Source organism: Dendrobates tinctorius, unplaced genomic scaffold (genome assembly GCF_039654945.1).
Source record: "Dendrobates tinctorius isolate UK_male_01 unplaced genomic scaffold, ASM3965494v1 ptg000116l, whole genome shotgun sequence".
NCBI lineage: Eukaryota > Metazoa > Chordata > Amphibia > Anura > Dendrobatidae > Dendrobates > Dendrobates tinctorius.
In genome coordinates, this window is record NW_027361784.1 from 48,065,394 (window position 1) to 48,137,482 (window position 72,089).

Genomic DNA, 72,089 nt, shown 5'->3' on the forward strand with positions numbered 1-72,089 from the left:
GGCTCATGTTCATGAACCACACCTTTCCTTGTGTCCTTCACCCCAACCAAGATTGAAGGATGACGCAGGCCATACTAATGATTACTCCATGGAGCTGTTTTCACATACCATGCCTGGATTATCAAGTGAAATGGTGAATTACCCAGGGCAAGATGAATCTGACATGGAGTGCACTGATGCACAGCCGCTGATGGATGATTCTGCTGGTACATTCACTCAGAGCACTACATTGTCCTCGCAGTGTACAGAGCCAGATTCTGACCCTGATGAGACTCAGGTGCCCCTTCCCGCACACTATACCACCATACACGGTGACACAGAGGAAGGTGCACATGACATTGAAGAGGAGGTGATGGATGACCCAGTTGTTGACCCAGATTGGCATCCATTGGGGGAAGAGGGTGCTGCTTACAATAGCTCAGATGAGGAGCATCCACAGCAGACATCGACATCGCAACAGCTGTTACCTGGCAGGCCTGGAGCACTCCAAAGACAGGTTCAAAAAATCAAAAGAGTTGCTGGACAGCTTGTCCAGAGGGTCAAAAGATCACAGCGTGCTAGGCCGCAAAATGTTTGCCAAAGTAGGAAGAGTGCAGTGTGGCACTTTTTTGAACAAAATCCTCATGATCAGGCCAAGGTTATCTGTAAGAAGTGCGCAAAGACCTTTAGCCGAGGGAAAAATCTGAAAAATTTGAATACCAGTTGCATGCTTAGACATTCAACCACCATGCACTTGCAAGCGTTGACACAATACCAAACCTAATGTGCAACTGATCACAACGAAGGTAGTCAGCAACGCTACATTGTTTCCCCCACTGTAAGCCCACCGGTTAGTACAGCAGCAAATGTTGAGGTGTCGTTGCAAGGCCACAGCAGTCAGGGAATCCCACTGTTATATCATCGAAAGACTGATTCTAGGCCATCACAAAAAACAACAACTCCATCACCATCATCAACCCTCTCTCAGTCCGCCCTGTCCACCGCTACTTCCACCATATGCAGCTCTCAAGTCCAGCTCACCCTCCCAGACACTATGAGTAGGTCAAGAAAGTACTCAGTCTCTCATCCGCGTACACTGGGTTTGAACGCCCACATTGCCAAACTAATCTCGTTTGAGATGATGCCCTTTCGGTTGGTGGAAAGCGCAGCTTTCCGCGAACTCATGGCCTATGCAGTACCACGCTATGACCTACCCAGTCGCCACTTCTTCTCTCGCAAAGCCATCCCAGCCCTCCACCATCATGTGAAAGACCGCATTGTCCATGCACTCAAGCAGTCAGTGAGCGGAAAGGTGCACCTCACAACTGATGCATGGTCCAGTCGGCATGGCCAGGGCCGTTACGTGTCCATCACTGCGCACTGGGTTAATGTGGTGGATGCAGGGTCCACAGGGGACAGCGGTGGTGGGACAGTGCTGCCTAGCCCACGGTATAGGAAACAGTTGGCTGTAGGCGTTCGACCCTCCTCCTCCTCCTCCTCCAGAAGCGAAAGCTCATCCACAGAGCGCAGTTGTACGAGCACTCCATCTGCAGCTGCCACTATTGCACACGAGGTGTCCCCCTATCGAGCAGCTAGTGGAAAGCGTCAGCAGGCTGTGTTGCAGATGATGTGTTTGGGCGACAGACACACCGCCGAGGTGCTGGCCGAGTACTTGAAGCGACAAACTGAGTCATGGCTGGGCAGTGTACATCTTGAGGCAGGCAAGGTAGTTAGTGATAACGGCCGTAATTTTGTGGCAGCCATAGCCCTTTCAAAACTCAACCACATACCTTGCTTGGCTCACACCTTGAACCTGGTGGTGCAGTGCTTCCTCAAAAATTATCCGGAGTTAACAGCCCTGCTCCAGAAAGTGCGAAGACTGTGCGCGCACATCCGCCGGTCGCCTGTACACTCCGTTCGTATGCAGAAGCTGCAGCGATTGCTCCACCTTCCCAACCACCGCCTCATTATCGACATTGCAACAAGGTGGAACTCCACCCTGCACATGGTGGAGTGGCTGTGCGAGCAGAGGCAGGCCATAATGCATTTGTGGGAGGATACACGGCCAGGCACTTTGAGAGCAGACATGGAGTTGACAGGTGTGCAGTGGTCAAAGCTGAAAGACCTCTGTAAAGTCCTTCAGTGTTTTGAGGAATGCACACGGCTGGTAAGCGCAGACGACGCCATCCTAAGCATGAGCATCCCACTTATGCGTCTGCTCATGCAAACTTTGACGCACCTTAAGGAGCAGGCTTCTGCAGCCTATGTCGATGAGGAGGAAGAGGAGGAGGGAATCCTTGATGACATTCAGCCATTGTCTGCTCAGGGACCTCTCCTGGACGAGGTGGAGGAAGAAGAGGAGGAGGATGATGGGGATGATTACTTAGGGGAGGATGCATCTCGTGGGGCAAGTGAAAATGTTGGCGTGCCAAGGTCTGGTACAGGGTTTGTGCGTGACTGGAGGGATGTGGATTTTCCAGAAAGTGCTCCTCCACCCAGCACTCGCAGTGCATCATTGACACCGGGAACATTGGCCTACATGTCAGATTATGCCTTGCAGATCCTAAAAAGGGACACCCGCATTGCCAAAATGATGAACGATGACGACTACTGGTTGGCCAGCATCCTGGATCCACGCTATAAAGGCAAATTACAAAACATCATGCCACAGGACAACCTTGACCTAATATTGGCTAATAAACAAGCAACTCTGGTAAATCGGTTGCTTGAGGCATTCCCAGCACACAGCAGCGGTGATGGTTCTCACACGAGCCGTACGGGCCGGGGGAAGCTTGGCAGAGGTGTTCGTGGTGCACACAGCAGAAGTGGTGTTGGAGACAGGGGTTTCATGACAATGTTGTGGACTGATTTTTCAAGTACCGCTCACACAACTGGTAATACTGCATCAATGGAAAGTGACAGGAGACAGCAGTTGTCAACTATGGTTACAAGCTACTTTTCCTCCCATATCGATGTTCTACCACACAGGTCATTCCCCTTTGACTATTGGGCCGCTAAACTGGACACCTGGCCTGAATTGGCACAATATGCCTTACAGGAGCTCGCTTGCCCAGCTGCAAGTGTGCTATCGGAAAGAGTCTTCAGTGCAGCTGGATCAATCCTGACAGAAAAATGGACCCGTCTGTCAACCCAAAATGTGGATGATCTAACCATTAAAATGAACCACGCATGGGTTTCCAAGGATTTTGTCCCACCTTCCCCTGATGACACATAGGGTGACAGAAAAATGGCTTGCTTTGGTCCACCTCTTCCTGGGACTTGACCTATTTCACCTTTTGCATCAGCTGAATGTCCAACATCAACATATGCCACTTTCTAAAACTCCCTAACTGTGCTGCCTCCCCCCCCCATGGCCGGGGTCACCACCTAGCGCACGACACCGTGCGAGTGCCGTTGCCCTGGACAGGTGGGTAGGCCGACTCTTAGGCGTGGACACTGGCACAGGGTCCCTCATAGTGCAATCATGTGTCTCTGACGGTGGTGGTGCACACCCGCCGTCAGACACACCGCCGTACTATGAGGGGCCCAGTGCCAGTACCGACGCCCACGAGTGGGCCCCCCTTGCTTGGGCAGGGCCCCAGCATTTGCAATCTTTACCTCTCCCTGCTCCTCCACTGTGTAGTCTGGGCCGTCAAATCCATACTGTGCCTGACACCGTCTGAGCCTGCCTCCTGATGTACAGACATATATTTTGAATGTGTACACTATCCATACATGTTATCTGGGGATACGGTACCCTTTATAACCTTTGTGCAATCACGTGCAATCCATACTGGGCCTAGCACCGTCTGTGCCTGCCTCCTGATGTACAGACATATATTTTGAATGTGTACGCTATCCATACATGTTATCCGGGGATACGGTACCCTTTCTAACCTTTGTGCAATCACGTGCAATCCATACTGGGCCTAACACCGTCTGAGCCTGCCTCCTGATGTATAGACATATATTTTGAATGTGTACGCTATCCATACATGTTATCCGGGGATACGGTACCCTTTCTAACCTTTGTGCAATCACGTGCAATCCATACTGGGCCTAACACCGTCTGAGCCTGCCTCCTGATGTATAGACATATATTTTGAATGTGTACGCTATCCATACATGTTATCCGGGGATACGGTACCCTTTCTCACCTTTGTGCAATCACGTGTAATCCATACTGGGCGTGAGAACGGCTGGCGATCTGTTAAGCAAGCTACAGCACCTGTGGTTTGCACACGTAAGTTTTTCATTTTTTCAGGAATGACAGTTAGGCCTAATTCCGGAACTGCGGTTGACCTGCACTTACTGGGAAATCATCGTTCGCGGGTAATAATTGTAATCACAGATCCCCATCACTAACGTTGTTCAGCGGGTTATCTGCACCTGTAAGCGACAAACGCTGGCCTTTTCAGTGTAGCGCACATGCAGCCACGGACATGTAAGGGCATGACACACCAGTTATTGGCCAATCTCATGTGCCACAGCCTCACGTGTCCCTCTAGTAAGCCAGACTCGGACCGCGGGGCATGACGGAGTCTCGTTCGTTAACGGAATTAAGCTTGCAATGTGTGCATCTTTTCTGTAGCTGGCATGGTTGAGGTTTCCCAGGTTGAGTCGAATTTAACCGTAGGCTCCACTCCTGGTGGTGCCCTTCTGGACATTCCTTTAAGGTTCAGCTTTGCAACCATACTGCCCACGTAAAACAAACACTTTGCCTTCATGAACGCTGTTTGGAGGGTCATGACTCGTGGGAATAACGCCGCCCAATCAGTTAACCTGCTAGAGAGATCCTTCGTTGCTCCCAAGCATGACATCACACTCCCTAGGAGGAAGGTAATGCCACTGTGGCGACCGTACTCCTGGGGGCGACACAAGTGCACTGATGCCCAGCCACTGCTCGATGAATCTGCTGGTACATTGACCCAGACCACTACATTCCCCTCGCACGCTACCCGGCCTGAATCTGACCCTGATGAAACTCAGGTTACCCTTCCCATATACAGTTCCATCTTACACGGTGACAAAGAGGAAGCTGCAGATGAAAGTGCAGGTTCGGTCCACCCGCCATCAGACACACCACCGTACTATCAGGGGCCCTGTGCCAGTGCCGTCGCCAACGAGTGGGCCCCCCCTACTTGCTCAGGATCACAGCACTTGCAAGGTTGAAATACTGTGCAGTGAGATGGAAGATGGGGACGACGAGGAGTCCAGACTAGTACAGGGATTCCCTAGCGAGGAGACTTATTTGATTGTTTTCAATGTTGGGACAGCAATTTTTGGGGAGCACTATACTCTGGAGAATGATAGATGGGGCCCACCATACACTGGAACATTCCAAAGGTGGACATCAGACACTGGAGCAGCATTTACAGGGCCCATTATACACTAGAGCATTAGAAATGGGGCCCATTATGTTTGGAGCATTATTTGGGCCCATAAGACAGTGGAGCTTCATCCATGGGGACCAACATATACTGTAGCATTATGTGGAGCTCATCATATACTGTTTCAAGCATTATATGGGACCAATGATTCTGTATGGAGAAATAGATGGGCCTCGTCATGAGATGTAAAAAGTGAAGTATTTTTCATTGTACTATACCGCTATTTCTCTGCCGTATCGGAGCATCATGAGTTGTGGTATGTGTTAAAGGGGCGCTCTTTCGCCCAGGGCACATGAAAATCTGGAGCCAGCCCTACCCCCCCACAACTTTAGCCAAATAACCCCCATTTTTCAGTGCGTAACTAGTATTATGAAGTAAATTAAGGTTGACAAGCTTAAGTAATAAGAATTGATGCTTTTGGCATTCAAATGAGCACTGTAGGTGTGTTTCCTGTCCTCCTCTCACTGTCGACTTTTATTCCCCATTGACTTACATTGGGTTTCGTGTTTCGGGACGACCCCGACTTTTCCCTATAATCGGCCGATCTTGCTCGACCCGACTTTTGGAAAAGTCGGGTTTCACGAAACGAAACTCGACCCTAAAAAACCAAAAGTCGCTCAACTCTACTAATGATGTCACTAAAGTCCAATTCACGAAGTATATCTGACTCGAATGCCAAATTTACAAGTCGTTCCTGCTTCATGGATGTCGTTAATCGGTTTTCAACTAATTTGAGTTTTGAGAAAGAATGCTCACCACTACAGTTTGTTACCATCAAAATTAAATATATCCTTAGAGCTATCTCAATATTTGGGAAAGTATCCTGCACACCCTTTTCCAAGATAAGCTTGTACATGAAAAGTTCAGTGCTGATATCTTTTGGCTCCTCTTCTGTGAATAAAATGGCAAATGTTACAAACTGACACAGTTCATCGATAAATGTAATGTCCAAGTCATCTGAATAAGACCTGACGAGTTACTCTCCTGTGGCCTTAAGCTCGTCTGAAGACATGTCTTTCAGATGGCTAAAAAAGCTAAATTTGCTTGATATATCTTTATATGCTTGAAGACGTTGGTCAAGAGAAGCGATAAACTGATCAATGATAGGCAAGAAAGTTTCTGTTCTGTACTTTTCAAAAGGGCTGAGTTGTACTTCTTCCGTATGGCCATAAACCAATGGATTGAGACACACGTTTCGGCGCCTGTGTCGAGTTATCACCTGAACATACTCAGGTGAACCGGACAGCTCTTCGCCTTGCTTCTCATAAATTTTGAAGGAGTCACGCTTTGATGCGATATAGTTTTTTAAGCTCGTCAGTGACACCACAGCAGTGTTTAGATCGAGCTTTGCATGTTGTAGATTTTTACTAGTAGCATTTGTTCTTTGCAGGATATCATTCCAGAAGGTGGTGTTAATACCAATTTCAAGCTGATTCATTTGTCTTAACAGTCCTTCTGCTTCACACCATACACAGCTCTTTTTCTTCAAAGTCATTAGCAATCTGTTTAAGTACATCTTTAATCTGCCGATAGTCATGCTTAAGGGCCTTAGTAGCGCCAGCTCTGCAGGGCCAACACGTTGTTGTGACACGTTTGAAAGTCAATGATGTGACTGAGTCAATATTTTTCAAAGCCTCAATCAGGAGCTGATGCCGATGCATTGAAACTGTGAAGAAGAGGAACAGCTTTTCAAGGAAGTCAAAAAAATGTACAGCACTCGAGCAGCTTTCTACAGCATTTTTAGCAACCAGATTTAAAGAGTGTGCCGTACAAGGAATCCAGGATGCAAGATTGTTCTTCTCTCTCACTTTGGCTTGCAGGCCATTGTATTTGCCACTCATTGCAGATGCATTGTCATAACTTTGACAGCGGCAATTTCCCAAGTCTAGGTCATGTCTCTTCAAAAATTCCAACAAGGCATTGAACATGTCTTGAGCGTCATGGTCTTTGTTTGCCATGAATGTTACAAAGCTTTCCACAGGGCCATCTTTCTCCATATACCTCAATGCAAGGGTTAGTTGGTCAATGTGAGCTGCATCGGGTGTGGAGTCCAAAGAGATGAAATAGTATTTTGATTTGTTAACTCGAGAAATAATTTCTCTGAGGACTTATTCGCCCATTACATTGATAATTTCTTCCATAATTGTAGAATGCAGGTAGTTTGTATGACCCTTGCTGCGATTGGCTTGAGTTTTGATATGCTGTGCAAGAAAGTCATCATACTGGGTGATGAGTTCAAGAATGCCCAAAAAGTTTCCATTTCTAGGTCATCCAACCAATTCGTTATCTCCTCTACGTCACGCTCGGCAATAAACTGAATAACATTTACTACTCGCTTCAATACTGACCTCCAATAATGTTCCTGAGCCTCGACCTGTTGTGTTAGCTCTGTATCAATTCACCCAATCGCTTTTAACCTCACATTGAAAGCAATTGTAGAGTTCAGATGTTCCGCTGACTGCTCATGACTTTTTATACGTTCTTGTGAATATTTCCAATTACAGAATCCAGTAGACGAAAGCTGAGAAGACTCAGATGCTGTAATAACATCAATCAGCACATGAAGCAGTAAATGCATTCTTTAGAGGAAAAGAAGCATAATCGATTCCTCGATATGACTTCTCCATTATGATTTTGATGATGGAAAAACCCAAGTGTGCACATTCTTGGAATATTGTGGTCCTTTCTTGGTTGCTGAACCGAGTGTGCAATGAACAAACTTTCATCATAGTGATGGATTGTTGATACACCCCTTTTCAGCCAGTAATCTCACATCTATTCAAAAATAATGGATGGCCAAAGTCCAATGTCATCGCCCCCTGGTGGGCCCTCAGCTTCACCTTCTTCATAAGATGTGCCACTATCTGTCTCCTTTTCTTTGTGTTCTTCAGTTGTACACATTACTATTTCAGCCTTTTCTTTGCCAGGATCAACAACCATTTACACTGAAGCATTGTCAGGTTGATCAGATTCTACAATGTCATTACTTCTTTCCGACACTTGAACAGTGAGGAACTCGTCCAATTTTCTTGTCTTCACTATCTCTTCTGTTGATTTCATTGTTGCTTCTTTTGCCTTATGTCTTTTAGAAGCCCTAGACTCCCAAATTCTTGTGCGATATCTGTGCCTATCTCCTTCATGATTGTCCATGATGGTAGTCTAAAAGTAACAAAATGACCTTGTCAACCCTTTAAGTCCTGAAAGGGAATTAAAAATTAAAATATGTACATATGTATGTATATTGTAGAAATTTGGGCTGTCTATATCAAAGACTGCTGCTGGGCTCTATATGTCAGAGGCTGCTGCTGGGCTGTATATATATGAGAGGCTTTTGCTGGGCTGTATGTGTATGAGAGGCTTCTGCTGGGCTGCATATGTATGAGAGGCTTTTGCTGGGCTGTATATGTATGAGAGGCTTCTGCTGGGCTGTATATATTTGAGGGGCTGTTGCTGGGCTGTATATACAGTGGGGCAAAAAAGTATTTAGTCAGTCAGCAATAGTGCAAGTTCCACCACTTAAAAAGATGAGAGGCGTCTGTAACTTACATCATAGGTAGACCTCAACTATGGGAGACAAACTGAGAAAAAAAAATCCAGAAAATCACATTGTCTGTTTTTTTTTCATTTTATTTGCATATTATGGTGGAAAATAAGTATTTGGTCAGAAACAAAATTTCATCTCAATACTTTGTGATATATCCTTTGTTGGCCATCACAGAGGTCAAACGTTTTCTGTAAGTCTTCACAAGGTTGCCACACACTGTTGTTGGTATGTTGGCCCATTCCTCCATGCAGATCTCCTCTAGAGCAGTGATGTTTTTGGCTTTTCGCTTGGCAACACGGACTTTCAACTCCCTCCAAAGGTTTTTTATAGGGTTGAGATCTGGAGACTGGCTAGGCCACTCCAGGACCTTGAAATGCTTCTTACGAAGCCACTCCTTCGTTGCCCTGGCGGTGTGCTTTGGATCATTGTCATGTTGAAAGACCCAGCCACGTTTCATATTCAATGCCCTTGCTGATGGAAGGAGGTTTGCACTCAAAATCTCATGATACATGGCCCCATTCATTCTTTCATGTACCCGGATCAGTCATCCTGGCCCCTTTGCAGAGAAATAGCGCCAAAGCATGATGTTTCCACCACCATGCTTTACAGTAGGTATGGTGTTTGATGGATGCAACTCAGTATTCTTTTTCCTCCAAACACGACAAGTTGTGTTTCTACCAAACAGTTCCAGTTTGGTTTCATCAGACCATAGGACATTCTCCCAAAACTCCTCTGGATCATCCAAATGCTCTCTAGCAAACTTCAGACGGGCCCGGACATGTACAGGCTTAAGCAGTGGGACACGTCTGGCACTGCAGGATCTGAGTCCATAGTGGCGTAGTGTGCTACTTATGGTAGGCCTTGTTACATTGGTCCCAGCTCTCTGCAGTTCATTCACTAGGTCCCCCCGCGTGGTTCTGGGATTTTTGCTCACCGTTCTTGTGATCATTCTGACCCCACGGGGTGGGATTTTGCGTGGAGCACCAGATCGAGGGAGATTATCAGTGGTCTTGTATGTCTTCCATTTTGTAATTATTGCTCCCACAGTTGATTTCTTCACTCCAAGCTGGTTGGCTATTGCAGATTCAGTCTTCCCAGCCTGGTGCAGGGCTACAATTTTGTTTCTGGTGTCCTTTGACAGCTCTTTGGTCTTCACCATAGTGGAGTTTGGAGTCAGACTGTTTGAGGGTGTGCACAGGTGTCTTTTTATACTGATAACAAGTTTAAACAGGTGCCATTACTACAGGTAATGAGTGGAGGAAAGAGGAGACTCTTAAAGAAGAAGTTACAGGTCTGTGAGAGCCAGAAATCCTGATTGCTTGTTTCTGACCAAATACTTATTTTCCACCATAATATGCAAATAAAATGAAAAAAAAAACAGACCATGTGATTTTCTGGATTTTTTTTTCTCAGTTTGTCTCCCATAGTTGAGGTCTACCTATGATGTAAATTACAGACGCCTCTCATCTTTTTAAGTGGTGGAACTTGCACTATTGCTGACTGACTAAATACTTTTTTGCTCCACTGTATATATATATATATATATATATATATATATATATATATATGAGGGGCTGCTGCTGGGCAGTATATATCAGAGGCTGTTTACCTTGCTGTATATATCAGAGGCTGTTTCTGTGCAGGCTGTATATAGAATAGAGGCTGAGGGGCTGTATAAAGTGTATACATAGCACTATACTGTAAACAGGTCCACACTATATACATACAGTATACACAGACACACTGTAATGCAGGATATAGTGTTGACCTGTATATACAGTAGGGTACTGTGTAGGACAGGAGCTGCAAGAAAGATATACAAACAGACACACACACAGACAGAGACACACACACACACAGACAGAGATCATACTCACCCACCGCGACACTGTGAAGACTGAACCACTTCACTCTGGATCTTCAGTGACTGAAGATCCAGAGTGAAGTCCTGCTGAGCTCCGCGGTGGAGAATCCTCTTCTCGCACCGACATTGTGGCTCAGCCTCCTTCCTCGAAGGTCGCTGAACTGAACAAACTCTCATCTGATCTAATCCGAGGGAGCGATATAGCTGAATAGTAGCGCGGCACGCCTAGAAGCTTCTGTTGGGATCGGAGAAGGCTGCCGTATGCCATAAGCTAAGCATTAGGTACAGGTACTAAGGAGGTTTGGCTAGCCAGGTCAGTGGATGCTGATGCCGGTGCCATGACTCTGCTGCTCTGCGCCAGCCACTGAGATGTAGGACCGTAGCCAGGTCCATACACTTTCAATAGTTTCTCTTTTGTTAAATGTTCCTTATCATTAGAAATGGTTCACAGCAAAGAGAGACGTGTATTTTACATGCTTTGAGATATCTTTCCCTATATTGGTGGGAGGCCCCTGCTAGGTGGGTGGCCTTGGGCCACCCTAAATCCGGGCCTGCTTATCTGTAGACCCTCAGGTAGAGTCTTGCATGGACACCCGTGGTGAACAGAACATCTCTGACTCATGATGATGGCTGTTACTCTGCTCCTTCTGTATTGTGTTGTGATGGCGGGGTTCTCATTGACAGTGACCTCGAGTAATGTGAATAGCATTAAGCTGAGGAGGACGAGACATGCGGTGTATGAACACCTCACATATCTGGACACAGATGGCATCTTCCAGCAGGAGACACGACTGACATCTCTTGGGCTTATGAGAGAGGCTGAGAGGGAATGGTGGTCCGGTCCTTCTTTCTGGTCACTGGCTGTGGAGCCTTACGCCGGGGTCACTGTCCTGTTTAACACCAATGATGTGACTGTGCATAGCATGACGGAGGTGGTCATGGGAAGATGTCTGGCCCTGGAAGTCACTATCCATGGTAGGCCACTCCGGCTTATTAACATCTATGGGCCACAGACGGTGACTGACAGAATCCAGCTGTTTAATGACGTCAAGCCTTACCTCTTCACCTCTCTTCCAGTGGTGATGGCGGGGGACTTTAATGCCATACTGACATCAGGTGACAGTTCCTGAGGCAGGATAGTGACAAGGGACGGTAAGGTCCTACATAACGTCATAATGCAGGCAGGACTGACGTTTTCACACAGGGTGGTCGACAGCCAAAATTCACGTATTCATGTTCCAACAGGAGCAGTACTGAGGCTGTCAGCACCCTGACTGAGAAGGTTGTCCCTTACTCTGATCACCTGGCCTTCTGGTGCTTCTCTCTGGGGATCTCTAATCGTCCGGACATTATTAGAGGGTTGTGGAACCTCAATTCCAGTCTCCTGGATGATGCCTATGTTCAGAGCCGTGTTCACTCCCTTATCCAGCTTCATCAAGACAGGGTTGACTTCTATGACAACATGACCGACTGGTCAAGGAGGATATCAGATCCCTCTTAAAGAGACTGTCATTTAATAAAGGGAGGAATAAGTACAGCAAGTACCTAAAGCTGCGCAAAGAATTGGAGTCACTGTATTCGGCGGGTGGGGATGACAAAGTGAAGATCGACCGGCTGAAATCTGAGATAAGGCAGTATCAATATACCTCCCTGGTTCTTGAACGGGATTATGGGTCCTTAGGAGCCCCTGATCCCTTTGAGAATTGCAGGGAGAGGGTGGCCAAAAAAATGGTCATGGGTCTCACCGACTCCCAGGGTGTATTGCAGGATTCACTTGAGGATATCCTGGAGGTGGTGAGATCTTACTATGTTGACTTGTTTCAGAGGAAAGTTTTGGATAAAGATAAAATGGCTCAATTCTTGGAGGCAACTGCAGTGCCTGATAGTAATGATCTGGACTTTTCTCCTTTGACAGCAGAATTAACGATGGAGGAAGTTAAGGAGGATATTGATTACTTATATCTGGCTCCAATCCTCGTGGATGTGTATAGAAATTGTCTAGAAAATCACCTAATGCCTCCATCCATGAGAGTGTCCTCGCTAATTCTGCTGTCTAAAGGTAAAGAGCCGAGCGGCATCAAGAACCGGAGGCCGATTGCCCTCTTGAATGTGGACAGGAAGATTCTAGCAAAGATCCTATTTTCTAGATTAGTTGGTTTGTCCCCGGCACTGTTGGCAGGCTCTCAGTTTGGCACAGTAAAAGGGCGGAACATCTCTGGAGCAGGTCATCTCGATATGGGAGATGTTTGAGAGATGTAAAGCTCTGCGGTGTCGGAGATATGTTGCTAGTGTGGACCAGGCTAAAGCCTTTGACAGGGTTGATCATGACTATCTGTGGGACACTTTGTCAAAGTACGGTATTCCGGGACAATTTGTGGATTGGCTGAAGACGTTGTACAGAGAGGCGGTGATCTTTCCTCTGATTAATGGTTGGCAGGGTGACACTTTTGGAGTTGGGGCGGGGGTGAGGCAGGGCTGCCCACTGAGTCCGCTCCTGTATGCTTTTGCCCTAGACCCGTTTCTGAGGTCCCTGCAGGAGTGCGATTTTCAGGGGGTGCTGGTCCCCCACTGCCTGCCTCTGAATGTTGTTGCCGATGCAGATGATGTGACGTTGGTGATCTCCAATCCTCGAGAGGTGCAGATGTTATCTGCGTCCATCAGAAGCTACTCAGCGGCCTCCGGGTCTCTGGTCAACCTTGAAAAGAGTCAAGTTCTGTGGGGGTCGCCCTCCCAGGGCTGTGGGGTACTCAGTACCGGGCCCGATGAACTTCAATGGGAGATGTCACGGCAGCTGGGACCCGGCCCGTGGCCCTGGGTGCCCATTGTAAAAGGGGAATGTTCAGTGTGCTTATGATGAGTGATTCGTGATGCCACCTGTGGTGTTCAGCAATAGAGATGTAAGTCGACGCTGCAGACAGATCCTCTGGGACAGATGGTGTGGTGCAGCAGTGATGTTATAGCCCTCCACAGGCAGGGCTGTAGTCCCAGTCCCAGGGCAGTGTAGGTGAAGTGACACTTAGATGGTGTAGTGTCAGGCGCAAGGGATGTAGCCGTGCTGGGCAGGTTGGCACAGGAATAAGTGGAGGACCCCAGGGCATGTAGTTCCAAAGCTTTACTCACAGTCTGTTGCAGGTACAGGTGCCCGCATCCGTGCCGTGTCCTCCGGGTCAGGAGCTCAGCTAACTTCCAGGCAAGATGAAGTACTCCTTTCCAACATTCCGCCAACATATGTGCCTTTTCTGAACGTCTCCTCTTATAGCACTTTTGAATGAAGTACTCCTAGTACTGAGTTACACTGGAGTTCCTCCTGTCAGATGTTCCTATGAACTCTACTTGTACGGCAGACAGCTGTAGCCTGCTTCGGGGACTCCTTGCTACTAAGTCTCGGCTCACTAATATGTTGATGTTGTGCCCCCAAGTCTTGTGTGGGATTAAAGTGGTCACTACTTCTATTCCTCCGGTGTCTGCTGCATGACCATTAGTATCCGTACAACCTTGGGGACCGGACCCCGGCCTTGCGCTTAGAACTTGAAAAGGGTTCTCCTCTAACCCTGGTCCTTGTTCTCTTATTCTCCTTACATTCCGTGCAAATCCTTCTTCCCAATTGAGCATCAAGCTTCCTTTCTCTGTCTCTTTCCTGTGCCAGCAGACCCAGATCACCGTGGCCTGCTGCAGCACTTCCTTCTTCCATCCCTCTCCCGGGGATCTTCTCTTTCTCACTCTCTGTCCTTCTACATCCTCACTCACTGACTGAATGAAAGACTGACTGACTGACTCAACTCTTCCAGCTCTTTTATGTGAACTAAACTCCACCCACCTCCCAGCACGTTTCGTGTTCCAAGCAGGGAGCCACCAAGGGGTGCTATGCTACAGTCCAAGCAGGGAGCCGCCGGTGCTTTGCTACACTATTTTGAGATGTGGGGTGCAGGTGTTGGAGTGTGGTCAGGTGTCTCCACCTTACCTGGATGGTGGGGTACCACACCTCAGGAGGAGGTGCAGTACCTCTGTGGCGACTGAACCCTCAGGGGCACCACATGTGGACATTAGATACTGAGCCCAGCTTTGATCTGCCACAGTTTGCCAAAGCCTCCACCCATATTAAGATCCTAGGGGTTAAATTTGGGAGGGATGATAATGCCACGCTAAATTGGGAGGAAAAATTGGAAACCGGAAATGCAAAGGTTCAACGATGAAGAACTAGAGGCTGACCTACAGAGAAAGGGTCAGAATGTTGAAGACTTACCTGGTCCCCGTTTTCTTGTATGTCTCTGTCATTTCCCCTTTGCCAGAATCTTTCTCAGCGAGGCTCTTCAGCCTGTTCTTCCAGCTCTTGTGTGGGAATAGGTTGAACCTAATAAAAAGGGGAATAACATACCTACGGCGGAGAGAGGGTGGGCTGGATATGTTGAATCCATGGGTTTTCTTTGACTCCTTGTTTCTAAAGGTGAATTTTGGGAACATGGACTCAAACAGTAGCTCCCTGTGGGTAAATAGTATCAGGTACTGGATATTGCCTTTTGCAGAATCTTGGGTGCGAGGCGGCAGTCTCAAGAGGAGGAGATGGACAAGTGACCACCTCCCCCAGTATCTGGAATATGGTCTGAAGTGTGTTAGGAGGTGGGGACTGGAGAGGTCTTACTGTTAGCAGTGGATTAATCAGCGTAACATCCAGAGTCAGCAACACAGAATGTAGATTTATTCATATCTAGGTTGAACAGCTTACAGCACGAAATGTGATCAGTCTGGTATCTGCTGTGGCTTGCAGCATGGGAGCATTACAACAACAAGAAGGGAAGAGAAGGAGGGGGCATCCTGTCTGCTTTTTTTTTTTTTTTTCACTGAACTTTGTTAACAATCTCACAATATGCACAATATATAAAACAGTACAGTAGTAGTTGTTGCAATACATACAGATCAATATGCATTATTCCAGCACCCCCACTCAACAACTACTTATCCTCTTAGTCCCAGTGTGGTCCTCAATTCTTGGAACCTGGCTTGTGGTCTGTTTAGCGACTGGAGCAAACGTAGCATCGTAATCTTTGCTATACTTTTGAGAATATCCTTTTGCCACCAACCTTGCTTTAAATCTGTGGACTTTACCTTCAGAGTCATATTTGGTTTTGAAGACCCACTTGCACTTGATTGCCTTTTTGCCCTGTGGCAGCGTGGTGAGTTTCCAAGTTTGAAGTTGATGAAGCGATTTGATTTCCTCATTAGCAGCATTGATCCACTTTGTTCTTTCATGGACAGGTAGTTCTTGCATTTCATCCCATGACTGCGGCTCTGATTCAGGTAGTGTCTTGACTATGTAGGATAGACGTTTAGCTGGTACGCCTCTGTTTGATCTTGAAGATCTCCTGATTTCAGATTCACCTGATTTTTCTGTTGTTCCTTCAGTGGTTGAAGAATCCAGCCAGACCTCTACATCCTCCTTGTTATTGTCTTGTAATTGTGACTTCAGCTGGACTACTGGCGTGATGTCACAAAACTTGGGGGACACAAAGTTCTCATCAACCACTACATCTCTACTTATTGTGACCTTGTTTGTTTCTGGGTGTAGAATCCTACAACCTTTCTGGGTTTCACTGTAGCCTACCAGGATCCCTTCCTTAGCGTGAGATTCCCACTTAGTTCGCCTTTCTTTGGGAACATGTACAAGCGCTTTACTTCCGAATATTCTTATATGATGTAGTTTTGGCTTTCTGCTGTTCCATTGCTCAAATGGAGTTTTCTCTGTAGCTTTACCTGGTAGTCTGTTCTGAAGATAGCAAGCTGTCATGATTGCTTCACCCCAATATGCTGTGGGCAGATTTGCATCAAACAACAAACTTCTTCCACTTTCACAGAGTGTTCGGTTCCTTCTTTCCGCGACACCATTTTGCTCAGGATTGTACGGTACAGTGGTCTGAAATAGGATTCCATTTTTCTTTAAAATGCTCTGTGTCTCATTACTTGTGTATTCAGTCCCATTATCTGCACGTAGAATCTTTGGCATTCTCCCAAATTTATTATATACCTCAGCTAGATATACTTCAAGTTTCTCTGGAACTTCTTTCTTGCTGTGAAGCAGATGGACAACTGTATATCTTGAATGATCGTCAATAAATGTGAGAAAATATCTTTTCTTCCCAGGAGTCTGAGTGCTCATTGGACCACAGACATCTGTATGTATTAAATCTAGTGTCTGTTCTGTTCTTGTAGTACTTCTCTTAGGGAAAGCTTTTCTAGACATTTTCCCTTTGATGCAGCTAGTACATTTCATTATCTGGTCACATAGATCAATTGTAATGTCCTCAGCTAGCTGCTTTTGAACTAACTTCCTTATTGCTTCTGGGTCTCTGTGTGCTAGGCGCCTATGCCATACATGAATGCAGTTATTGTGCCTTTCTTCCTGAGCAGTATACACACACTCTTTGCATTTAAGCTGGTAAAGTTCATTTGTGATTTTTCCTTCTGCTAGTGTGTGGCCCTCTTTTGAGATGATGCAGCTATCATGCTTAAATGTAGCTTCATTTCCTTGTTTTGTGAGTTTCTTCACATATAGTAAATTACTCTCAAAACTAGGCACATAGAGCACATCTTTTACTGGGATCTTCTTGCTTTGTGTTGGTGAGATTTGACAATCAATATAACCATCTCCTATACCTTGTGAAGTCATGTACTGACCATTAGCCATAATCACTTTCTCTGACTTACTTTGGTTAAGCTTAGAAAAGAAGTCCCTGTTATTAGTCATGTGACTAGTTGCTCCAGAGTCTATACACCATGCATGCTTTGATGTATTTACACTGACAGTAAATGCAGTTTCAGTATTTACAGAATCATTTTCTGCAGACACAGCACTTTTAACCCTTTGAAGACTGCTTTGCTTTTTCAGCTGATTCATTCTAGCTTTCCAGACTCTGCAGTCGGCTTTCAAATGTCCTGATTTCTTGCAAACAAAACATTCACGTGTTTCATTTAGGTGCTTTCTGTTATCATTTAGATTTTGTGTCTGTTATGCAGATTCTGCATCGCATGTCCTGCTGTTTACACCTTCCGCTTTCCGCTTATATTCATCTATGAGCTTCCCTCTGTCATACTCCAATGTAAGCTCATCATCTGGGCGCGCATCTAGTGCGGTTACAAGCGTGTCATAGTTTTCTGGAAGACCACTAAGCAGTAATACGGCTACATGAAAGTCCTTCAAATCTTCCCCAATGCCTCTCAGGCATTCTACAATCTCTAGAATGCTTGTTATGTAGTCCTGCATATCCTGGCCATTCTGTAGTTTAGACTGGTACAATTTTCTCATGAGATAAAGTTTATTGCTTAAATTTATCCTCTCATGCACCTTTTGCAGCTGCTCCCACATTTCCCTTGCAGTTTCACATGCACAATCTGATCATCATCTATACTGAGTGATATGGTACTTTGTGCTTTCTGATCCATCTCTATCCACTCCTGTGATACTGGGTCAGGTTTAGGCTCCTGTGTGTATTTCCACGTACCTTCTCTTATCAGCAGCATTTTCACTTTGAATTTCCAGGATTGATAATTCTGGTTAGTGAGACTTGGTACTGTAAACTTCATGGAGTTGCTGCTGCTGGTGGCCATCTTTGCTGTCTTCCTTTCTTTTCTTTTCTCTGTGCTCTGGGGATCTGGGACTCTCGGACTCTGGGCCCATAACCTGTTAGCAGCGGATTAATCAGCGTAACATCCAGAGTCAGCAACACAGAATGTAGATTTATTCATATCCAGGTTGAACAGCTTACAGCATGAAATGTGATCAGTCTGGTATCTGCTGTGGCTTGCAGCATGGGAGCATTACAACAGCAAGAAGGGAAGAGAAGGAGGGGGCATCCTGTCTTTTTTTTTCCACTGAACTTTGTTAACAATTTCACAATATGCACAATATATAAAACAGTACAGTAGTAGTTGTTGCAATACATACAGATCAATATGCATTATTCCAACACTTACATTGAGAGTAGTACCAGAAGAGACCTGTATGCTCGTGTATGTGGGACTTTCTTCTACTCTCCACTGGCCCTGAGAGATTGTGTCACAACCACCCTGCAGGAAAGCCTTAGGTTCCTAAACGGGAAACGACTTCCTCCTAAACTGTTTGATGTCACTTGGCTTTCACTGCATAGTCGGCTCTTTGTCAGAGGGAACCTGAAACATCTGTGTGTCTCTGATCGGAATTGTCCCCTTGGTTGTCAGCAGGAGGAAACTATGGAACACTTTATATGTGATTGCTGGGGAGGGAGGAAGATCTGGGAGGAAGTGTCAGCTAATCTAAAAATCCCCAGACTGCGGACCCTAAAGTATCCCGACATAATCTATGGTGTCCCCTCCACTGTTAGTAACATCAACAGAGAGACGATGTACATTATAATCAGTGTCATCAAATACTATCACTGGCACATGAGAACCCGGGTGTCACTGCACAATGAGCCTCTCGATCACACCGCTGCAGCCAATCAGGTTATGTTAGAACTCCGGTGGATAAAATCACTAGAAGTTGGAAGGAATCCGAGAAACATAACGTTATGGAGGAACGTAAAATTCATTTAGGAAATATGTTTTTTTTTTTTCATCCCTCCTCAGGTCTGGACACTTTAATTTATTTATGAATATGATCTGATTATTTAGTGCTGTGTATATATAACCTAAGTGACTTGTGTTTTGTAATGCTGGATAATTTTTTTCTTATTATAATTGAATTTATGTTTGGTTTTATAATAAAAATTGCCCCCTATGTACAAGAATATGACAAGTATAATACTGCCCCCTATGTACAAGAATATAACTACTATAATACTGCCCCCTATGTACAAGAATATAACTACTATAATACTGCTCCTATGTACAAGAATGTAACTACTATAATACTGCCCCCTATGTACAAGAATATAACTACTATAATACTGCTCCTATGTACAAGAATATAACTACTATAATACTGCCCCTATGTACAAGAATATAACTACTATAATACTGCCCCTATGTACAAGAATATAACTACTATAATACTGCCCCTATGTACAAGAATATAACTACTATAATACTGCTCCTATGTACAAGAATATAACTACTATAATACTGCCCCTATGTACAAGAATATAACTACTATAATACTGCCCCTATGTACAAGAATATAACTACTATAATACTGCTCCTATGTACAAGAATATAACTACTATAATACTGCCCCTATGTACAAGAATATAACTACTATAATATTGCTCATATGTACAAGAATATAACTACTATAATATTGCTCATATGTACAAGAATATAACTACTATATTACTGCTCCTATGTACAAGAATATAACTACTATAATACTGCCCCCTATGTACAAGAATAAACTACTATAATACTGCTCCTATGTACAAGAATATAACTACTATAATACTGCCCCCTATGTACAAGAATATAACTACTATAATACTGCCCCCTATGTACAAGAATATAACTACTATAATACTGCCCCCTGTGTACAAGAATATAACTACTATAATACTGCCCCTATGTACAAGAATATAACTACTATAATACTGCCCCTATGTACAAGAATATAACTACTATAATACTGCCCCTATGTATAAGAATATAACTACTATAATACTGCCCCTATGTACAAGAATATAACTACTATAATACTGCCCCTATGTACAAGAATATAACTACTATAATACTGCCCCTATGAACAAGAATATAACTACTATAATACTTCTCTCCTTGGTTCATTCCTTTTTCTTTGTCTGTATCCCCTCCTCACATCACTGGACTCATTTCACCTCATTGCCTCTTTGTTTTTTTCTCTTGGCTTTTATTCGTCAGACCTTGTAAGAAGTATGAACTTTCCTTCATTGAATTCACCTGACCTTTCCATAGTTAGATAGAATTCCACTTTTGTTACCCACAACCTTTATTTTTAACCCAAATCAGGATCACTTTCCATCAGTCGCTGATCTGCAACCTCTATGCAAAACTAATTAGAGATAAAGTTGTACCCTTCAGAAGTTTTGCTCCATTAATCAGCACTGCCAGCCCCGAGCGCCCGGCGAATGCAGCTCCACATTCAGGACTGTGCGATAAGAACGAAACTGCATTTATCTTAATTACTGGTTTCATATAATGCACAGATTTTCTAGTCTACTTCAGAGACGGTCGCTTTTCAGTCTTTTTCACCTGGAAAAGAATTCAAAATCTGAATCTGTTCTGACGCCTCTATTATAGGAGGTCTAGTAGACCCTTTACTCTAGTGCTCCATGGTGAACTTTTAGTTATGGTACCTTGGACTTTCACTTTATACACAGGTAGACAGTGGATCCGATTCATCAATAGCATTTTTTAAAATCTCTTTTCTGTTTTTGTCATGTGGTAGTCTCTTATCTTTTTTGCACAAAATTCTACAAAATTCAAAAATTTTGCCCAAAATCAAATTTTTTTTAATTTTATTTTTGTCACATCCTGTTTTGCATGTGGATCACCCCCTCAGGGCTGTGAGTTTTCTCGGTAACGGGGCAGTGTATCAAAGGGGATGTGTCGCGGTGGCAGTGACCCGGTCCGTGGCCCTGAGTGTCCATGTAAAATAAGAGGATTGATGCTGAATAAAGTTTATGTGTAGATAAGTTCGTGACACCACCTGTGGTATCTGGTCAGAAGGGGACCAGCGCAGCAGTGCAGATCCTCTGGGACAGATGGTGTAATAGCTCTCCACAGGCAGAGCTGTAGTCCCAGGGCAGTCGTAGTAGATGTTGAGGTAGAGGGTATAGTGTGCAGGCAAGGGATGTAGCAGTGCTGAAAGGAGATACAGGAAGAAGGCACAGTTGAATGCAGTTCCAAAGCTTTACTCACGTTTCTGGCATACACAGGTGCCCACCTCAGTGCCGTGTCCTCCAGGTCAGGGGCTCAGCCAACTCCCAGGCAGATGAAGCACACCCTTCCAGCACTTCCTTCCATATGTGCCTTTCCTGGATGTCTCCTTACTAGTGCTAATCTGAAGTACTTGCAGTTATGAATTACACTCAAGTTCCTGCTTCTTGCTGTTACTTAGAACTCCACTCGCATGACAGGCAGCTGTAGCCTACTTCAGGGACACCTTACAATCATGTCCCGGCTCACACACTTTGCTACTGTATCATTGAGTCTTAGTTGGGAACAAAGCGTTTACAGCTTCTATTCCTCCGGTTTCTGCTGTAGGATCATTATCATTCACACACAGCCTCGGATACTGGCGACCGGCCTTTGGCGCTTAAGCTTAGGGAAATGCTTTGCTCTAGCCCTAGTCCCCAGTTCTCCTCCACATGTCCCGTCCTTTCTTTTCTATCCTTTTGAAGAACTGATTATTCTGTTCCTGTCCTTCCCAGCAGCTCCAGCTCACAGGGGGCTGCTGCACGAACATCCTCTGTTATGAATGGGTCACCGAGGAGGATGACAGGAACAGGCCAAGCCACCAGAAGACCAGGGAGGTTGGTAACTAAGCGGATTGCAGACCCCTGATCCTATCCGCACAACTAGCAGTAGCCGTGGAGCGTTCCTACGATGCCCTAGACGCTTCGTCATAGCCGGAGGACTAACTAAGCCTAAAGACAGAAAGATGAAATCTAAACTGCCCCGGAGCAGATCCCCAAAGGAATAGACAGGCCCAAAACATATATTGTTGGTGAGACAAAATGAGACACAAACACAGGCAGAGAACAGACTGAGCAAATGGTGGGGCCCAAGCTATCTAGACAGGACAGGACAGAAAACGATACTGTCTGCAATCACGCACAAAACCCCGAAAAAGTCCAACACTTCTGATATACAAAAAAAAAAACCTGAGATCACACGATCTCACCCTCGCTAGATCAGCACTCTGGTATAAACTGGCAGCAAGCAAAAAGACACTAACATAACAGGGGACTGAACAAGCTACAACATATGAAGCAGTGCCCAGCGCTGCCCCCAGCAGGGAGCACGCTGAACCCTAACAGCAAAACAGAAAGCAAAAAAAAGACACAACCAGATTAGATGCAAAGGGTTAGCAAAAGAATCACTCAGCTGAACATGCAGATCAGGCAGGGGACAAAAGAGCTCCAAATGCACGAAGAGGAAAAAATCACCAGCAACCTTCAAGAGCAGCCAGCTCCATTATATGCTCCCAGCCAGCAATCCCAGATTCCCAGTTATCATTGTCAGGTGGAGAACCTCCATCCACCTGGCCAGCTCCACTACTCTCAGTAACCACCAGAGGGAGCAGAGGGAGCTTCAGCTCAGAAATCTGAGCAAGGGAGTTCACAACAGTCCTCTCTCCCCCTCTGGGGAACTGCTCTCACTTCCTATCAGTTCTCCCGCTCTTTAGTGCAACCTAAGCTCCACCCACCTCCCAGCACCCTTCATGAACCAAGCAGGGGTCATAGAGGGTGCCCTGCTGTTCTAAGGTTTCCGTTCTGGGTGCAGGTGGTGAGTCTTGTCCCCATCTTACCTGGGTAGTGAGGCACCACACCTCAGGAGGAGGTGCAGTACCTCTGTGGTGACTGAACCCTCAGGGGCGCCACACATATTGCAGTAAAAGGCACAAAACATTGCGGCAAAAAGTTTGGCTTATATAAAATCACTCTGGGGAGTTAGTGGGTGGGAATGATTAGAGTACATTTTCAACAAATTTTGCAACTTTTTAGAACAGTACGAAATATCTGGAAAACAGAAGCAATACCTAAAAAGAAAAAAAAAGAAAACAAATCAAAACAAGTGAACACATGTAAAATAGAAATTAGAATAAAAATTAAAAGACGAATAAAGAAAAATTGAAAAACGGGTCAGAAACACAGAAGAAGAGTTAATAAAGGTGCTATTGTTATAATTGGGCGTAATTTTTTCCAATTTCACAACTGAAATGCAATTTTTTTCCCATATGGAGACATATAAGCAGCAGGAACGTCATCATTTATGTCTGTATCTATGGTGCAGGAAATATGAGACGTAGATTAGAAAATAAAAGAACTCTGACCTCAGAATGTTGAACATTAAAATATTAATGAGTAGAGAAGACCTTCAATCAATTATCCTCATAGCCTACAAAGGGCAGCCCTATGTCTAAGGGTCCTGATCTGTATTCCAAAAATATAAGTCATGAGGGGTGTTCTCGGGATATGGGAGGTCTTTTGAACTTGGGTACCTTCTGGTCTGATATTATAAAAGACCTGATAAAGTTACTGCTGACTATGGTAAAAAGGAGTTAGGGCTCGAAGAACATCGCAGCTATGATAGAAAGGTGTCAGGACACAAAGAGCATCACAGCTATGATAGAAAGGAGTCAGGACACAAAGAGCATCACAGCTATGATAGAAAGGAGTCAGGACACACAGGACATCACAGCTATGATAGAAAGGTGTCAGGACACAAAGAGCATCACAGCTATGATAGAAAGGAGTCAGGACGCACAGAGCATCACAGCTATGATAGAAAGGTGTCAGGACACACAGGACATCACAGCTATGATAGAAAGGTGTCAGGACACACAAGACATCACAGCTATGATAGAAAGGTGTCAGGACACACAAGACATCACAGCTATGATAGAATCATAGAATCGTAGAGTTGGAAGGGACCTCCTGGGCCATCTGGTCCAACCCCCTGCTCAAAGCAGGATTCACTAAATCATCCCAGTCAGATGTCTGTCCAGCCTCTGTTTGAAGACTTCCATTGAAGGAGAACTCACCACTTCTCGTGGCAGCCTGTTTCACTCATTGATCACTCTGTCAAAGTTTTTTCTAATATCTAATCTGTGTCTCCTCCCATTCAGTTTCATCCCATTGCTTCTAGTCTTTCCTTGTGCAAATGAGAATAAAATTGATCCTTCTACAATGTGACAGCCCTTTAGATATTTGAAGACAGCTATTAAGTCTCCTCTCAGTCTTCTCTTTTGCAAACTAAACATTCCCAAATCCTGCAACCTTTCCTCATAAGACAGAGTTTGCAGACCGGTCACCATTCTTGTCGCTCTTTTCTGAACTTGCTCCAGTTTGTTGATGTCTTTTTTAAAATGTGGTGCCCAAAACTGGACACAATATTCCAGATGAGGTCTGACCAAAGAGGAGTAGAGGGAAATAATGACTTCACGTGATCTAGACTGTATGCTTCTGTTAATACATCCTAGAATTGCATTTGCCTTTTTTGCTGCTGCATCACACTGTTGACTCATATTCAGTCTGTGATCTATTAGTATACCCAAGTCTTTTTCACATGTGCTGCCACTTAGCCCTATTCCTCCCATTCTGTATAAGCTTTTTTCATTTTTATTGCCCAGATGTAGTACTTTGCATTTCTCCCTGTTAAAAACCATTCTGTTAGTTGCTGCCCACTTCTCCAGTTTATTTATATCTTTTTGAATCCTCTCTCTCTTCTCTAGTATTAGCTATCCCTCCTAGCTTTGTGTCATCAGCAAATTTAATCAGTTTACCCTCAATTCCTTCATTTAAATCATTGATAATGATGTTGAACAATACAGGTCCCAGGACAGAGCCCTGTGGTACCCCACTTGAGACATTCTTCCAACTGGATGTGCAGCCATTTACGACCACTCTTTGGGTCCGATCACTAAGCCAGTTAAGAATCCACCTAACAGTTGCCTTGTCCATTCCATACTTAGTCATTTTTTCAATAAGGATTGTATGAGAGTCTTTGTCAAATGCTTTGCTGAAGTCAAGATATACTATATCTACAGAATTTCCTTGATCCACCCAATCAGTGATTCCGTCATAGAAGGAAATTAAGTTAGTCTGACATGACTTATTAGTTACAAACCCATACTGACTCTGTTTAATCACTTCATTCTTATCCAGGTATTGACATACATGTTGTTTAATAATTTGTTCAAAGATCTTTTCTGGTATAGAAGTCAGACTCACCGGCCTATAGTTGCCTGGGTCCACCTTCTTCCCCTTTTTGAAGATAGGAACAACATTTGCTCTTCTCCAGTCTTCTGGGACTTCTCCTGTTCTCCAAGAATTTTCAAAGATTATGGAGAGGGGTTCAAAAATTTCTTCTGCTATCTCCTTCAGTACTCTGGGGTGTAATTCATCTGGACCTGGAGACTTGAATTCATTTAGGTTAGCTAAGTGTTTCCTCACTATCTTTCTGTTTATAGATATCCTGGATTCTTCTATTCCCTTAATAGGACAGGGAAGAACAGTTGATGTTACATTTCCTTTCTGAGAGAAAACAGATGCAAAATAGGAATTTAAAAGTTCAGCCTTCTCAACATCCTGTCTTACCATTTCATCAATTTCATCCTGTAAAAATCCTATAGCATCTTTGACTTTTCTTTTACTTTTGACATATCCCCAAAATCCTTTATTATTGCTTTTGACATCTCTTGCAAGCCTAAATTCATTTTCAGCTTTAGATAATCTGATTTGTCCCCTGCAGGTTCTGCAGACAGCATTATATTCTTCTTTAGATATGCCTCCCTCTTTCCATTTTATAAACATTTTTTCTTCCTTTTTAGCATGTGCTTAAGTTCTGTGTTCATCCATCCTGGTTTCCTTAAATGCTTCCTATTCTTCCCTCTTTTCGGAATTGTTAACATCTGTGCTTTGAGAATTTAATTTTTCAAGATTTCCCATCCTTCCTGGACATTTTTGTCTTTAAGGATATCCAGCCATTGGATCCCTCCAATTCTCTTTCTGAATCCCTTAAAATCTGCCTTTCAGAAATCTAACCTTGACGTCTGAGTCTTCACAAGTCTTCCGCCTCTAGTTATCCAAAATTCTAAAATAGCATGGTCACTACCTCCTAGGGTCCCAGCCACTTTTACCTCCTCAACCATTTCCTCCCTGTTTATAAGGATTAGATCCAAGGTAGCAGTTCCCCTTGTTTTCTCCCTTACCTTTTGGAAGATAAAGTTGTCAGCAAGAGAGGCTAAGAATTTCCTTGACCTGTTAGTTTTGCCTGAGAGAGATTCCCAACAAATGTCTGGATAGTTGAACTCTCCCATGACAACTATGTCATATTTTTTGGAGAACTTGGCTATTTGATGCATAAAGAGTTCATCCATATCTTCAGCTCTCACAGGCGGCCTGTAGTAAATGCCTACAATGGTGTCCTTTCCATTGTTCTGTCCCTTGTATTCTTACCCAAACAGTTTCCACAGAACTCCCAGTCTCTGAAGCTTGGATCTCTGTGCAGATATACGCGTTTCTAACATACAATGCGACACCTCCTCCTCGTTTATCAAGTCTGTTTCTTGCAAATAAGTTGTATCCTTCTAGTCTTGTATTCCAATCATGTGTATTGTCCCACCAAGTTTCAGTGATTCCAATGACATCATATTTCTTTTCCTGTGTTAGTAGTTCCAATTCTCCTTGTTTGTTGCCCATGCTTTGTGCATTGGTATAGAAACATTTTAGTTTGTGATTGGTTTCTCTTTCTCCAATATTTTTATTAATTAGATTCTTTTGTCTTTGTTCTTCCTTTCCACTTCTAATAGCAGAGTTCTCAATAGCATTTGTCAGGTGTATGGCTTTTTCTGGTCTTTTGCTTCCCTTCCCATGTTGTTCTAGTTTAAAGCTCTCCTTACAAGTGTAGCAAGGCGACTTCCAAATACATGTTTTCCAGTCTTCGTAAGGTGCACCCCATCTCTATCAAGTAGTCCATCGTAAAGGTAATTCACTCCGTGATCCAGAAATCCAAATCCTTGCTGACGGCACCATCGACGTAACCAGTTGTTCACCTGCAGAATCTTATTCCACCTCCTTGTTCCATGGCCATCCACTGGGAGGATGGAAGAGAAGACCACCTGCGCTCCCAGTTCTTTCACTTTCTTGCCTAAGTCTTCAAAATCTCTGCAGATGGTTTCCAGGTCGTTTCTTGCGGTGTCATTTGTCCCCACATGTAGTAGCAGGAATGGGTAGTCATCTGTAGGTCTGAAGAGTCCTGATATCCTGTCAGACACATCTTTAATTTTTGCACCTGGAAGACAGCACATTTCTCTTGAGGCTATATCCAGTCTGCAGAGAGCGGCCTCTGTTCCTCTCAACAGGGAATCCCCCATGACCACCACTCTCCGTTTCTTCTTCACAACATTTTTCTTTCTCCATCCAGGAGGACTCTGAAGGCGTACAAGGTTGCTGTTTGTGGGCAGAGTCTTATCCTGATGTATTTCTTCATCGTTTTCCTGCGTGAGAGCCTGGTACTGGTTTCTGAGCAGTATGGGTGCTGACTGCCTCCTGATCCTCCTGCTTCTCTGGGTCACATGTCTCCATTCCTCTGTTTCTTCAGGTGCACTTCGAATTTCTTCTCTTTCTGTAACATGAAGAGATAATTCTGCTCTGTCCAAGAACTCTTCACCTTCCTTAATGATCTTCAACGTAGCTAACCTCTCTTCGAGATTTTGCAACTTTTCCTCCAACAGGGACACAAGCTTGCATTTGTGGCATGTGAAGTTTGGCTTTTCCACTGGTAAGTCTGTGAACATGTAGCAAGAAATGCAGCTCACCAAATGGCTCCTGGCCTCTTCCATATTGAGATTTCTTAAAAACGATGAAAGATGAGCCAAAATTCGCGCGCCGGTAGGAGACTCTTCACTTATCCCAGAAGGCACTGGGAATATGCAAATGATCTCCTCAAGACTCTTCCCCTGGTTTTCCGATTTCCTCTTTTCAGCTGCAACGGCCAAAACACAGTGATCGTTGAGCTCGCGGAGACTCTTCACTTATCCCAGAAGGCACTGGGAATATGCAAATGATCTCCTCAAGACTCTTCCCCTGGTTTTGTCAGGACACACAGAGCATCACAGCTATGATAAAAAGGAGTCAGGCTGCACAAAACATCACAGCTATGATAGAAAGATGTCAGGAGACACAGAATATCACAGCTATGATAGAAAGGTGTCAAGACACACAAAACATCACAGCTATGATAGAAAGGTGTCAGGACACACAGGACATCACAGCTATGATAGAAAGATGTCAGAACATGCAGAACATTACCGCTATGATAGAAAGGAGTCAGGCTGCACAAAACATCACAGCTATGATAGAAAGATGTCAGGACACACAGGAAATCACAGCTATGATAGAAAGATGTCCGGAGACACAGAGCATCACAGCTATGATAGAAAGGAGTCAGGACATGCAGAACATTACAGCTATGATAGAGAGGTGTCAAGACACACAGAGCATCAGAGCTATGATAAAAAGGAGTCAGGCTGCACAAAACATCACAGCTATGATAGAAAGATGTCAGGACACACAGGAAATCACAGCTATGATAGAAAGGTGTCAGGAGACACAGAATATCACAGCTATGATAGAAAGGTGTCAAGACACACAAAACATCACAGCTATGATAGAAAGGTGTCAGGACACACAGGACATCACAGCTATGATAGAAAGATGTCAGAACATGCAGAACATTACCGCTATGATAGAAAGGAGTCAGGCTGCACAAAACATCACAGCTATGATAGAAAGATGTCAGGACACACAGGAAATCACAGCTATGATAGAAAGATGTCAGGAGACACAGAGCATCACAGCTATGATAGAAAGGAGTCAGGACACACAGAGCATTGTAGCAATGATAAAAAGGTGTCAGGACACACAGAGCATCTCAACTATGATAGAGAGGAGTTAGGATGCACAGAGCATTGCAGCTATGATAGAAAGGTGTCAGGATACACAGAGCATCGCAGCTATACTAGAAAGCTGTCAGGATACACAGAGCATCGCAACTATACTAGAAAGCTGTCAGGAGATGCAGATCATCACATCTATGATAGAAAGGTTTTCAGGACATGCAGAGCAACACAGTTATCATAGAAATGAGTCACAACACTTAAAGCATCGCAGCTATGATAGAAAGATGTCAGGATATGCAAAGAATCACTACTATGTAAGAAAGGTAAAACCACAGAAATAAGCCGAAGTATAAGTTGACATATATGCAGTGTGTAAGAACATGTTCACACTGTGGCCATTTCACGGAAAAAAAAACAAGTAAAAAAACTAAATGAGTATATAATCTATAATAAGTAAATACAGTTGTATAAAAAGAGTTTGCCCCATTCCTGATTTTCTATTCCATTGCATGTTTATCACACTTGTTTTAGATCACCAAACAAATGTAAACAAAGATAACACAAGTAAACACAAAATGCAATTTATAAATTAAGGTCTTTATTATTAAGGGAAAAAGAAATCCAAACCTGCAGGGCCCTGTGTTAAAAAAGTGATTGCCCACCCACCTTAAAACATAAATTAACTGTGGTTTATCACATCTTTGGGAAGCTGAGTTAAAATTCCCTAGCCACACCCAGGCCTGATTACTGCCACATCTGTTCTCAATCAAGAAATCACTAAATAAGAACTGCCTGACAAAGTGAAGTAGACCAAATGATCTTCAAATGCTAGACCGCGATTGTCACGTTTCATGTTTTCATTCGTGGCACCTCTGGTTCTGCTAAAATGTAAATGTAGCTTTTTTCCTTTCAGGCCAGCAAGGGTTAATGTCAGTTAACTTGCTGGCAGCTGCTGTGTTGCTGGTCAGCTGATGTGAGTGTTGGCCACTCTCACCATCTTTTATATAGTCACCTGACGCATCAGCTGACTGTTAGTAATAGAGTTTTCTATGTAGACTAGCCCTGGAGTTGCAGCTCTCTAGTGTAAGATCTGAATCTGCTTCTTCTGAGGAGTTTGGGGTCCTGTTTCTGTATCCTCTGCGGTGTGGAGCTTGGCAGTGGAGCCTGGAGCTAAGTTTTGTGTATTTAATTTGTCGGTCTCATGCTTGTCACTGTCCCGTGTTGTACCATCTGCAGTGGCGAGGCTAGTGTCCTTGCCGGCCAGTGCACTAGCCAGGGTATTGTGAGGTGACAGGGACAAGGCACATGAGTGCAGCAGGGGGAAGGACCCGCTTAGGGCGTTAGGGGAGTTCAGGGACAGGCTCAGGTTGGAGCTCAGGAGGTGCCCCATCCCTCGTTCCCTATTGCTAGGGCCTTCCTTTCCCCTTTACCATCCCGTTGTGTATGTATTGTGCCATCTGCTGGAACGTCACCTGTTGGTTCATGACAGTGATACAAAGAAATTCTGAAACAACTGATAAACAAAGTTATTGAGATCTATCAGTCTGGAAAAGGTTGTAAACCCATTTCTAAAGCTTTTGTCCCCAGCGAAACCCAGTGACAGCCATTATCCACAAATGACAAAAGCAATGATGAACTTTTCCACGAGTGCCCGGCTGACCAAAATTACCACAGAAGTACAACAGCGACTCATCCAAGAGGGCACAAAAGACCCCGTAACAACATCCAAAGAACTGCAGGCCTCACTTGCCTCAGTTTAAGGGAACCTGTCAGCAGGATTGTACACAGTAATCTGTTTTTTTTTCTGTAGGAAGATGGTGCCGCCTGCGCAGTAGCAGCGATCGGATCTCCTCTATATACAGCGATAGCGGCGACTGCGCAGGCGCCATTTTCAAATGGATTTAAATATATATATGGATTTAAATATATATATATTTATATATATAGTACAGACCAAAACTTGGACACACCTTCTCATTCAAAGAGTTTTTTTAATTTTCATGACTATGAAAATTGTAGATTCACTCTGAAGGCATCAAAACTATGAATTAACACATGTGGAATTATAGAATTAAAGTGTGAAATAACTGAAAATATGTCTTATATTCTAGGTTCTTCAAAGTAGCCACCTTTTGCTTTGATTACTGCTTTGCACACTCTTGACATTCTCTTGATGAGCTTCAAGAGGTAGTCACCGGAAATGGTCTTCCAACAGTCTTGAAGGAGTTCCCAGAGATGCTTAGCACTTGTTGGCCCTTTTGCCTTCACTCTGCGGTCCAGCTCACCCCAAACCATCGATTGGATTTTAGCCCCATGGAAGACCTGGGTCCTGAATGGAACAGACTGCAACACTATCATACTGCAATCTGTTTCAAACACAACTTCCAGAGCAAGTTTTCCATACCTCTGCCTTGGACACTATCATGTCCATGACAACTTTTGTGACACAACAGCGATCTCACCAGCAAGATCGCTGTGTGTGACAGCGATCAGCGACCGGCCCCCCTGCCGTTATCGCTGATCGCTGCCAGAAACCTCTGGACTTTTTTTGGCCATTGATCTCCCACTGGCCAGCACGCATCGCTGCGTGTGACAGGCGGGAGACCAGCGATCAGCTGTAAAATAATAAAAAAATAAAAAATATTGTTATTCTCACCTTCCGGCGTCCCGCGCAGTCTTCCTGCCTCTCTCCACGTTCCCAGTAATCCTTTGCAAGAATGACCGCGAGACTTCGCGATCCCGCGAGAACGGACGTCACCACGGTAATTCTCGCAAAGGATTATTGGGACCGGAGCGTGGAGAGAGGCGGGAATGCTGCACGGGACGTCGGAAGGTGAGAATAACAATATTTTTTATTTTAATTCTATTCTTGACATGAATATGGCATTAACGCTAACAAACACAGCGATGCCGCGTGCGCGGCGACGCTGGTGAAGCTGTCTGACAGCTCACCAGCGATCACACAGCGATCACATAGCGACTTACCAGCGATCCTGACACGTTGATATCGTTGTCGGGATCGCTGGTAAGTCGCTATGTGTGACTCCAGCTTTACACTTACTTTTATTATCAGTCTGCATTGCAGTCACAGCTATGCCCATGACTGCCATGCACACCTATGGCCTTCATACACCATCGTGCATATCCTGAAGAGACTACAAAGTGACCTCTACCTGTGACATTGGTCACTGCTTCACCATTGCAATCCCAGCTACGCCTGTGACCGCAATGCATTCGCATAACCTCAATACGCCTCCGTGTGTATCCTGGGAAGAACACACAGCACCCCCTAGCTGTAACAGGGGTCGCTGACTCACAGGACACAGAGCATCACAGCTATGATAGAAAGGTGTCAGGACACGCAGAGCATCACAGCTATGATAGAAAGGTGTCAGGACACGCAGAGCATCACTGCTATGATAGAAAGGTGTCAGGACAAGCAGAGCATCACAGCTATGATAGAAAGGTATCAGGACATGCAGTGCATCACAGCTATGATAGAAAGGTGTCAGAACATGCAGAGCATCACAGCTATGTTAGAAAGGTGTCAGGACACGCAGAGCATCACAGCTATGAGAGAAGGGTGTCAGAACACGCAGAGCATCACAGCTATGAAAGAAAGGTGTCAGGACACACAGAGCATCACAGCTGTGATAGAAAGGTGTCAGGACACGCAGAGCATCACAGCTATGAAAGAAAGGTGTCAGAACACGCAGAGCATCACAGCTATGATAGAAAGGTGTCAGGACACGCAGAGCATCACAGCTATGATGGAAAGGTGTCAGGACACGCAGAGCATCACAGCTATGATAGAAAGGTGTCAGAACACGCAGAGCATCACAGCTATGAAAGAAAGGTGTCAGAACACGCAGAGCATCACAGCTATGATAGAAAGGTGTCAGGACACGCAGAGCATCACAGCTATGATGGAAAGGTGTCAGGACACGCAGAGCATCACAGCTATGATAGAAAGGTGTCAGAACACGCAGAGCATCACAGCTATGATAGAAAGGTGTCAGAACATGCAGAGCATCACAGCTGTGATAGAAAGGTGTCAGAACACGCAGAGCATCACAGCTATGATAGAAAAGTGTCTGGACATGCAGTGCATTGCAGCTGTGATAGAAAAGTATCAGGACACGAAGAACATCACAGCTTTGATACCTATGCCACCTGATAATGTTATGTTACCCAATGAGTAAATTTGCCCTTTACATAGTTCCATGGGTATAAAATAGACACAGGTTCAAGTGCAGACAAATATATACAGACTGTGTGTTACTAATCCTAGTATTCCCCTTACTTTCTGTTGCGTATTTGTATCTTTTGTAAGAAATGAGAAATACACTTTGTACCGATATATAATGTACATTGGCTGGGGACAAGGGTCATGGCCACAGTCGCTGCATAATGAATTCCAACCATGGAAGAAAAAGTGACAAGGAGGAAACTGCAGAAAGCCTGAATACAATGGATAGAATTCTACAATGTATCTTCTATCATTCAAGAGGATTCCTACAGCTTTGTATCCCCCCCATCCCTGGTATTTCCGGTGTTTTAACCATTCGTTGATCCGGGAAGTCTAAACTTTTCTTTTCTGCTATGCAGCCTATGACAGTCAGTGATGGCACCTGGCACCAAGTCTGTGAGCTCAGACATTGCGTCTTTGACACCATGTCCCCTGGTGTCCTGGGTATCTTAAATGGAATGTGTCATCAGAAAAATAACTTATTGTATAACACGTACATTTTGGTGTTATTTTGGTGTCACCTCCTCTCTTAGCCACAAGGACTTATGCACATGCTCATTAGATGCTTCAATACAAAAGCTAGGGTCAGGGTCTGTTCATTGCTCCTAATGTACATGTGTTCCCTGAAACACAAGAAGTTAACAGCTTAAAAAAGCCCCACTGGTGTGTGTGTGAAAATTGCAATTTTATTTATCTTTAATATAGATTTCGATATGGAATTTTTTTCTTTTGCCAAAAATACATGTAACAGAAAAACTAATTTAAACAATAGGTCATTGTCTGATGATTTAAAAGTGTATCAAAATTCCATGTCTAACCTATATTGTATCCCCATATAATGACACTGTATGGCCACCAGATGGCAGCAGATATTCACAAATTAAAGCGCTGAATCCACTAATAATTTTGCCTGCAATAAGTGATTTTTGTCTGCAGGTTTAGCGCAAAGCCGCCGTAGTTGATGGCGGTCGTGTGACGCGCTCGCTGTTGTTGATTTGTTTACAGGATTTTGTTGTAAGGAGAAAACAGACATATTTGTAACAACAAATGACAACTGTAACGACAACATCAGTAATTAATTCAGAAAAGTCTCTTCAGCTGCTACAGAGACATCACCGCGTGTTACAACGTATGTGCTGTGCTGGGCTGTTTTCCCTATTCTTTATATTGCACAGGTAATGATTGCACATACAATGTGGACTAGTGATATCACTGATGGACTGGACGCCCGATATTGTAATTCACCAATAGAAACCTCCGGCTGCTGATCCCCCTAGTACATGACATATAGTCAGTGGTGCAATTAGTGTCCCATGGGCCCCGGTCCCCCACCTCCATGTAGGTCAGATGTTATTGTCCCTATCATGGCACCTTCCTGTAATAATGTCCCCGTCCGGGTCTTTTTCTGTAATAATATCTCTCATTACAGGTCCTGTTATAATATCCCCTGTCTTGGGCGCCCCTTCCAGTAATAATATCCCTCATCCTGAGTCACTTTCAGTGATAATATTCTAGGTTCCTTACTGTAATAATGTCCCCTTTCATGGGCCTCATCCAAGTATAATGTCCCCCATCCTGAGCCACTTCCAGTAATATTGTCCCCTTTCCTTGGCCACTTACTGTAATAATGGTATGGTCTTGGTATGACCCCTTTCCTGGATCTCATATTCCCATCTCGTTTTTGTATAATTACTCCGATCCTGGGCCCCTTTCTGTAATAATGTCCCCTATCATGGGTCCCTTCCTGGTATAATGTTCCCCATCCTATAATAATGTTCGCCATCCTGGGCCCCTTCCTTGTATAATGTCTGTTTTCCAAAGCATAAATAATTCTTCTTACCTTCCTCAGCTCCCCTGTTGTGCAGCGTCCTCTTCTGTAGCCGACAGCTGACTTCAGTGTGACATCATTGCCATGCGCTGCCTGTGACTTGCACGCCCACGTCAGCTGCTAGCCTCTGATTGGCTAGCGGCATGTATTGCAGTGCAGGGATCCGGAGGGTCTCTGCACTGCAATACACGTCAGCTTAATGTGCGACCTTGGACATAAATCCAGCACGGGCTCTGCAACCGCTATGACCCTGCATATAGTTCATATCCATAATTTATCATTATTTATTTTGTGTGTGTTTTAAATCTTCAACATCAATCTCTACTTGTTTATGTGCAGAGTAGATGGGGGCACATCTAGAGTGGGGGCTATGGAAGTCCATGGCAAATCATAGCTCTCCTTCTCACAGCCTATGCCTGAGCTCATATACTGCGCGTCTGGTCCAACATGCTCACATAATGTGCAGCGCACACCTCTGAGCTCATATACTGTGCTGCTCTCTCCCCCGCGCTCACATACTGCGCTGCTCTCTCCCCCGCGCTCACATACTGCGCTGCTCTCTCCCCCCTCTCACATATTGCCCTGCTCTCTCCCCCGCGCTCACATACTGCGCTGTTATCTCTACTCCGCGCTCACATACTGTAATGCTCTCTCCCCAGCGCTCACATTCTGCCCTGCTCTCTCCCCAGCGCTCACATACTGCTCTGCTCTCTCCCCTGTTCTCACATACTGCACTGCTCTCTCCCCAGCGCTCACATACTGCTCTGCTCTCTCCCCTGTTCTCACACACTGCACTGCTCTCACCCCTGCTCTCACATACTGCATTGCTCTCTCCCCTCGCACACTCAAACTGTGCTGTTCTCTCTCCCATGCTCACATACTGTGCTGCTCTCTCCCCAGTGCTCACCTACTGCGCTGCTCTCTCCCTTTACTGCGCTGCTCTCTCCCTTTCGCTCACATACTGCACTGCTCTCTCCCCTGTTCTCACATACTGCACTGCTCTCTCCTTAGCACACATACTATGCTGTTATCTCCCAAGCACTCACATACTGTGCTGCTCTCTCCCCCACTCTCATATACTGTACTGCTCTCTCCCCAGCGCTCACATACTGCGCTGCTCTCTCCCCTGTTCTCACATACTGCTCTGCTCTCTCCCCAGCGCTCACATACTGCGCTGCTCTCTCCCCGCACTTACATACTGCGCTGCTCTCTCCCCCATGCTCACATACTGCGCTGCTCTCTCCCACACGCTCACATACAGCGCTGCTCTCTCCCCTTTGCTCACATACTATTCTGCTCTCTCCCTCTCCCCTGTTCTCACATACTGCGCTGCTCTCTCCCTTTTTCTCACATACTGCGCTGCTCTCTCCCCAGCACTCACATAGTAAGCTGCTCTCTCCCTTGTTCTCACATACTGCGCTGCTCTCTCCCCCGCGCTCACATATTGCGCTGTTCTCTCCCCCGCGCTCACATATTGCGCTGTTCTCTCCCCCATGCTCACATACTGTGTTGCTCTCTGCTCCTCTCACATACTGATTTGCTCTCTCCCCTTGCGCACTCGCATACCGTGTTGATCTCTCCACTGTGATCACATACTGTGCCGCTCTCTCCCCTGTTCTTACATACTGCCCTGCTTTCTCCTCCATTCTTCCATACTGTGCTGCTCTCTCCCCCGCGCTCACATACTGCGCTGCTCTCTCCCCTGTTCTCATATACTGCACCGCTCTCTCCCCCATGCTCACATACTATTCTGCTCTCTCCCTCTCCCCTGTTCTCACATACTGCGCTGCTCTCTCCCCTGTTCTCACATACTGTGTTGCTCTCTCCCCATTGCTCACATACTATTCTGCTCTCTCCCTCTCCCCTGTTCTCACATACTGCGCTGCTCTCTCCCTTTTTCTCACATACTGCGCTGCTCTCTCCCCAGCACTCACATACTAAGCTGCTCTCTCCCTTGTTCTCACATACTGCGCTGCTCTCTCCCCCGCGCTCACATATTGCGCTGTTCTCTCCCTCGTGCTCACATACTGCGCTGCTCTCTGCTGCTCTCACATACTGCATTGCTCTCTCCCCTTGCGCACTCGCATACCGTGTTGATCTCTCCACTGTGATCACATACTGTGCCGCTCTCTCCCCTGTTCTTACATACTGCCCTGCTTTCTCCTCCATTCTTCCATACTGCGCTGCTCTCTCCCCCATGCTCACATACTGCGCTGCTCACTCCCCTGTTCTCATATACTTCGCTGTTCTCTCCCGCAATCTCACATACTGCGCTGCGCTCTTCTCTGCTCTCACATACTGCATTGCTCTCTCCCCTCGCGCACTCATATACCGTGTTGTTCTCTCCCCTGTGATCACATACTGTGCTGCTCTCTCCCCCGTGCTCACATACTGCGCTGCTCTCTCCCCTGTTCTCACATACTGTGTTGCGCTCTCCCCAGCGCTCACATACTGCTCTGGTCTCTCCCCTGTTCTCACATACTGCACTGCTCTCTCCCCAGCACTCACATACTATGCTGCTCTCTCCCCGTTCTCACATACTGCACTGCTCGCTCCCCCACTCTCACATACTGCACTGCTCGCTCCCCCACTCTCACATACTGCACTGCTCGCTCCCCCACTCTCACATACTGCACTGCTCGCTCCCCCACTCTCACATACTGTGCTGCTCTCTCCCCCGTGCTCACATACTGCGCTGCTCTCTCCCCTGTTCTCACGTACTGTGCTGCTCTCTCCCCAGCGCTCACATACTGCTCTGTTCTCTACCCAGCGCTCACATACTGTGCTGCTCTCTCCCCTGTTCTCACATACTGCTCTGCTCTCTCCCCAGCGCTCACATACTGCACTGCTCTCACCCCTGCTCTCACATACTGCGTTGCTCTTGTGGCGCTCACAGGAGTATGGCCGCCACAGTGGCTTTGCCTTCCTCCAGGGGAGGGTAATGCCAGGCTTGGAGGCAATGATGGGTCTCTCTCGCAGTCGATCCATACATGCAACACAGTTCCACTCCAGGCCAGCAGGGGGAACTCTGAACCAGGATTTAGGGGAGGAGTGCTCTCTGAAGGCAAAGAGGAAGGAGTGGTCAGTTAGTCTGCGGAGGGTGAAGTGTGCAGACTAGGAGAGAGAAGCTGGAGGTTGAGCTAGGAAGGAGAGCTCCCTCAGCTTGAGAGCACATGAACTGGAGCACTGCTCTCTCCCCAGCACTCACATACTATGCTGCTCTCTCCCCGTTCTCACATACTGCACTGCTCGCTCCCCCACTCTCACATACTGTGCTGCTCTCTCCCCAGCGCTCACATACTGCTCTGTTCTCTACCCAGCGCTCACATACTGTGCTGCTCTCTCCCCTGTTCTCACATACTGCTCTGCTCTCTCCCCAGCGCTCACATACTGCGTTGCTCTTGTGGCGCTCACAGGAGTATGGCCGGCACAGTGGCTTTGCCTTCCTCCAGGCGAGGGTAATGCCAGGCTTGGAGGCTATGATGGGTCTCTCTCGCAGTCGATCCATACATGCAACACAGTTCCACTCCAGGCCAGCAGGGGGAACTCTGAACCAGGATTAAGGGGAGGAGTGCTCTCTGAAGGCAAAGAGGAAGGAGTGGTCAGTTAGTCTGCGGAGGGTGAAGTGTGCAGACGAGGAGAGAGAAGCTGGAGGTTGAGCTAGGAAGGAGAGCTCCCTCAGCTTGAGAGCACATGAACTGGAGCCTGGTCTCCACGGTTGTACGGATACTAATGGTCCTACAGCAGATACCAGAGGAGTAGGAGGCTGTAAATGCCATACTCCCATCTAAGACTTGAGGCACAACAGCAGCTTGGATAGAGAGCCAGGACCCAAGAGAGAGAGGAGTCCCCGAGAGAGGCTACAGCTGTCTGCCGTGCAAGTAAAGTTCTTGTGAACATCTGACAGGAGGAACTTCAGAGTAACTTAGTACTGGAGTACTTAATTCAAACAAGTGCTAGAAAGGAGACTGCACAGCCCGTCTGCTGAGAGAGAATCCCTGAGTTGCTTCCAGGCTAACCTGCTCCATTACCATCTGTAATCAGGACCCTGGACTGCAGTTATCAAGTAAAGGTACAGAAATTGCACCCCGCTGTGTCTTGTCTGCTTCCTACCTTCCCGGCACTGCTACATCCCTGTACCAACCACATCTACACTGCCCTGGGATATAGCTTCACCTTTGGGGAGCTTTTACATCCTTGCTGCACCCTACCATCAATCCCAGCGGATCTGTCTGCAGCATCGGCTTAACACCTACCTTGCCGAACACCACAGGTGGCGTCACAAACTATTCATTTAACCACATCTCCCCATTACTTGGGCGCCCAGGGCCACGGACCCGGTCACCGTTGCTGTGACACATCCCGCTGACACCAGCCTGGTACCGAGTACCCCACAGCCCTGGGAAGGCGACTCAATTTGGCGTCACGAACAGGATTACGGTGCCTGGTATCCCCGGGTCCTGTGTGCCATAGACTGTGTTTGTGCAAACGACTGTATGAAATTGGCACCAGTAGCCGCCATTACCGCAATGCTTGGCGCGCGCGGGAAGAAAGAGGTGGTCCTTCGTGGGCGGAGCCTGCCGCAGAGCGTGAAGAAGTGAAGTGCCACGCGGGAAGAGAGGACAGCGCGTGAGAGGAGGAGGAGCTGAGGCCTAAAGCCTGGAGCGTCGGGCCTGTGAAGCGGCCGCCGGTGAGCTCACACAACCCCCGGCTCTGGCTAGCGTTAACTAGGGGGGGAAGAGGATATCCGCGCCAAACGGCCATGCAGCGGCAGGTGCCGTTGTCAACCCCGCAGCACCGCCAGGAGGAGCGCCCGCCGCAGCGGTCTCCATAATGCCGCTGTCTATGCCCTACATACCGGGAGCGGCCTGGCTACCGCAGTACTCGGGTGAGTCGCATACCCTGAGTGAATTTAAATAGAGACTGTGCAGTTTGTTTAAAGTATACCCTCTGTCTGAAAGCCAGAAAGTGAATATCCTGATTGGACAGCTAAAGGGTGCAGCACAGAGAGAGGTGAAAGCCTGGCAGGACACTGATAAAGAGACTGTTGAAAAGATCCTGGCCAAGCTGAGGAGCACCTTTGACACTCGCACTGCAGCTGAAATCAAGATGAGGTTCTTTGGCTGTAAACAGAAGGCACAGGACAGTATCATGGACTATGCTCTCAACCTGCAGGAGGCGCTGCGAGCAGTTAAGCAAGTTGATCCTGACAGTGTAAAGGAAGAAGATAAACTGTTAAAGGAGCAGTTCATTGGAGGACTCCTATCCAGTACCCACAGAGGACAGTTGCGTATTATAACCCTGCAAAACCCTGATCTGGACTTTGCTGATTTTAAGGACAGGGCTATTTGGGTACTGCAGGAGTCCACTGACAGCCGTCCAGCGCCCCCTAGGCGCCCAGCGATCACCTACCATCAGGAAGCAACATCTTTTCCTTCTATCCCTGTGGAGGCTGATGCACAGACTCTGGATAAAGATCCAACTGAGGAGCTGCGTCTTCAAGTCCAGGAGCTGACCAAAGGGATGGCTGCACTTACCAAAACCGTGCAGTCCCTATAAGTGTCCTCCAAAGAAAAGATCCAGCTTGCTTCCAGTCCAGAAGATGTCCCGTGGCTCCAGAGGAGGAGAACCCCGCCACTTCGAGGAAGGACCATCGATTGCTATGACCAGGACGGACGTCCCATCTGTCGTCACTGCTACAAGGCAGGTCATCTTGCCAGGTACTGTCCTTTAAACGAGCAACCCCTGGGGCAAAGGGCCAACCCACAGGAGTAGGATCCCCAGGCCCAAAGAACTGGAGAGCCAAGTATGTGGGAGGGAGACCAATCCTTCCTGTGGTGATTGACGGCATCCCCATGAACGCTTTGCTGGACACTGGCTCCCAGGTGACCACTATGCCGTACATTCTGTACAAGAGATATTGGGCTGATTCAGAGCTTACCTGTGGCCCCACTGATGAACTGACAGTAGTTGCTAGTAATGGTCAGTCTTTACCGCAGATAGGATGTAAAGAAATTACTGTTAAAGTGGGGCGGGTAGAGCTGAAGTCTCAAGGTTTAATAGTTGTTGATATTGACCGACGTGAATGTAACCCAATGATGACTCTTGGTACAAATGTAATTGAAAACTGTCTGTCCGAGGTTATTGTCTTGTTGCAACAGGTGGCTGAGACTGCTGGTTCCGGAGAACAACGAGTCATGCAGAAGGAGATCCGAGCCCTGATGCAAAGACAACAGGTAGAACTCTCTGGCGGAGAAATTGGCAGCGTCAGAGTGAGTGATGCTTTCCCCACTGCAATACCCCCCAGATGTGAAATGTTGGTTTGGTGTCGGGCAGCTATAGGTCTTAGAGGGATAGATTACCAGGCGTTGGTAGAACCAGTATACTCCGAGAGCAGGCCCACTGTCCTGACAGCCAGAGGGGTGGTTGATGTACGAAAAGGGAGAGTACATGTACGCCTTTTGAATCGTGGGGAAGAGGAGGCCACAATACCTCGGTACGCCACAGTTGCTAAGCTGCTCACCGTTAATAACAATTCTTTGCAGGCAGCAGAACCCTTTGTCTCATCCGATCAGGTGGAGGACAATGGCTCTGTGAAGCAGCCAGATGAGTGGTGCCAGCAACTGCAGATGGGAACTGACTCTACACCTTCATACCAGAAAAATGGGGTTTACATTACCTAGAATTGAGGAATCATTGGCTGCACTTAAAACTGCTAATTACTTTTCCACCTTGGATCTCACTAGTGGGTATTGGCAGGTTCCCGTGGCAGAGGCAGACAAGGAGAAAACAGCATTTACCACTCCAATGGGTCTCTGTGAGTTCAATTATATGCCATTTGGGCTCTGCACCGCCCCAGGAACATTTCAACGGCTGATGGAGTGCTGCCTGGGACACATGAACTTTGAGACGGTCCTGTTGTACCTGGATGATGTCATTGTTTTCTCCAAAACCTATGAAGATCACCTGGAGCACCTGGCTGAAGTGTTTGAAGCTTTGTCCAATTTTGGCCTGAAGGTGAAGCCCTCCAAGTGCCACCTCCTGAAGCCCAAGGTGCAGTACCTCGGTCATGTGGTCAGTGCAGAAGGTGTGGCACCAGATCCTGATAAGGTCACGGTCATCCGGGACTGGCAGAAGCCCAGCAACCTTCATGAAGTACGCCAATTCCTTGGACTGGTAGGCTACTACCGAAGATTCATCAAGGGCTTTACTGAAATAGCTACCCCTATGCAAAACCTTCTGGTGGGGCAGTCCAAGAAGACCAAACAGAAAAATTCCACCTTTGAATGGACTGAAGAGTTGGAAAGGTCCTTCACCAGATTGAAGATGGCTCTCACAGGAGACGAAGTTCTGGCCTACCCAGATTATGACAAACCCTTTGTGCTGTACACAGATGCCAGCAACGTGGGACTAGGAGCAGTACTGTCGCAGGTACAGAATGGGAAAGAAAGAGTGATCTCCTATGCCAGCAGGAAGTTGCACCCCACCGAAAGGAACCCTGATGATTACAGTTCTTTCAAGCTGGAGTTCCTTGCCATAGTCTGGGCTGTCACCGAAAGGTTCAAACATTACCTAGCTGCCGCCAAGTTCAATATCTTCATGGACAACAATCCGTTGACGCATTTGGACACTGCAAAACTAGGTGCACTGGAACAGTGATGGATGGCTCCGCTATCGAACTATGAGTTTACCATCAAGTTCCGGGCAGGGCACAAGAATGCCAATGCTGATGCACTGTCCAGAATGCCTAACCTGCCAGATGCAGGAGAAGACCCTGAGGCTCTTGAAGAGATAGAGCTACCTCCCTTCCACCGGCCACTTGCGGCCCAACGTGCTCAAGGAGTGAGGAACCGACGGTCTGGCTTGAAGGAGGTCACCCTGAATCCATTGCCCCATCATGACTGGGCAGAAACGCAAGATAGTGACCCTGCAGTCCGCCTGGTGAAGGAGCTGCTGACACGAGCTGACTCACGTCCAGAGTCGGATGCTCCTGAAGAAACTCAGCAGTTGTGGAAGGAGAGAGGCCGGCTGTTCATTTATGAAGGGAAGCTGAACCTTATACCATTCTGCCCTCAAATTTTGATAATACTAAGGTATGCCTTGTTAGTAAAGATGGAGGAGAGACCTCAGCAGCGGTATCATTTGAAGTTGTGTCCTGACCAGTTGAAGGAAAGGAAAGAAGAACCAGATAACATCCAACCCGTAGTGGAAGAGGAGAAGGTCAGCACAGTACTTGGGGAATTCCCTGCGAATTGGACCAAGGTAAACTATGCAATAGTGGTGCCGGTGTTGATATTTCCTCAAGTGGTTGCACAGGAAGAAGTGACTCAAGAAAATCCTGAGGATCAGGAAAATCAGCCAGCAGAAGCCACACCAGCAGTGGAGCCAGAGAACCCTCGCCCTGCCAGTGGTGAATCTGTTGTGCCCCTGGTGAGTCTAAGAGTTCACAGACAATCTAGTATCCCTGTGTTACATAGAACCCTCAGTAGTGTATGCAGTACATTACCCACTACACCAGTCTTACGCAGGTCTACCAGCACCACACAAGGTATACCACCCCTTAGATATCATATATAGCAGAATAAATGTAAATGTTGAAATTGTGTATGTAAATATGTAACTGTTCTCAAGCTTTGTGCCTACAGGTAACCTGTAAGAGTTTCGTTTGGAATTTGTTTTATGGACACTGAACCACAGGACTTGTGTGTGGTCAAAAACTTTTACCATTTGCCCAGGAATGGACCATGGACATTGATGCTTGGACTTGCCATCACAGGACCATTTTTGAAGCACTTGTTTTTTGTACATTTTTCATTTTTAAATCTTGTACAATTATTATTGTTTAACTGTTTACATGTTTCATGTTTTTGTTCAGCCCAGGAGTGCTGACTTGCACTAGGGGGGAATGTGGCACCCCCAGGAGTATGGCCGCCACAGCGGCTTTGCCTTCCTCTAGAGGAGGGTAATGCCAGGCTTGGAGGCAATGATAGGTCTCTCTCGCAGTCAATCCATACATGCAACACAGTTCCACTCCAGCAGGGGGAACTCTGAACCAGGATTAAGGGGAGGAGTGCTCTCTGAGGGCCAAGAGGAAGGAGTGGTCAGTTAGTCTGCAGAGGGTGAAGTGTGCAGACAAGGAGAAAGAAGCTGGAGGTTGAGCTAGGAAGGAGAGCTCCCTCAGCTTGAGAGCACATGAACTGGAGCCTGGTCTCCACGGTTGTATGGATACTAACGGTCCTACAACAGATACCAGAGGAGTAGGAGGCTGTAAATGCCCTACTCCCATCTAAGACTTGAGGCACAACAGCAGCTTGGATAGAGAGCCAGGACCCAAGAGAGAGAGGAGTCCCTGAGAGAGGCTACAGCTGTCTGCCGTGCAAGTAAGGTTCTTGGGAACATCTGACAGGAGGAACTTCAGAGTAACTTAGTACTGGGAGTACTTCATTCAAACAAGTGCTAGGAAGGAGACTGCACAGCCCGTCTGCTGAGAGAGAATCCCTGAGTTGCTTCCAGGCTAACCTGCTCCGTTACCATCTGTAATCAGGACCCTGGACTGCATTTATCAAGTAAAGGTCCAGAAATTGCACCCCGCTGTGTCTTGTCTGCTTCCTACCTTCCCGGCACTGCTACATCCCTGTACCAACCACATCTACACTGCCCTGGGACTATAGCTTCACCTGTGAGGAGCTTTTACATCCTTGCTGCACCCTACCATCAGTCCCAGCGGATCTGTCTGCAGCGTCGGCTTAACACCTCCCTTGCCGAACACCACAGGTGGCGTCAAGAACCATTCATTTAACCACATCTCCCCATTACTTGGGCGCACAGGGCCACGGAGGGCGACTCACCCTCTCCCCTCGCTCTCTCACATACTGTGCTGTTCTCTCCCCGTGCTCACATACTGCCCTGCTCTCTCCCCCATTCACCCATACTGTGCTGCTCTCTCCCCCGTGCTCACCTACTGTGCTGCTCTCTCCACTGTTATCACATACTGCGCTGCTCTCTCCCCAGCGCTCACATACTGCTCTGCTCTCTCCTCTGTTCACACATACTGCACTGCTCTCTCCCCAGCTCTCACATACTGCACTGCTCTCTCCTTAGCACTCACACACTATGCTGTTATCTCCCCAGCACTCACAGACTGCGCTGGTCTCTCCCCTGCGCTCACATGCTGCACTGCTCTCTCCCCTGTTCTCACATACTGCTCTGCTCTTTCCCCAGCACTCACATACTACGCTGCTCTCTCCCCTGTTCTCACATACTGTGCTGCTCTCTCCCCCACTCTCACATACTGTACTGCTCTCTCCCCAGCACTCACATACTGCTCTGCTCTCTCTCCAGCGCTCACATACTGCGCTGCTCTCTACCCTGTTCTCACATACTGCGCTGCTCTCTCCCTGCACTCACATACTGCGCTGTTCTTTCCCCCGCGCTCACATACTGCACTGCTCTCTCCCCCACGCTCACATACTGCGCTGCTCTCTCCCCCACGCTCACATACTGCGCTGCTCTCTCGCTCGCGCTCACATACTGCGCTGCTCTCTCGCTTGAGCAGACATACTGCTCTGCTCTCTCCCCCGCGCGCATATACTGTGCTGCTCTCTCCCCAGTGCTCACATACTGCTCTGCTCTCTCCCCTGTTCTCACTTACTGTGCTGCTCTCTTCTCTGCTCTCACATACTGCACTGCTCTCTCCCCCACTCTCACATACTGCACTGCTCTCTCCCCAGCACTCACATACCATGCTGCTCTATCCCCAGCACTCACATACTGCGCTGCTCTCTCCCCTGTTCTCACATACTGTGCAGCTCTCTCCCCAGCACTCACATACTAAGCTGCTCTCTCCCCTGTTCTCACATACTGCGCTGCTTTCTCCCCCGCTCAGATACTTTTCTGCTCTCTCCCCAGCACTCACATACTGCTCTGCTCTCTCCCCAGCACTCACTGTGCTGCTCTCTCCCCTGTTCTCATATACTGCGCTGCTCTCTCCCCAGCACTGACATACTAAGCTTCTCTCTCCCCTGTTCTCACATACTGCGCCGCTCTCTCCCCCGCTCTCATATACTGCGGTGCTCTCTCCCCTGTTCTCACATACTGCACTGCTCTCTCCCCCGTGCTCACATATTGCGCTGTTCTCTCCCCTGTACTCATGTGGCGCCCCCAGGAGTATGTTCGCCCAATGGCATTGTCTTCCTCCAGGGAGGGTGATGTCATGCTTGGAAGCAATGAAGGGTCTCTCTCGCAGTTAACCTATACATGCAACACAGTTCCCCTTGAGGCCAGCAGGGGGAACTTTGAACCTGACTTGAGGGGAGGAGAGCTGTCTGAGGGCCAAGAGGAAGGAGTGGGGAGTTAGCGTGAGGAGGGTTTACAGTGCAGATGTGAGGAAGAGGTGCGGAGATCGAGCAGTGACAGAAGGCTCATCTCCATCAAGAGCGCATGATCTGGAGCCTGGTCTCCATGGTTGTATGGATACTAATGGTCCAGCAACAGACACCAGTGGAGTAGTGGGCTATAAATGCACTACTCCCATCTAAGACTTGAGGGCACCACAGCAACTTGGATAGTGAGCCGGGACTTAGGAGCGAGGAGTCCCCGACGCAGGCTACAGCTGTCTGCCGTGCAAGTATAGTTCTTGGGAACATCTGACAGGAGGAACTCCAGTGTAATTCAGTACTAGGAGTACTTCACTCAAGTAAGCGCTAGGAAGGAGACTGCACAGCCCGTCTGCTGAGAGAATCCCTGAGTTGCTTCCAGGCTATCCTGCTCTAGTAACCAGGACCCTGGACTGCATTTATCAAGTAAAGGTACAGAAATTGCACCCTGCTGTGTCTTGTCTGCTTCCTACCCTGCCGGCACTGCTACATCCCCGTGCCAACCACCACTACACCGCCTTGGGAATACTGCTCCACATGTGGGGAGCTTCACCAACTTGGCTGCAACACACCACCAGCCCCAGAGGATCTGCATGCAGCGTCGGCTTAACATCTCACTTGCCGAACACCACAGGTGGCGTCACGAACTATTCATTTAATCCACTACATTCCACCATTCAATTTCCCCTATTAATTGGGTGCCCAGGGTCACGGACCGGGTCACCGCTGCTGTGACACATCCCGCTGACACCGGCACGGTACCAAGTACCTCACAGCCCTGGGAGGGCGACCCAACTTGGCGTCACGAACAGGATTACGGAGCCCGGTATCCCCGGGTCCTGTGTGCCATAGACTGTGTTTGTGCCTTAGACTGTGTTGGCGCCATCGCCGCGCTGCTTGGCGCACGCGGGAGAGCAAAAGAGGTGGGCCTTCGTGGGCGGAGCCACTCAGAGAGCGCAAAGCAGTGAGGTCCCGCACGGGAAGAGGGAGAAGCGTTCGAGACGTGGGAGGAGCTGAGGCCTAGAGACCGGAGCATAGGGCCTGCGAAGCGACCACCGGTAAACACACAACCCCCGGCCCTGGCTAACGTTAACTGGGGGGGAGAATGTCTGTGCCACGCAACAATGCAGCGGCGGACGCCGCCGCCAGCCGCTCCATGCCGCAAGATGATGGATCCAATGTGGCTGCGGCTCCGATAGCGCCCACCGCAGCGGTCCCCATAATGCCGCTGTCCATGCCCTACCTTCCGGGAGCAGCCTGGCTGCTGCAGTATTGAGGGGAGTCACATACCCTGAGTGAATTCAAAGAGAGACTGTGTAGTTTGTTTGAAGTATACCCTTTATCTGAAAGTCAGAAAGTGAACATCCTTATTGGACAGCTAACAGGTGCAGCGCAGAGAGAAGTAAAAGTCTGGCAGGACACTGACAAAGAGACTGTTAAGAAAATCCTGGCTAAGCTAAGGAGCACCTTTGACACACGCACTGCCGCAGAGATCAAGATGAGGTTCTTTGGATGTAAACAGAAAGCGCAGGACAGTATAAGGGACTATGCTCTAAACCTGCAGGAGGCGCTGCGAGCAGTTAAGCAAATTGATCCTGATAGTGTGAAGGAAGAAGATAAACTGTTAAAGGAGCAGTTCATTGAGGGACTCCTATCCAGTACCCACAGAGGAGAGTTGCGCATCATAACCCTGCAAAACCCTGATCTGGACTTTGCTGATTTTAAGGACAGGGCTATTCGGGTACTGCAGGAACCCACTGTCAGTCGTCCAGCACTTCCCCGGCGCCCAGCGATCACCTACCACCAGGAAGCAACTTCTTTCCCTTCCACCCCTGTGGAGGCTGATGCCCAGACTCTGGATAAAGACCCAGCTGAAGATCTACATCTACATACAGGTCCAAGAGTTGTCCCAAGGAATGGCTGCCCTTACTAAAACTGTGCAATCCCTGCAGGTATCCTCCAAGGAGAAGATCCAGCTTGCCTCCAGTCCAGAGGATGTCCCGTGGCTCCGGAAGAAGAGGATTCCGCCCACTCCGAGGGAGAAACAACAACAGCTATCACCCGGACGGATGTCCCATCTGTCGTAACTGCCACAGGACAGGCCACATCGCCAGCTTCTGTCATTTAAACGAACAACCCCTGGGGCAGAGGGCCACCCCCCAGGAATAGGATCCCCAGGCCCAAAGAACTGGACAGCCAAGTATGTTGGAGGGAGACCAATCCTTCCAGTGGTGATTGACGGCATCCCCATGAACGCTTTGCTGGACACTGGCTCCAGGAGACAACTATGCCATATATCCTTTAGAAGAGGTATTGGGCTGACTCTGATCTTACCCGTGGCCCAACTGATGAACTAACAGTCGTTGCCAGTAATGGTCAGTCTTTACCACAAGTGGGATGTAAAGAATTTACTGTTAAAGTGGGGAGGGTGGAGTTAAAATCTCAAGGTCTGATAGTTGTGGATATTGACCGACGTGAATGTAATCCCATGATGACTCTTGGTACAAATGTAATTGAAAATTGTCTTTCCGAGGTTATTGTCTTGTTGCAACAGGTGGCTGAGACTGCTGGTTCCGGTGAACGAGTCCGGCAGCAGGAGATCAAGGCCCTGATGCAAAGACAGCAGGTAGAACTCTCTGGTGGAGAGATTGGCAGTGTCAGAGTGAGTGATCCCTTCCCCATTGCAATACCCCCCAGATGTGAAATGTTGATTTGGTGTTGGGCAACCATAGGCCTCAGAGGAAAAGATTACCAGGCAATGGTAGAACCAGTGTACTCTGATAGCAGGCCCACTGTCCTGACAGCCAGAGGGGTGGTTGATGTACGTAAAAGGAGAGTGCCTGTACGCCTTTTGAATTGTGGGGAGGAAGAGGCCACAATACCTCGGTACGCCACAGTTGCTAAGCTGCTCACTGTCAGTAATAATGCAATGCAGGCAGCAGAGCCCTTGGTCTCATCCGACCAGGTGGAGGACAATGGCTCTGTGAAGCAGATGGAGGAGTGGTGCCAGCAACTGCAGGTGGGAACTGACTCTACACCTTCATACAAGAAAAATGGGGTTTACAGGGTGACCCAGGAATATGAGCGAGTATTCAGTAAGCACCCTCTAGATTTTGGGAATGCAAAAGGGGTACAACATCATATCCCCACTGGAGATCATCCACCCATTAAAGAAAGGTATCGGCCTATACCCCCAACACAATGCCAATGTGCTAAAGGTATGTTGAGAGAGATGAAGGAAGCTGGGGTTATCAGAGACAGTTGTAGCCCCTGGGCAGCTCCAATAGTTTTTGTAAAGAAAAAGGATGGTACCATGAGAATGTGTGTTGATTACAGAAAAATTAACAACATTACACATAAAGATGCCTACCCATTACCCAGAATGGAAGAGTCATTAGCTGCACTTAAAACCGCTAACCACTTTTCCATCTTGGATCTGTGGCGCCCCTGAGGCTTCAGTCGCCACAGATGTATTGCACCTTCTCCTAAGGTGTAGTGCCCCACCATCCAGGTAAGGTGGGAACTCCTGTCCACGCTCCACACCTTCATTCCACACACAGGATAGTTCAGTGGGGCCACCTAACAGCTTCAGGCTGGGGGTTAGCAGAGCACCCCTCGTGGAACCCTGCTTCGTATCACGAGATGTGATGGGAGGCGGGTGGAATGAGATGATACAAAAGAGTGGGAAGAGTGAGAGTTAGTTGGTTAGTTGGAGAGAGAGAAGAGTGAAGATGGGTGTCTGAAGGACGTGCTGCAGCAGGTCCCAGTGATCTTGGCTGCTGGCACGTGAAAGACCAGAGAAAGAGACTGATAAGATTGATAACCTAACCTTCCATAAGAGAGATAGAACAGATTGGAACGAAGGAGAATAGAAGGACGGTGGGAAGCTGGTTGAAGAAAGATATAGAACCCTTCCAGTCCAGAGCGCAAAGGCCGAGGCACGGTCCCCAAGGTTGATTGGATCTTTATGTCCAGCAAAAGACACCGGTGGAGTAGTGAGCCGCTAACGCCTTGCTCCCATCATAGACTTGGGACACAACAGCAACTGAATAGAGACCCGGGACGCAGTGAGGAGTCCCCGATAGAGTCTACAGGTGTCTGTCATACAAGTAAAGACTAGGAACACCTAGAGAGAGGCATTCCAGGGTAACTAAGTACTGGAGTGCTTCGCACCTAAAGGCGCACTGGAGGAGTCGTTCAGTGAAGGTACATATTGGCGGAGTGTGGAAGGGAGAATCCTATCTGGCCTGGAGGTTGCTGGAGCCCTGACCTGGAGAACACAGTACGGAGGCGGGCGTGTGTGTGAAGTGCAAACAGTGAGTAAAGCCTTGGAACCGCACACCCTGGTGTCCTCCAGTTATTCCAGCACCGCTACACCTGGGTAACAACATCTATACCATTCCGTGCCTCTCCTCATCCATTGCATCTACACTGCCCTGGGACTACAGCTCCACCTGTGGGGAGCTACACCATCTCTGCTGCACAGATCTGTATAAGAAATGATGGCATTGTATTGTGCCAGTCTAGAAAACACAGCCAGGACATTTGCTTTTACACATATTTATCTAGGTAAATTTCTGTCTTTTGCTCATGAAGTCTGTTCCATGAAATGAGTCACGTAATTGGAAGCACCAGGTGAGATGTTTCCGCACTTTCGTGTGTGCAGATGATATTAGGTCTGTCCGGGAGTAATTCCTGCTATAACTCTTGTCATTTATTACAGTGAAGCCTGGCAACTATACAATGGATGTCGGCAAATTGTGCAATCACAGAAATTGTATCCCACCCCCTGCGCCCGGCTGCCGAAATCAGCTCCACACGGCAAATGTTAATGTGTTTACAGAAACCGCGGTCATTTCAGGCTCAATTGCTGATATAATTTCTAGAACAAAGAGCCAAACGCACAACAGACATTTCTGTGATTCCGACATCTTCATCTTTGCCGAAATGGATGTTTCATATCTTGTTTTCCAGGAGAGATTGTGAGAAAGGAGGTCTGAATATCGTCGGACATTGTGCGCAGTGACTCAGCGGTTGTCTATCCAGCTATCTAATTTACGAATTATACGATACTTTTTAGATGCATGTTCTAACTGTATTGTAAGTTCTATATGTAAGTCTTATATGTGTGCACCTTATGTGAGCACTATCCTCACGTGGTCAAAATTGTTGGTACCCCTCGTTTAATGACAGGAAAACCCACAATGGTGACAGAAAAAACTTGAATCTGACAAAAGTAATAATAAATCAAAAATCTATGAAAATGAACAAATGACAATCAGACATTGCTCTTCAGCCATGCTGCCACAGAATTAAAAAAAAAAAATAAAACTCATGAAATAGGCCGGGACAGAAATGATGGTACCCCTGAAAATAATGTGACAAAAGGGACATGTTAAATCACGGTGTGTCCACTAATTAGCATCACAGGTGTCTACAATCCTGGAATCAGTGAGTGGCCTGTATAGAGGCTACAGATACTCACTGTATGGTTTGGTGACATGGTGTGTATCACACTCAACATGGATCAGAGGAAGCGAAGGAAAGAGTTGTCTCAGGAGATTAGAAAGAAAATTATAGACAAACATGTTACAGGTAAAAGTTATAAGACCATCTCCAAGCAGCTTGATGTTCCTGTGACTACAGCTACACTTATTATTCAGAAATGTAAGCTCCATGGGACTGTAGCCAACCTCCCTGGACGTGGCCACAGGAGGAACGTTGATGACAAATCAAAGAGATGGATAATACGAATGGTAACAAAAGAGCCCAGAAAAACTTGTAACCAGATTAAAGGTGAACTTCAAGCTCAAGGAACATCAATGTCAGATCGCACCATCCATCGTTGTATGAGCCAAAGTGGGCTTCATGGGAGATGACAAAAGAGGACACCATTGTTGAAAAAAATCATAAAAAAGCCAGACTGGAATTTGCCAAACTACATGTTGATAAGCCACAAAGCTTCTGGGAGAATGTCCTATGGACAGATGAGACATAAAATGGAACTTTTTGGCAAGGCACATCAGCTCTATATACACAAACTGAAAATTGAAGCATATCAAGAAAAGAACACTGTCCCTACTGTCAAACATGGAGGAGGCTCTGTTATGTTCTGGAGCTGCTTTGCTGCATCTGACACAGGGTGTCCAGAATCTGTGCAGGGTACAATGAAATCTCAAGACTATCAAGGGATTCTAGAGAGAAATATGCTGCCCAGTGTCAGATAGCTTGGTCTCAGTCGCAGATCATGGGTCTTGCAACAGGATTATGACCCAAAACACACAGCTAAAAACACTCAAGAATGGCTAAGAGGAAAACATTGGACTATTCTGAAGTAGCCTTCTATGAGCCCTGACCTAAATCCTACTGAGCATCTTTGGAAAGAGCTGAAACATGCCGTCTGGAAAAGGGAACCTTCAAACACGAGACAACTGGAGCAGTTTGCTCTTGAGGAGTGGGCCAAAATACCTGTCGGGAGGTGCAGAAGTCTCATTGACAGGTCCAGTAATCGTTTGATTGCAGTGATTGCCTCAAAAGGTTGTGCAACAAAATATTACCGTAAGTTAAGGGGGCCATCATTTCTGTCCAGGCCTATTTCATGAGTTTTATTTTTTTTTTTAAATTCTGTGGAAGCATGGCTGAGAAGCAATGTCTAACCTTCATTGGTTCATTTTCATAGAATTTTGATTTATTATTACTTTTGTCAGATTCAGGTTATTTCTGTCACCATTGTGGGTTTTTCTGTCATTAAATGAGGGATATCAACAATTTTCACCACTTGTGTATGTAAGCCTTTTTTGTGTGCACTATATGTACAGTAAGTCCTATATGTGCACTATATGTAAGTCTTATATGTGTGCACTATATGTAAGTCCTATATGTGCACTATATGTAAGCCTTATATGTGTGCACTATATGTACAGTAAGTCCTATATCTGTACTATATGCAAGTCTTATATGTGTGCACTATATGTACAGTAAGTCCTATATCTGTACTATATGCAAGTCTTATATGTGTGCACTATATGTACAGTAAGTCCTATATCTGTACTATATGCAAGTCTTATATGTGTGCACTATATGTACAGTAAGTCCTATGTGTGTACTATATGCAAGTCTTATATGTGTGCAATTTATGTGAGCACTGTATGTAAGCCTTACTTGTGTGCATTATATGCAAGTCTAAGGCTAGGGTCACATTAGTGTTTGAGTCTGCAGCGTATCATCCGCATCCCCAAACGCATGCAAAAATGCATGCAAAACGCATGTTTACACAGTGTTTTTTATGCGCATCATCGTACGCATGACGGAAAAAAACGCTGCGTGTGCATGTGTTTGCATGCGTTTTGCATGCGTTTGCGTTGTTTATGCGCATGCATTTGATATGACATCAGACAAAAATGGGCGTGTCTCATGGGATTTCTATATGTATTTTGACGAACGCATGCGTATTGAAAGCATGCATACACACGTCCTTGCGTATGCATGCACTCCCATAGACAGTAATGCGGTTTTTGACGCATGCATGCGCATACTTGACGGATTTTTGACGCCTCAAAAAATGCAACATGTTGCGTTTGCTGGACACCGCCGCAGACCGCGAAATGACGCATGTGTGCACATCCGCAAGTGAACGCATGCAAACGCATGTCCCTGCATACACCATGCTAAATATATGTATGTATGACGCATGCGGATTTATGCGGATCAAACGCTGCTCACACAGACACAAAAGTGAAACCAGCCTTATATGTGTGCATTATTTATAAGTCTTAAATGTGTACACTATATATAAATCCTACGTGTGCACTATATGTAAGCCTTATATGTGTGCCCTATATGTAAGTCCTATGTGTGTGCACTATATGTAAGTCCTATGTGTGTACCCTATATGTAAACCTTATATGTGTGCGCTATATGTAAGTCCTATGTGTGTGCACTATATGTAAGTCCTATGTGTGCCCTATATGTAAGCCTTATATATGTGCCCAATGTTAGGAATCTGTGTCCTGCCATACTAATGCAGAGATCCAGATCCTCACATTCATCTCCAGAGGCTAAGTCCTTTCTGCCAGCTTGTGAGCATGCTCCTGGAATCAGCTCCCATTGGAGTTCGGGAGTCAGGTGCTCAGGTCCTGCTCCTGATTCCATTGGTTCAGCTCAGGTCTCTGGAGATTTCCGGAAGGTCCCGGTCACTATAAAAAGTGCACATGGCCGTTATGCCATGCGCTAGTATTTTCTGATACTTGCTGCTGTATGTTTGTTGATGGATGCTTGGTCTGGTGGATGACTTATTATGAAACCCCTTCCCTCGGTTATTACGAGTGTGTGAGTGATTGGGTCAGCCAGTAGCAGCGCTAGCGCCAGCGCGCTCAAGCTTCAGCCATCTCAGCAGCAAAGCGTCCTGCATCGCGCTTGCGTTATTGCGGTTGCAGACTTCTGTGGCGTTCGCAGTTGCGATGCTGTGCACACGCTCATTCACGGTAAGTCCGTTTGGTTGTAGTGCCACTCTAACTACTCCAGTGCTCGGCTACCGTACGTGTGCTGCTGTATTCCTGTGCGTTTAACAGGCTCAGCTTTACCTTTTCTTTATTATTTTTCTGTGCAGCTCTGTGTCCCATAACAGAGACTGCCTCTATTGCACTTGGGTGATTTAGAACCCTGTGCACACTACCGCTGTAGTGCACTGCCTCCCTTAGCAGCGGTTTTGCCATCTGCCGCACGGTGGACCCTGAGTGGCGAAGGCACTTTAATTACTTATTTTTTTTTTAGTGCCTTCCGCCACTCATAACATAATACTAGCGCCAGGATCTGGCTAGAGATGGCAGATCAGCAGCAGCTGTTACAGCTTATGCGTCAGCACGAGGATCGTCTTGCTACCCTTGAGAGGTCTCTCGCAGCTGCGCAGGCTATAGATGCTGCCGTCCAGGCACTTACGGACGCGGTAGGGCGTATGTCCATGTCCGCCCTTGCGCCGACAGTTACCCGCCTCCTGTTGCCTGATAAATATGCTGGGGATGGCGCCTCCTGTAGGGGTTTTATCAGCCAGTGCTCGATACACCTAGAGCTGCTGGCTGCGCAATTCCCTACGGAGCGGGCTAAGGTGGCTTTTGTCATCTCCCTACTGTCGGGCAAGGCGCTGGAATGGGCTACGCCTCTGTGGGAGCGTGGTGACCATGAGATTCGGTCCGCGACTAACTTGCTGATTGCCATCAGGCAAGTTTTTCTCGGTCCTCGGGTCACGCATGATACGTCCCTGCAGCTACTCGCCCTTACTCAGGGGTCACTCTCGGTTAGCCAGTATGCCGTCCGTTTTCGGACACTGGCGTCCGAGTTGGGATGGTCCGACAAGGCCCTAATCCCCGTTTTTTGGCAAGGTCTAGCTGAGCATGTGAAGGATGCTCTCTCTACTAGAGAGATCCCCACCAGCTTAGAGGAGCTAATTTCCATCTCCTCACGGATTGACCTCTGTTTTTCGGAGCGCGGCATGGAGCGGGCGCACTCCAAGAGCAAATCCGTTTCAGCTCCCAAATTTTTTGAACCTCTTGAGCTGGCGGAGCCAGAGGTTCTACCTCCTGAGCCCATGGAGATATCTCGTACCAACCTTAATTCAGACTCCGACCAGGAATCCATTTGCGGTTGTCATCATGTCTGTGCGGTTTCTCCGGAAGCCAGCTTCCCGCAAAGGTTGGAGTCTGAACCGGTTATCGACACCTTTGTTCCTCCTCATCTTAGGGCTCAGGTGCTCGCCTGGGCACATGCGCCTAACACGCACCACCATCGGGGCTATATGCAGGTCTCTAAACTGTTGACTGGTGCGTATTGGTGGCCCCATAGAGCTCGGGACATAAAAAGATATATTCAGGCTTGCACCTTGTGTGCTCAGCCTAACCCTCCTAGACAGAGGGTGGCGACATCTGCCGACACGCAGCAGCATGCCTCTGTCAATCCCGCTCCTACTATCTCCCAAGTGTCCCTCTTGAAACCTGGTGACCTCGGTTCCTCGGATGCCTTCCAGGTGTCTCGGGTTACTGTAAAGGGCATGTCACACTAAGAGATATCGCTAGCAATATCGCTATAACTAGTGACGTTCTAGCGATATTGTTAGCGATATCGCTGTGTCTGATACTTACCTACGACCGGCTCCCCCGCTGGTTATCGCTGATCGCGCGAGAACAGGCTGGACTGTTTCTCGTCGTCAGCTTCCTGCTGTGAGGACGAGCGACGCGTGGAGCCGGGCGGGAGGACGCAGGATCGCCTCGTCTGACAGGTAAGTAGCGATCCCCATCCCCAGCAATGTCGCTAGTGAGATCTGCCTGTGTGGCAGCTCACTAGCGACCACTTAGCGATGCACCAGCGATCCCGACCAGCGATATGACGCGGTCAGGATCGCTGGTACATCGCTAAGTGGTCGCTAGTGAGCTGCCACACAGGCAGATCTCACTAGCGACAATGTGGCAGCTCACTAGCGACCACTTAGCGATGTACCAGCGATCCTGACCGCGTCATATCGCTGGTCGGGATCGCTGGTACATCGCTAAGTGTGACAGTACCTTAACTCCTACCAGGGCTCGGGGAGGAGGGGGCCTTAGGAGGTGGGGTAATGATAGGAATCTGTGTCCTGCCATACTAATGCAGAGATCCAGATCCTCACATTCCTCTCCAGAGGCTAAGTCCTTTCTGCCAGCTTGTGAGCATGCTCCTGGAATCAGCTCCCATTGGAGTTCAGGAGTCAGGTGCTCAGGTCCTGCTCCTGATTCCATTGGTTCAGCTCAGGTCTCTGGAGATTTCCGGAAGCTCCCGGTCACTATAAAAAGTGCGCATGGCCGTTATGCCATGCGCTAGTATTTTCTGATACTTGCTGCTGTATGTTTGTTGATGGATGCTTGGTCTGGTGGATGACTTATTATGAAACCCCTTCCCTCGGTTATTACGAGTGTGTGAGTGATTGGGTCAGCCAGTAGCAGCGCTACCGCCAGTGCGCTCAAGCTTCAGCCATCTCAGCAGCAAAGCGTCCTGCATCGCGCTTGCGTTATTGCGGTTGCAGACTTCTGTGGCGTTCGCAGTTGCGACGCCGTGCACACGCTCATTCACGGTAAGTCCGTTTGGTTGTAGTGCCACTCTAACTACTCCATTGCTCGGCTACCGTACGTGTGCCGCTGTATTCCTGTGCGTTTAACAGGCTCAGCTTTACCTTTTCTTTATTATTTTTCTGTGCAGCTCTGTGTCCCATAACAGAGACTGCCTCTATTGCACTTGGGTGATTTAGAACCCTGTGCACACTACCACTGTAGTGCACTGCTTCCCTTAGCAGCAGTTTTGCCATCTGCCGCACGGTGGACCCCGAGTGGCGAAGGCACTTTAATTTTTTTTTTTTTTTTTTTTTAGTGCCTTCTGCCACTCATAACACCCTATTTGTAAGTCCTATGTGTGTGCACTATAGGTAAGCCTTATATGTGTGCCCTATATGTACCGTAAGTCCTATGTGTGCACTATATGTAAGCCTTATATGTGTGCCCTATATGTAAGTCCTATGTGTGCCCTATATGTAAGTCCTGTGTGCGCACTAGGGTGACCGCAAAAAATCGATGTCGGAATTTTGTCTGTCTGGACCCCACAAAATGATTCCCCTTTCCAGATATTGAGAGAGCCAAAATTTGAGCTCGATCAAACGACGTTAACCCGTGCCGCTCGTCGCTCAAAGTTTGAAAAAATTCAAATTGAGGTATTTTAAGATTTAGGTATTTTGCATAGTCTGTTAGACTATAAAGAATGTGACAACAACATTGCAGAAATAGCCCTGACCAAATTTTCGAACCATTTGTGGTATTTGAATGCAGAGTTGGTGGGATTATCGTTTTTTGATCCCACCATTACAGACAATGAAAAGTTGTTAATGGCTAATAAATTGCTCAGTAGCACAGATGAACCATCAGAGCACGCTAACCTACATGAGTTGATAATTTTACATAGTTATCTAATCAACTCATGTAGGTTAGCGTGCTCTGATGGTTCATCTGTGCTACTGAGCAATTTATTAGCCATTAACAACTTTTCATTGTCTGTAATGGTGGGATCAAAAAATGATAATCCCACCAACTCTGCATTCAAATACCACAAATGGTTCGAAAATTTGGTCAGGGCTATTTCTGCAATGTTGTTGTCACATTCTTTATAGTCTAACAGACTATGCAAAATACCTAAATCTTAAAATACCTCAATTTGGATTTTTTCAAACTTTGAGCGACGAGCGGCACGGGTTAACGTTGTTTGATCGAGCTCAAATTTTGGCTCTCTCAATATCTGGAAAGGGGAATCGTTTTGTGGGGTCCAGACGAACAAGATTCTGACATTTTTTTTTTCCCCCCCATATGAGATCCGGTCACCCTAGTGCACACTATATGTAAGGCCTCTTTCACACTTCCGTTTTTTACAATCAGTCACAATCCGCCAGGTTTTGAAAAAAAAAACGGATCCTCAATTTTTTTTTTTTTGAGGATCCGTTTTTTTCCCATTGACTGGCATTAATGGCGGATTGTGACGGATTGCTGTCCGTTGCATCCGTTTTTTGTGAGGATCCGCCAAAAGTTGCTGTCCGTCACCATCCTCAAAAATCTCTCTCTCTCTCTCTCTCTCTCTCTCTCTCTCTCTCTCTCTCTCTCTCTCTCTCTCTCTCTCTCTCTCTCTCTCTCTCTCTCTCTCTCTCTCTCTCTCTCTCTCTCTCTCTCGCCAGCGATTCCTTTAAATTTCTTCATTTTCAGGATCCGTCTGAAAAAGGATCCTGTGCCATCCGTTCACATCAGTTGAGAACGGATCCGCTTGTCCGCCTTTTTGGCGGATTATAACTGATGCAAGAAACTGAAGTGTGAAAGAGGCCTCAGTCCTATGTGTGCAGTATATGTAAGTCCTATGTGTGCGTACTATATGTAAGCCTTGTGTGCACTATATGTAAGCCTTATATGTGTGCACTATTTGTGCAGCATTATTTAGATACTGTTTAGGCAGTGTCACACAAGTTTTTCTATGCTTGTAACATTTAGGCACTGTATTATTGCAGTATGTTGAAAATCCTTATAAAAATACACACATAAGGCTTCCACTCTCCTTCGTGACTGAATAGAATTTATTAAGCCCGTCCCAAATCACAGAGTAAAATCAGTCAGCAGAGGAGATAGATGCCGTGATATATGTTTGGTTATGTCAAATATCATCTTCAGGTCCATCCTTACAGAGCACTTGTCAGCTTATTCATCCTGCCTGAACCATGGGCAGCACGAGTCAGAGACCGGCTCTATTATTGTCAGGTATATTTTGCTATGAGACGCTGCAGCATTTTAGAGCAAACTTATTTTGAAAAGAGGTCAGGGGACTATGTGTGTCCAACATGTGTCTAATCATCCGAGACGCTTAGTCCGCAGCCAATTTTGAAAAGTGTTTCCTCTGATACCGCAGCATTTCAGAGTAACACCTACACAGCTGCAACACCGTGGCCAGTGTCTGATTCATTCTGCTTTTTTTTCAGGCAGCATGAGTCATATGACAGGTTCCCTTTAAAAAGGATGCACAGTGTGTGATTGGTTAGTGGGTGGGTAAAATAGGCTGCGTTAGGCAGAGGACCCACTACAAATCTGTCACCCACAGGCCCATATTAGCTTAGAGCTAATCACAAGGACTTAAAATGGTCGACAATTGGCATACGTCCTTTCAGCAAATTTTACTTAAATTACAAAGTTTCTTGTACTATTGATTTATCTTAACAGGAAGATATGGATTTTTTTCCTCCACTTATAAGCCACATCCTCCTGGTAAAATATGTCAAAACAAAGTTTAGTGTTGCTCACTGAGGGATCAAATTACAACTACCCATTGAAGTTTAGGGGTGAAGGAGAAATAAAAAGAAAAGAGTTGAGAAAGAGAGAGTGACAGTTAGCCCAGAGACTATGTTTCTGCTTTCTAGTAAGTGTTTAGAAGATTCACAGCTACAATGCTTAGTATTGCCTTATAATGTCCCTAATGATGCATTCTAATAATTGTTATATCCAACCACAGAGCTGAATTCACAGCTACAGTGCTTAGTTCTGCGTCTTAATGTCCTCATTGCTGCTTTCTAGTAATTCCTTTATCCAAGCCCGGAGCTGAATTTCCAACTCTACAGCTCGGTACTGCTGTATAATGTCCTCTATGTTGCTTTGTAGTAATTGTTTCATTTCACCCCCAAAGCTGTATTCACAGCTACATAGCTCAGTGCTGCTGTATAATGTCCTCAATGCTGCTTTCTGGTAATTGTTTCATATCACCCCAGAGCTGAATTCACATCTACATTGCTCTGTACTGATTTTTAATATCCTCTATTCTGCTGTTGCTTCTGAACATGTGTTACATAGTAACAGGAGAGCAGGAATCCCAGTGTCTGTGTGTGCTGTGTATAGGAGTTATCCTAGCAGATAGTTTTCACTCACTAGCTCAGAGACAACCGAAAATTAGAGAGACAACACGTAGAGAGGAAAACTTGAGAAAAATGCTACATACAAGTAATAGAATTGCCAGAAACAGTGTCATTCCTCATGTGCACACAGGACAAATTATTCTGAGAAGTCACCGGAAACACGAAATAGAAGCTGTAATAATTCATAATAGACGGAACAAATCTCGATGAAACAAAACATCAAAAAATCAGCATGATGTAAGAAGATATATAGCGGACAGGTGGAGAGTTCGGTTCATTCCGATCTCGGCTGATGATAAGGACAATTATGTTAAGTCATCTGCCAATTAAGAGTCCTGTAACTGATACTATTATTGTCGCTTTCTCATACGAGCCGCGCAGCGACAGGAGGTGATTACGCCTCAATAGAAAATAAATGACACTGTATCACGTAGGATCTGCAGGAATGTTGGACGAGGAAAGCGAAATGAGTCAGTGTTGGACCTTTTCATCCACCTTTCCTACAACTCTGCTTGTCTCCATATTAATTGGTGTCATTCCGCTTTGAGTCACCGGATGCTTAATGTCAGACAACAATCCAATTAATAAAGTTATTTCTAAATGATTGATAACAAAAAAATGAACATCCTTCTATCAATCCATCATCTGCAATAACATTATTTATAAAAATGGACCAATATTAAAAATGTTATGGGGGGATGGGAAAAGCAATATTAAAGGGGTTATCTCTTTAGGGCAGTCTAGATCATAGGATTTAGATACAAACTTTCACCCCATGTGGAGAAAAACCTAGAAATATAAAGTTGTATCAGCTTTACAATAATCTGCTGTGCAGCCCGTAAAAGGAAATAATGCGCCTTAAGGCTAAGAAACAACCAAGAAAAGGCTGAAAAGTGCAACAATGTACAGCTCCGACAGGAAGCTCTATTTGCTGTACAATAGCCTGCCTCCTTATGCTGCACAGACTTGTTTTTGGTTCCTCTCACTAACCAGTAAGCCCAAGTAGATTGAAAAAGATATATTGCAGCTTTCAATAACGAAAAAAAATCTATTAAAGTGGGAAAATTGCAGCAAGATACGGTTGTGACAGAAATCTCTATCTGCTTTACAATACATTGCCTCTTTATGCTGCACAGACTTGTTTTTGCTTGCTCCAACTAAGCAGGAAGCCTGAGTAGATTTCAAAAAGAAATAATTCAGCTTTCAACAAACAAACAATACAGAAAAAGGGTGAAAACTGCAGCAAATTATGACTCTGATAGGAAGCTCTACCTGCTTTACAACAGTATGCCTTCTTATGCTGCACAGACTTGTTCTTAGTCCATCTCAGTAACCAGGAAGACAGAGTAGATTGCAAAGAAAATAATCCAGCTTCCCACTAAGAAAAAACAAAAACAAGGCAGAAAAGTGCAACAGAATGCAACTCTGGTTTGTATTTTTTTTTTTTTTTTTTTTACAACAGCCTGCCCCCTTATGCTGCACAGACTTGTTTTTGTTTGCTCCAACTAAGCAGGAAGCCTGAGTAGATTTCAAAAATAAATAATTTAGTTTTCAACAAAGAAACAATACAGAAAAAGGGTAAAAACTGCAGCAAATCATGACTCTGATAGGAAGCTCTATCTGCTTTACAGCAGTCTGCCTTCTTATGCTGCACAGACTTGTTCTTAGTCCATCTCACTAACCAGGAAGCCTGAGTAGATTGCAAAAGAATTAATCCAGCTTCCGACTAAGAAAAAAACAAAAACAAAAGGCAGAAAAGTGCAACAAGATACAACTCTGACAGGAAGTTGTATTTGGTTTACAGCAGCCTGCCTCCTGAGGCAGCACAGACTTGTTCTGAAGCTGGTTTCCCATTTGTGTTTTTTTGCGCTGCGTTTTTGCGCATACGTGCGCATGCGCTTTTTTACCTATATTTAACATGGGTGCGCATACGTGCGCAATGGCATGCGCACGTATGCATTTTTCGTGCGCTGCGTTTTTTTAAGATGTGTGTCCAAAATTTTCAGACGCTACATGTTGCATCTTTTGGTCCGCCCAACCGCTTAAACGTTTTGTGCAAAAAATTAACATTATTGTCTGAGTGCGCATACGTGCGCATTGGCATGCGCAAGTATGCGTTTTTTTTTGCGCATGCATTTTTTTGGTGTCCATTGATTAGACAAGGTATAAAACCCCCACCCCCAACTACAAAAAATTCATGTCTGTATAAAATTAGGTGTCTGCCAGAACTGTACCACAACTACAGAGACAGCCTGGAGAGCAGACAGAGTGCAAAAAAAGACACCATTTTCAATTCCAGCTTCAGCGGCAATAATGTGAGTATTTATTACATCTAAAAAATTTATGCCTGTCCTTTTAAATTGTATATGTACTAATGCTTTGTATTATTTTTACATGCAGTATGTCTTCGGAATCTGAATATTCACCATCCCGGCAGGAACTGGCGCAACCAGACCGTGAGGTGATTATTTTTGTGAGTTTGGTAAGTATATCTGCTGCTTCTCAAAATCTCTAACGTTTGTTGTTGTTTTTTTTTTTTTTTTCAGACATCGTCATCTTCAGCGGTCGCGACTAGTGAGGCGGAGCACCAGGAGCAGCCAAGCCAAGTCCCGGTGGTGATACGGAATGTAAGTATCAAATGATTTGTAATGTCCTTTATTTTTTATCTTCTATCTTTCCTCTTTTCTGGATCTTTTTTAACTTTTTATTCACACAAAATTCGAATATTCTAATGTTTTTTGTCTAGGTTCCACAACGGGATGAAGACGTCTCCCTGGATAATGAGCATTTTATCCACCTGGTCCAGGAGGGTGCCCCGGTGTGGGACAGCTGTGACTGGTTGTACAAGGACAATGTGGTGATCCGTCGGCTATGGAATGAGGTGGCCGCAGCGTTGATGGATGGCTGGGACAGCGCCACTGCAACCTCCAAAAAGGCTTTTAGTAAGTATTTCCCTGCTCTGTTATGCTGCAGTGACTATTGTCCTTGATGGCACTGTTGGGTTTCGTGCTAGATATATTCTAGCAGGAAACCCAACATTGTCATCTGGCTCAACAGTGACTGCTTTGGGTATTGTATTGCTGTATTGTGCCACATTGACTCATGTTCGTGATGGCACTGTTGGGTTTAGTGATAGCATATATCGTGCATCATACACAATTGTTAAATGTTGTTTGTTTGTTTTTCCAACAGTGGACAAAGTCCGAACACGTTGGCGCTCGGTCAAGGACCGCTTCAACAGTGATGTTTGTGCTGAGGGGCAGTTTTGCAGTGGTTCAGCGGCAAGGACCAGAACAAAATACCGGCACAATCAAGCTTTGCAGTTCCTAAGACCGGACCTTGCCACCAGAGCGTAAGTATTATAATTTTTGGGTTTTTATTTTTTATTAATCTGTGTTTTTCTATTCCACAGCTGATGCTTCTTGTAAATGCATGATAGTAATGTTTTTCCTTTCTTCAACAGCGCCTGGAGCAGCACCCTGCAACCTGGCCCTGAAGCAGTCCTTCATCGGACGACCTCGGACCCGTCTCAGCCATCCGACAGCCAGGAAGCACCTTGCACGTCTGCAACACAGCTTTTAGTAAAATTGAAAAGGGCATGGCGGATCACCTTAGTCCTGAGCAACAGCTGAGTGTGCTGCAGGCCTGCAACAATGCTTTCTTGCAGGCTATGCAGCATAATCGGCATGGGCAGCAGTCAGTGGTGTCATTTCCAACTATGCTACCATTGACTCGCTTCACCTCACTACCGACTTCTGCTCCATACCACTACACGGACACCTCTATTCAAAGCCAGGACACCCACCATTACACCACCACAAGTCTGAGTGCTGCTGGTCACTTCACCGACACCACCATGGCAAGCGCTGCTCCTGTCTGGAGCACCACCGCCACCCCCATGCATGCTTGGAGCACAGCCACAGTAACCACTCCTCAAACGTGGAACAGCCCTGCCGCAAACACTACAACATGTAGCAGCCCTGCCACCACCACGCCGCAAACCTGGACCATCACTGCCGCCACCAGCCCTCCTGCAAGGACAAGCACTGCCACTGACACCACAGAGCCTCAGGAGCAGGCACAGCAGCAGCAGGCACAGCAGCAGCAGCCACAGCAGCAGCAGCCACAGCAGCAGATGGGGACCTACATTCCTTATTTGCCACAAGTTCCAGGCGTGGCCAACAATCAAAGCAGGCATTGGGCCCAAGGAGGTCCAGACAGGCCAGTTTAAGGAGACAAAAAACACTTAGAACCACTGTCGCTGATCCTCTGTCCTCGCCTCCTAGTGTCTAGTTCCACTCCCATCACTGGCCTCCCTTCACCCACAAGTTTTGTTGCACCTTCCCCTAGAACACCTTCATCCACCATAAGCTGTTCATCTTCACTGCACACCCCCAACTTGCAACCATCTGCCACCAAACGCCGAAAAAAACAAAGTTTCTTTATTATTTTTTTGTTTAAAAATAAATTTGAATTTCTGGTTTACCATAACAAAGTTTGATATTTTTTGCGCCGCCTACACACACTGCGCCGTAGACACAATGCGCCTTCAACTTTGCAAGGTGTCATAAAAAGTGTTTTGAGGATGAACTGTTTTTACCATCCTCATTTCACTTATTGTTATACTAGGCCAGGGGGATGATAGATATACCTTGTAATTAACAATATACTTTTATTAAGTGTGTGTTTAATCAACTGATGGGTAAAATACATGTCATATTGCCAATACCCAGGCCTAGTATCATAACTATTTATCAATCGTGGCCTGGTTAATACACATATGATTTTTAACCTGTAGTGTCGCTTCGTACCAATATATTTTCACAAAAACTAGCGATGCTGCAGTTTAACTCGTATGTGTAGTTACCTGCCCAGGTGTGAGAACATCATGAATTCACAGGTATACATGGGAAGCTGTTTATTTTAATGGAGTGTAAAAGACATAGTGCACTCAGTACAGGTCTCAAAACAGGTTTTTTATTAACATACACACACGAAAACATTTTTACACCATTTCATCTTGCCAGTGCACCCGTCCTACATCAGAGATAAAGTAGGCCGCAAATTGGTCCCGCATTTGGCCAACTTCAGCGGATGACCTGAGAGGGTGCTGAGTGAATTCAGGCAATGGGTTAGGAGCAGCATCATCGAGTTCAAAGGTCGAGTGCTCTTTAGCCATCACATAATTATGTAGAACCACACAGGCCTTCACCACCTCATCCACTGTTTCAAGTTTAAGATTAATGGCTGCGCTGAGAATTCGCCATCTGGAGACAAGAATCCCAAAAGCACACTCGACAGTTCTTCTGGCCCTGGTCAACCTGTAATTAAATATTTTTTTTTGGTGTGGTCCAAGTCACGGCTGGAGTAGGGTTTCAGTAGGTTTGCGCACATTTGAAAAGCCTCATCCCCAACCATTACATAGGGCAGTGTCGGAGCTTCGGTGTGGGGAAGAGGCCGTGGCATAGGGAAATTAAATTGGTTGCCATACAACCCCCGGCCCATGTCTGAGTTTTTAAAAGCCTGGGAGTCATTACCACGGCCAAATGCTCCAATGTCCACTCCTAAAAACATGCATCCGCAATGGCCATGAGTACTATTGAAAAGTACTTTTTGTAATTATAGTACTCCGATCCAGTTCTTTTGGGTTTGATCCGTATGTGTTTACCATCCACCGCTCCCAAACAGTTGGGGAAATTGCAGACTGTCCAGAATTTGTCAGCAATTTCCATCCACTTTTCAGCGGTGGGCAGGGGCATAAATTCAGGACAAAGAACGTTCCAGAGAGCCCGGCAGGTGTCCGCAACAATTCCAGACAAGGTAGAGATTCCAATACGGTACTGGAAGTGTAGTGAAGATAGGGTCTCTCCAGTCGCCAGGAATCTGCGAAACAGAGAAAGAAGTAAAATTAATATTTCTGTATATGGTCTTTTAAAACTATAAAATAAAAAATTAGTACATTCACAAAAAATAATTAGCCCAGGTTTTGAATAGTACATGTAAAAAAACAAAACATCACCCCACCCCTTAGTTTTTAAATATTACGTACCGTAATGTCACCAGGAGCCGTTCCTCAGGAGGAATCGCACAACGGAGCTGTGTGTCCTGTCTCCGGATGGATTCTTGGACACGAGCAAGCAAATCCCTGAAACTTTCTTGGGACATCCGGATATAATCTGTAAATTTCTCCGGGTTTGCCTGTAGCTCGCTGTAGAGGGTGTGGTACGCCCCACGGCTCTCCCGGAGTTCAACAATCGGATGTATCCACAAACGCAGCCGCTGCCGTCTTCGCTGTCTCTCTCTTCCTTTGTTCATGGCATATGCCCTAGCCATCGCGATGTCCAAATCCAAGTTGAAGTGAAAACTCTTCCAGCGCAGATCCATGTAGACACGAGAAAAATCAAGCAAATGTGAAGAATACGGCTGGAGACAGGGTCTATAAGTTACCATACCACACCGCTACTGATGTCCCATTGGTGGTGTGTGTTGCAAGATTGTTATCTAGATTTCTTTTTTGTGGGAAGACAATGTCCAAAAAAAAAACGCAAACGCATTGAAAACGCATACAACCGCTGCATTTTTTTCTTCATGCGCACAATAAATGCTGGAAAAAAAGCAGCGTTTGTATGCATTTTTTTCATGCGTTTGCATGCGCAAAAAACGCAGTGCAAAAAAACGCAAGTGTGAAAGTAGCCTTAGTCCCTTTCACTAACTGGGAAGCCTGAATAAATTGCAGAAAAAAAATAATTCAATTTCCGGCTAAAAAAATAATCAACTAAAGGTTGAAAGGTGCTGAAAGATAGTTTGTAACGGGGTAAAACATCCCCGTCCTTGCTTTAGCCGTTGCCTCCCCGCAGCACGTTCTACGCCAGATCCCTGCGGCGATGTGACTCCTTTTCCTTCCTGCTAAATTGACAGCTCGTAAAAAAAAAAAAAAAGAATAAGCAGAGTTTAAATATCCTTTTCCTCTGAATTCATCTGACCATTTAATTACTTGTGCGCCCCGGAAGGCTCGGCTCTATCGAGCGATGCAGAAACTTTTTAAAGACTTTTACCGATTAACCCCTTCCGGAGATTCTGCATTTTCTAAAGTCTCGTTATAAGGCAGCGGGATGCGATAATGCGCCGCTGACACAATCTCTGCCAATCCTCCCTGTCAAGGAGACTGAACGGTGGAAGCAGCAGGTGCTCCGAGCTCGGGATGTCGGTATTTGCTCGGGAATACTAGACTGTCAAGCTGTCACGTTGACACGGTTTGGCCCCGAGGAAAGAAACGGTAACGGTGTTTTATTATCGCTTTAATCATAACAGCTTCAAAACAGCAATTTATCTGTGAAAAAGGCGAGGAGGAAACATGACTCCTGCTTCATTTATGCAAATGGATGGTAACTGTTCATCGGGAAAGGAATCTGTAAGGATGCCCCGACCATTATCCGTAGGTGAAAGATCATTTCGCAATGATAATAGCATTCCTTATGCCGCGGTTACCCTGCAGGTACGTAGGCACTGCATATTAGTATGCTACAATACCTGCCTAATTACATCGCCGCAGGCTTAACGAGGAAAGAAAACAGACAAAAGTCCAACGAGCTCACAGTGATTTGTTTTGGCTGCAGTTAGGTCAAATGAAAAGATTAAAAAAACCTTTATTTTTGCTGTTAAGATATATTAAAGAGTTCCTTATATTCGCTTCTTTGGGGGTGCAGGAGGGAGAAGGAAGAAGAAAGAGTGAGAATGACACAGAAACCATATATCATATTTGTGCTTTCTAGTAAGTGTTTTATCTCACCCTTCAGCGTTGGAGTCACATCTACACTGCTCAGTGCTGCTGTATAATGTTGTCCATGTTGCTGCTTCTGAACATGTGGTACAAAGAGGCAAGAATCCCTCAAGCCGTGGTCAGGGACAGTAAAAGGGGTGAATGGTAACATCTACAGAGGACTAAATGAGTGAAAAGCTAATGGGGTTGTCCAGCCTTAGAGTGAATGCAGAAATGCAACCTATGTGACTGCAGACTAGTAAATACTCACATCACATGCACTGCACACTGTGAGGATTCCCCCGGTGATGGCACTGGGAGCGGCGGGTGCATGACTGCAAGTTTCTAATACACATACAAGTAGTCACATGCTGACTAGACATGCCCAGTATTGGTCAATGCAAGTGTATTTAGAGAGGCTTGAAACAGTCTAGTCGGAATGTGGCTGGAAGTATGCAAATCGCACACTCGCGGTCTCATGACCGGCTCCTGGTGTCGGCATTGCAGAATCCTGACAGTGCATAAGATGTGAGGATTCATAAGTCTACACTGTGTTCCAAATTATTATGCAAATGATATTTTTCTCTGATTTTCCTAAATAGTCGGTACAAATGACAGTCAGTCTAATAAAAGTCATCACCCGTTAGAGTATACATCAAATTTTATTGAAGAAACCTCCCAATGATAACAGTATAATCTCCAAAATGAATAAAAACTCAAATTGCAGTGTTCCAAATTATTAGGCACAGTAGAATTTCTAAACATTTGATATGTTTTAAAGAACTGAAAATGCTCATTTGTGGAATTTGCAGCATTAGAATCATAGAATCATAGAATCGTAGAGTTGGAAGGGACCTCCTGGGCCATCTGGTCCAACCCCCTGCTCAAAGCAGGATTCGCTAAATCATCCCAGTCAGATGTCTGTCCAGCCTCTGTTTGAAGACTTCCATTGAAGGAGAACTCACCACTTCTCGTGGCAGCCTGTTCCACTCATTGATCACTCTAACTGTCAAAAAGTTTTTTCTAATATCTAATCTGTGTCTCTTCCCATTCAGTTTCATCCCATTGCTTCTAGTCTTTCCTTGTGCAAATGAGAATAAAGTTGATCCTTCTACAATGTGACAGCCCTTTAGATATTTGTAGACAGCTATTAAGTCTCCTCTCAGTCTTCTCTTTTGCAAACTAAACATTCCCAAATCCTGCAACCTTTCCTCATAAGACAGGGTTTGCAGACCGGTCACCATTCTGGTCGCTCTTTTCTGAACTTGCTCCAGTTTGTTGATGTCTTTTTTAAAATGTGGTGCCCAAAACTGGACACAATATTCCAGATGAGGTCTGACCAAAGAGGAGTAGAGGGAAATAATGACTTCACGTGATCTAGACTGTATGCTTCTGTTAATACATCCTAGAATTGCATTTGCCTTTTTTGCTGCTGCATCACACTGTTGACTCATATTCAGTCTGTGATCTATTAGTATACCCAAGTCTTTTTCACATGTGCTGTCACTTAGCCCTATTCCTCCCATTCTATATATGCTTTTTTCATTTTTATTGCCCAGATGTAGTACTTTGCATTTCTCCCTGTTAAAAACCATTCTGTTAGTTGCTGCCCACTTCTCCAGTTTATTTAAATCTTTTTGAATCCTCTCTCTCTCTTCTCTAGTATTAGCTATCCCTCCTAGCTTTGTGTCATCAGCAAATTTAATCAGTTTACCCTCAATTCCTTCATCTAAATCGTTGATAAAGATGTTGAACAATACAGGGCCCAGGACAGAGCCCTGTGGTACCCCACTTGAGACATTCTTCCAACTGGATGTGCAGCCATTTACGACCACTCTTTGGGTCCGATCACTAAGCCAGTTATGAATCCACCTAACAGTTGCCTTGTCCATTCCATACTTAGTCATTTTTTCAATAAGGATTGTATGAGAGACTTTGTCAAATGCTTTGCTGAAGTCAAGATATACTATATCTACAGCATTTCCTTGATCCACCCAATCAGTGATACCGTCATAGAAGGAAATTAAGTTAGTCTGACATGACTTATTAGTTAGAAACCCATGCTGACTCTGTTTAATCACTTCATTCTTATCCAGGTATTGACATACATGTTGTTTAATAATTTGTTCAAAGATCTTTCCTGGTATAGAAGTCAGACTCACCGGCCTATAGTTGCCTGGGTCCACCTTCTTCCCCTTTTTGAAGATAGGAACAACATTTGCTCTTCTCCAGTCTTCTGGCACTTCTCCTGTTCTCCAAGAATTTTCAAAGATTATGGAGAGGGGTTCAAAAATTTCTTCTGCTATCTCCTTCAGTACTCTGGGGTGTAATTCATCTGGACCTGGAGACTTGAATTCATTTAGGTTAGCTAAGTGTTTCCTCACTATCTTTCTGTTTATAGATATCCTGGATTCTTCTATTCCCTTAATAGGACAGTGAATAACAGTTGATGTTGCATTTCCTTTCTGAGAGAAAACAGATGCAAAATAGGAATTTAAAAGTTCAGCCTTCTCAACATCCTGTCTTACCATTTCATCATTTTCATCCTGTAAAAATCCTATAGCATCTTTGACTTTTCTTTTACTTTTGACATATCCCCAAAATCCTTTATTATTGCTTTTGACATCTCTTGCAAGCCTCAGTTCATTTTCAGCTTTAGATAATCTGATTTGTGCCCTGCAGGTTCTGCAGACAGCATTATATTCTTCTTTAGATATGCCTCCCTCTTTCCATTTTATAAACATTTTTTTCTTCCTTTTTAGCATGTGCTTAAGTTCTGTGTTCATCCATCCTGGTTTCCTTAAATGCTTCCTATTCTTCCCTCTTTTCGGAATTGTTAACAACTGTGCTTTGAGAATTTCATTTTTCAAGATTTCCCATCCTTCCTGGACATTTTTGTCTTTAAGGATATCCAGCCATTGGATCCCTCCAATTCTCTTTCTGAATCCCTTAAAATCTGCCTTTCTGAAATCTAACCTTGACATCTGAGTCTTCACAGGTCTTCCACCTCTAGTAATCCAAAATTCTAAAATAGCATGGTCGCTACCTCCTAGGGTCCCAGCCACTTTTACCTCCTCAACCATTTCCTCCCTG